The 72,089-nt window shown below is 34.7% G+C and overlaps 1 protein-coding gene across 1 annotated transcript; it reads right to left on the bottom strand.

The window, feature by feature from the left end:
- Window positions 1–11,489: 11,489 nt before the first annotated feature.
- On the bottom strand, window positions 11,490–58,088 carry LOC101900851 (tyrosine-protein kinase Drl). Its single transcript, XM_005184479.4, has 4 exons — window positions 57,326–58,088; window positions 16,920–18,276; window positions 12,662–12,958; window positions 11,490–12,315 (listed from the first exon to the last, which is right to left on the bottom strand). The coding sequence occupies exons 1-4, from the start codon at window positions 57,432–57,434 to the stop codon at window positions 12,204–12,206; spliced, it is 1,875 nt and encodes a 624-aa protein (XP_005184536.2). The 5' UTR covers window positions 57,435–58,088; the 3' UTR covers window positions 11,490–12,203.
- Between the last annotated feature and the right edge of the window lie 14,001 nt (window positions 58,089–72,089).

The following is a 72,089-nucleotide window of genomic DNA, read 5'->3' on the forward strand; positions in this document are numbered from 1 at the left end:
CCGTACCTACTTTGCATTTCTGCTGAAGCATGTCTTACAAGATATATTCATTCTCAGAAAATATTAAACTAATCGAGGATATTCAAGAAAAATTTAAAAAGTAAATAAATGATTTCGGTTCCGTTCCATTCACGGCCAAAAGTTAAACGCGTGCAAATAAATGATATACACATTTTTCATACTTTTTCATTGACAACATTCAATCTTAAAAATTAACAACTAAAAAAGCAGTAAGTTCGGCCGGGCCGAACTTTCAATACCCACCACTATTTGGAACGAATTAGAAAATTTCAAAAAACTAAAATCCTATATAGAGAATGCTCTGTCAGGGGGAACTCCTTGTGTACAATTTCAGACAATTCCATTAAAAAATGTGGCTAAAATCTTCAAAATACCGATTGGAAAATGTGGTCGAGACCTTAAAAAAGGTAAAATCAGGAGGCACCTCTATGTGGGTGCTACTACAATAATTTTCGAAAACTTGATGCCAAATAAGGGCCAAGTCAATTGGAAACTGTGACCAAGACCCCGGAAATAGTCAAATCGTAGACCGACATGACCCATATTTTGTACAAATGATTCTACATGAATATTAAGGCCCTTTGTGTATGGTTAGGACCCTATACTGGGCCCTAAAAAAGTTTGACCTGGGAACCCAAAACCCTTCCGGGATTTTGATCTACTAACCGAATACTATTCGCTTAGAATTTTCCAACCCCCAGATTGGGTGTTCAACAATGCCATTATTACTTGCAATTTCACATAGACCCCCGTATAACGGTACCTGCGATTTAAATATCTTGAAGGTTTCAGAGAACTTTTCGGAGGATATGAATTCTTTTCTCACTAAATTTTCAATTTGATCTACCATTTTGTATAGCCCGCATATTGCAGTTCCCCTATATTATCGGTATTTCACTGGTTGCAGTCCCAATGTATTTGGATTTCGAGTTCTCATGGACGTATTACTGTATCGGACATTTTCAGTTGTTTGTTTGCAAAATATCACAAATCTCATTCATCTTTATCTTACATTTAGAATTCAAACACACAAAACAATGTTAACTTAAATAAAGCATGTCAAATTGAAAAAAAAATCATGGGATATTTAAAATTATGAAAAATTAAAAAAATACATCACAAAAAGTTTTTAACTCACAATTTTTTGGAGTATTTTTACGTGAATTCTTAGATTGTATCATTTTTGTCAAGACACAATTTCGAAATTGTGTCAATTGTCAATATCAGGCCAGTCGTTCTTGAGTTATAAGCGTAGTAACTAACATAAACATTTTTATTTATATCTATATATATAAATGAAAGTTGTGTTAGTTACTACGCTTATAACTTAAGAACCGCTGAACTGATTTTAATGATTCATACAAATTCGGAATTGTCTCTTATCCGAAAAGGATAATATCCAAAAAAATCGCGTAAAAATGTGATATGTTAACATTTTCATTTTGACTTTTGAAATGTACAATAGTAATGTTTTATTTTGCATGATTTTTTCCATTTTGACTTACTTTTTTCTAATGTACATTTGTAGTGTTTTTTATATTTTATTTTTAAATTCGAATATTAATACCAATTTATTTAATTGACTTGATTTCTTGAGAACTGAAATTGATAACGGGTTACATGGAAGTGTAGTACCGAATTATGTGATGGCGAAACGGAATAGATGATACCGAAATAATTTAATGCGGTCACACCAAAGTTAAAAGAAAATTACTTTTTCAAAATCGTTAAAAAGAAACACGAAAAAAGAGATCTCATTGCAACAATTCTCAAAACGGGAAAATATCGAAAAAAAATTCCAATGGAATTGAATTTTAAAATAAAAGTACATTCTATTGACAAACTTTGTAAGGATCTTTAAACAGTTGCTGTAAAAAATCAGCGAACAAGTTAAAGATTTTTTCAATTTGTTATTCTTCTTTTGTCAATTTTTTTCAATTTGTAATATCATATTGAATTCAGTGGATTTTTTGTGAACAAAATAAAGAATAATTTTTCACTATATACAATTTTTCACCAAAAAAATGAAATAAGTGCGAAATACGATGGTAACTGACATCTACCTTTCAACTCCAGGGCCTACATCGTGCTTCAGCTGGAAGATGCGCAGACATTTAAACAAACAAAAATGACCGAAAAAGACTAATGGGGCTTATTTCAAAGCGTGGCCCTACTTCTTTCATGTGACAATAATCCGTCCAATGAGAGCTCAAAATGCAAAACTTTTTGGGAGTACAATCAGTAAAATACCAAATATAAAGGGTGCAAAATAGTAGAACGAATGGGACTTTTAGTAAGAAAAGGATTTCTATCCTTCCAAAAATTCTGCCTGAACATTTAAGATACCTTAAATCGCTTTAGCAGGTCATGATATCGATCATAAATAATCATCGTATGATTAAAGCCATTTTTGGAGCCTTCGCCATTTTCTTCTATTTTTGGCCCTTATTTGGCATCTTTGTTTCTAAGGGGGGTAGAGAACCTCTTCGCATAAAATTTTCGGAGTAGGGCCCATATTGGTCTTGACCACTAAAAAATTTTATTTATGCTACCCTGGGGTAAGGAACCATCGTACAGATAATTGCCACATAGAAATTTATTCATGTAAAGTCCCCACATTGGAGTATCCCCAAGTCCACTTTCACATCTAATGTGTGGTCAGAAAAGAAAAAATTGTATTCTATTGAATTTGTAACCCCCAAGAGAATATTGGTTGGGAACGTAGATTTGGGATATACATCTATATGAAATAAATTGTGAAAACATGAACAAATTACAAATATAAGAAAGTAGCACGGGACCGAATATTTGTTGAATCGTCATTAAATTATACTATGATGAAAAATATGGACTCCAACTTACAATTTAAATGGCAAATAAAATTAATTCCCATCTTACGGTAATGGATGTAAAATGGCTATATTTTTGATTTGGCCTCTATTTGTCATCTTGGATTATAAGGGGTGAAGAAAGTTTTCAATGTAGGTCGATGTTTCGCATTTTACCATATTTCAAAGGATTTGGCTAAAAATGAGTATGTGGGGATGAAAATCTTACACAAAAATTTCAACATATCTACAAATTTTAGGATTTTCTCCATGTAATAGTATCCCCTCAAGTCCACCTTTTGGCGGACAAACAGACCGACATGGTTAGGGGGACTTATGAGGACTCTAATGCACAATCTGAGGTGCTAATGGGTTCAAAAAAGTAATTAACTTTGCCTATTCTTAAATCAATTAGCCTTCAATTACGAGTTGTACAAAGTACAGTAAATTCCAAATTACTGCTCATTTGACTAAAAATTAAAAACTAATCGACCAGTACGTGAACATTTATAACATTCATATCTTTGAATAATCATGCTTTGACAAATATGCATAATAGACAAAAACTATGGGCCGGCAACGCGGACCGGGCCAGCTAGTATTGTATATATATGGGAGCTATATCCAAATCTGAACCGACCTCAACAAAACTTGGAAAAGAAATTCGTTGTTATGGAATGCATAATACGGCTGAGGTGACTTCACCAAAATGTAACGGACTTAATTATGGACTAAATTCGATCTATGTACTAAAATGTATCAAATTTGGGCACATATTCCGCATTTGGTGCACCATAAACCTGAAACCGGCGAGCTATATATAAATCTGTTCCGATTGACACCAATTTTGAATGATGCAAAATTGAACAATAAATATGACCTGCACATTGTTTAAAAAAAAACATGAACAGACAGACGGACTACAATGCATAAATCGACTCGGAATGTGATTCTATGAAAATCATTAAAAGGAACTCTGAGTCCATCTCGTTTCCTTTTGCACGTAACTAACAAATGCACAGAGACATAATACCCTGTACCACAGTGTCGGGTATAAAGTTTATTGTTTTTCTACAAAAACAACGATCATTAGTTGTGGAGAAAAACGGAAAAGTTTACCAGGTGGTAAATCGGAGAATATCTTGAATTTGGAAATCCTTGTCAGTTCCCTTGGATTTTATCTTCAAATATTCTCCCCCGAGAGTTATTTAAAAGTAACTCCTATGGCAAAAACTTTTTTATACCGAAGTGACAATCTCAAGCTAAATAGTAGAAGAAGAACCAAAGGATAAAATAAAACAAACATACTTTCGACACATCATACAACTCATAAAACGGGACTTACAAACATTTTAACTTCTTTCCACTGTTATGTGTTAGTTTTGTGCGTTACAACAAAAAAACTTCGTCGCTGGTGTCTTGCCTTTAAGTAAGACAGTGTAGGCATTTTATTTGGGATACTTTTTTGCAACATCAAATTAACTGCGAGATTCCAAATATAATGCCAACACCGTTCTAAAATACACAAATATTGTGGAGCATTCCGTCAGAGCTACGCTTGACCATCGAATTCAACAACCTTACGGGAGCATTTTCAGACTCAGGACTACAATTCAGTAGAAAAGAAGAAATTTATGTCCATAAAACAGGACGTTATCATCAAAAGCTATTTCAATGAAGTCGTAATGAAGTGGCATTGTGGAGTCCAAGAGAAAATGGAGGAATAAACCAGTAAGGAAAAGTCAAAAGTCGCAACTTTAGTAACAAAATAATTTATTTCATGTAGATCATACCACCTATCAACATTTTGCTTTAGAGCAGTTATAGTTTGCTATAGAGTGCATGATATCAATTGGAGAAGGATTATATTAAAAAATATATCGGAGCCAAGTTCCACAAAATGGAAAATACATGCCGAAATTCACTGCATTTGGGCTGATATTAGCCATTATTTGCGCAATAAACCTAAAATCGGATTAAGGATATATATGGGATTTAAGGCGTATAAGGTATTTCCAATATCTGGAACCAAAGATCATTGTTGTGGAAAGCATATTACACTTGTGAGGGACTTAAACACTAAATCGGATGAAACATATGTATGGAGCTACAGCTTTATCTAAACCGATTTACGATTTAGGAGTACTGGTTTGTAGGATGAATTCAATCATAATTGCCAAATTCAGTCCATTTAGGCTGATATTAGCCATTTTGTACACAATAAACGTGATATCAGATAAAGATATATATAGGAGCTATATCCTAATCTGAACCGAACTCGACAAAATTTGGCAGAGGTTTTTTTGAGCAGTATCGGATGTCCGGTACCAAATATCATTCTTCAGGAGTGCCTATTACGCATGTGAGGGACTCAAAACCAAAACCAAAAAATCAGATGAAACAGATATGTGGGAGCTATAGCTATATTTGAACCAATTTGATCTACCATTTTTATACCCTACACCACAAGGTGGTCAGGGTATTATGTCTTTGTGCATTTGTTTGTAACAGGCAGAAGGAAACGAGATAGACCCATAGTTCCTTTTGATGATCTGCATAGAATCACATTCTGAGTCGATTTATGCATGTCCGTCCGTCCGTCCGTCCGTCCGTCTGTCCATGTATTTTTGTAAACAAAGTACAGGTCGCATTTATTACCCGATCCAGATGAAATTTTGCAAAGATCTTTTGTTTGGCCCAAGGACGAACCCTATTGAAATTGGAGATAATCGGTCAAAATTTAGATATAGCTCCCATATATATCTTCGTCCGATTTGCCTTTTATTGTGCACCAAACGTGTAATATCCGCCCGAATTGTATGAAATTTTGCATATACACCCAAATTAGGCCTGAAAATATGTATGCCAAATTTGATCGAAATCGGTTCAGATATAGCTATAGCTCTCATATATATTATTCATCCGATTTGTTATTTTTGTCCACCGCCGCAGTAATATGCACTCTGTAACAACAATATTTGGGGAAATATATCAAATACAGCTCAGAAATACATTTGCTAAATTTTATCGAGATCGGTTCAGATTTGGATATAGCTCCCATATATAACTTCGTCCGATTTACCTTTTATTGTGCACCAAATGTCTAATATTTGTCCAAATGGGATGGAATTTAGCACTTACGACCGAATTGAGTCTAGAAGCTAGTATGTCAAATTTGGTGAAGATCGGTTCAGATATAGCTATAGCTTCCATATATATTATTCATCCGATTTGTTATATTTGTTACCCACAACCGTAATATGCACTCCGTAACAACGATATTCAGGGAAATATATCAAATACAGCTCAGAAATATCTTTGCCAAATTTTATCGAGATCGGTTCAGATTTGGATATAGCTCCCATATATATCTTTATCCGATTTCAAAATAAATATGCACCAAATGCTTCGTCATATTTAGTCCTTTGAATTTTAAATTATAATTATAATCATAGAGTGTATGATTGCATTCTCTCATTAAAACTTTTAATTGTTATGCGGAGCTCTACCAAATTAGCAATGTGGTTGGTGTAGGGTATCATAAAGTCGGCCCCGCCCGACTTTAAGACTTTCTTTACTGGTTAATAAAATAATGTTGTTCATTCAGATCATTCACTACATTTATTGTCACATTCCTATATATGAAATAATTACAAAAAAGTTCTGCGTTGTTATATTTCTGCCTGTCGGAGAATACATGTGTGTATTAATATAATAATTACATGATCCGATATGTATGAATGGGCAGAAAGCAAAAACTATACCCCAAATCACTTAGAAGTCATGCCTAAGCGATAGAAATCATCGCGTTTGATATCGCTTTCTCACCCCGAAAGGATCATCCTTCGGGAAGAGATGAACCACGCCCGCGATATTTTTTTAGTAATCGTAGAAGTCACTTCCTCGATAGTTATTGGAAGTGAAAAAAAAAAAAAAAATGTTCCAGACTTAAGCATTTTTTTTTATGGTTATTGTTACTTTTTCCAATGTTCAGAGAGCAAAGCTGGCATGCTTACCACTGCGCCACAGTGTCTTATATTCCTCAGATAGAATTAAGTCTTATTTATGTTCAATTCGTGAATAATTGCAAACTATCACTGTTTTATCCGATGGCAGTCACTAGATAGTGTCTGCACACGAGACACCTTCTTTTAACTTTCTTGCGCCACTAAGTAGTGACTACGTGACGATAGAAAGTAGACAACAGTAGTTTTGTTATTGTAAATGTACCTATTACCGCATTTATTAGGAGTAGAAGCGTCGCAGAAGTGGCATCTTGAAATTGAAGTGAATTACTCACTTCCAAATGCTTGCAGGGTGTATACGTTTAAAAATGCGATTGGGTACATACTAAAGGCCTACAGAAGACGAATTTTATGAATTATGTTTTTTTTTTGACACACTGACTTTGTCTATTCAATCATGTGATATGTGTTTGATAGACAATGTCAACCAACAACATCCCCCATTTTGATTCATGTGTGCCATTGTCTAAGGTTCGATCGTGGCATGGCTGACTCGAATAATTGCATGGTGTTCTCCATAAATGCAGGGTGTCGACAATGTCATCGTAACAAAGACGGTATACATATAAAAGTGAGTACGAAATCAATAATTAAAAAATATTCTTTATGACGTAGTTGAGGGCAGCGTTATTAAGAAAATTTATCAGTTTTTTCAATAAGGATTGACATTTTGGATTGTTTTGTCAATAACCGAAAGGTGAAAATTTTGTGTGGACCAATTAGAAGTACCTGAAATATATTATTATTCGCCAAGAAACACTTTATTACAAAAAATGTATTTTTTCACATATCGGAAAAACAGGTAGCGATTGCGCTTTGCCTTCATTACGTGTGTGTCTTTTTCGTTCGCAATTGTTTCATTATTGTTGTAATTTTTGTGGTAGAACATTTTTGTATGACACACTATTCAACATCCCCTTTTATTGGTCATTACATGTTATGACGATGGGTTTGAGTCTGACCGACATGATGAGACATCGAGCATTTGGTTGGATGTCACATACTGTTATGCGTTTGATCAAACAGGGCACAACATGACGAACGTTTTCTCTCCATGGCATAAATAGAGAAATATGTCACACTTGCAGCCCTTTAGTACATACATACAAATATTATACGTATGTATAGACTGGTAAGTGCAAAAGAATTCAATATCCTTTCGGCATTTTCGTTTGTCAAGTCATTGTCCTTATATATTTCTCATTTCACTTGCGGTTTGTTGATTTTGTCCAGATTGTGTTCTATTTACTTTTTTCATACCCATCGCTTTGGTTTTCCCATTTCTTTGTTTACACAACGTGACTTCCAGAGACAGTATGAATGTACGGATGCGCGCCATCCCCCGATTGTTCAAAACTAATTAAATCGTTGCTTTTGCCGTTTACGTTTGAAAATGTATGAACTCATTTCTAAGCAATGTCACAAATGTTCCTGTGTGAACTTCGAAAATGTATTATTACATTTTCAACCGATGTAAAGACTTAGTTAAATCTACATATAGTGGTTATGTGATAAATATATACATATGTAACGATTCGGAACACAGTCGTCTCTAATTAACTTTGTCATTCCGTTTGTAATTCCTGAAGATTCTTTTTTTATGTTAGACCCCATAAATTATATATATTCATGATCAACATAAAATTCTAAGTCGATTCAACGATGCCCCTCTATCCGTCTGTTGAAATCTCGGTATAATTTTCGCCACAATTTTTCACGGATTTGTCTAAAAAATTGTATTTGTAGTTCATGATGGGTTCTAGCTCCGTTGAACATTGAATATAGTGACGAGATCGTCAACGAATATCTCTATAAGCTTAATATGTGTATTGTGTAAGTCATTGGCAGGCAACATGAATCTATTGCTGTTAAGCATTAAAAAAAAAATCCAATTTCTATAAAAATAAAATCTGCTTTTAAGAGTTTCGGTTTAACACAAAAAACTTCACAGCAAAAATTTCAATCAAAACAATACACTAATCACTTAATTTAACATGGATGTGTCGTAGGCAGTTAATGATTTCAAAACTGGAATATGAATTGAATTTGTGTTATATTTCAACAGAATTTATTTTCTTTGTTTTGAAATGTTGTTAGCAAGTGCAGGGTTTGAGTCACTGTACATTTGCCGATAAAACGCGCGTTGTTTTATCTTACTGGTAATGTACGGAGTTTGCAGTTGTCTTTATTTTTGGCACACTAGTAATGCTGAGGGTGTGCAGTTTTTTATTACTAGTAATGCTAAAAGTGACACCTGTGTTTACCAAATGTTTTCTGGCTATTTGTATTTAATTATTTTTATTTGTTGACAATGCTGCGATATAAGATTCGACAATAAACTGACGTTTTCGTCGCAGTTGAGCCATGCAGCCGAGAAGGCTACCACTATCACGATGCAGCTAAGCAGATTGATGGCAATCGTCGGAGGGCTTCTACACTGTAAGAGGAGGTTACTAATGGAGGCATGTAACAGCATCCTACTGTACGGATGTGAAATCTGGGCCGGGAGCATGCTCAATAAGCAGAGAGCACAGAAACTGCTGAAAGTACAGAGAACAGATGCATTGAGAGTGTCATCTGCATACCGCACAGTCTAGCGGGTATGGTACCAATCGATTTGGTAGCAGAAAAGAGGCAGAAAATATTTGAGGTAAGGCGTCGCCAACGTGAAGTCTCAGAACTTGCTCAAATAAAAGTGGAGAGTTTTGATTTTGAGTATTTCCGTAAATATCTGTTAAAGCACGGAAATAGTGATTCCCCTTATTGTTTGTATGAAGAAGAAGAAATTTTAGACGACGCAGAACATACATTCTTCTCATGCGGTCGGTGGACAAAGCTACGCTCAGAAGTAGAACTGCAAGCAGGTGCGAAAATAATAGAAGTCGAAGAAAACTGGAATGCAATTTCCAAATTATGCGAGCATTTATTAAAAACAAAAAAGACGGACTGAGACAACTCTCTAAGATCTCGAAATGAATAGCGGGGCTTGGACGCAAGGTAGAAGAAGGCCTAAGAAGCCCGGAAGCCACCTCGAAGTAATACGAAAGTGGTGCCGAGGTGCCAGTAACTCCCAGAGGTCGGCAGATTGGTTTTTTATTTGGTACCAAGATCAAGCCCGACATACCACTATGACTGATGGCTCACGTGAATGCGTAAATGTGCATTTTTTCCAATCGCTCCGCAAAAAAAATTGTTATTATTAATGGGTTCTGAATTTTTCAAAAAAGAAAAAAAAAAAAAACTAGAAAATAGTACTATGATTAGTGTTTTAAAAAAAACATTGTCAATTAAGTAACCCCGAAAACCTGCACGGAGTGCTACTTGCTAGGTATTTTCCAATTCTAATCCAGGTTCACGTAAACAAATTGGGCTTAGTTCACTGTTATCTACCACGTTCTATTTTCTTTCTCTGAACGTGCACATGTACTTAGATATTATTTTGGAACTCTCTCTATCTATCCTTCGATGTTGCACGAATAAACATTCAGATTACATCTTTGGGCCATCGGCAACTTTCTGTCACTAAAAGAAGGAATACGTGGCATGGATGTTAATGGCCTTGTGTGTAGAGAGTCATGTAGCCTTACGGAATTATATTTTAATTTGAAAATATTTGAGAAAGCAGAACACATTAACTCTTATAATATTCTTACAGAGATAAAGCGTGGTGGTTATTTATTTTTTATAAAAGTTTTATTAATTAGAGAACAAACTTGAAAAATGGTATATAAACGAAGGAAATCAAATTTGAAGTAAAGAAAAAATATTTTCTACAAAAATAAGTATTCGTATTAAAAAAATTGAAATATTCGGAGTGTCACAACATTAACTGTGTCATGATATTTCATGATGATTTGGGAAAAATATGTTTAATACGTTTGGCCAATAAATACTGGCAAACGCCAATATTAAATGGACCACGATACAAGCGGAAACTATTACGCTTTTGTATAGATATAAGGTCTACTGATGATTTTGTTGGATCGGTATATAACATGAGAAGAGGAACATCTCGTCACCAAGACATTATGTTGGCTATGAAACACTCGGCAAAAAATCAAAATGCAAATCTAACACAAATTTGACAATAGCATCGAAAAAGCTTTGCCTACTACAATTCTGTTGCCCATCAATGAGTAACACCAATAAGCAGCAACACATTTTCATTGACACTTCGATGCACTGCAAAGTTGCAAATATTTTCCACATCAATTGTCTCCATATCAGTTTTTGGCTTCCCATTGGGTTGTGAATGTATACGTAAATAAACTTCAGATTTTCATCCGTCTCTTCGGTCCGAAAATACTTTTGGGTCAGAAGTCAGACCGAACAAGCATCTGAAATTAGAAGTTAGATCCGATCTTTTGGATTGCCTTAAATTTCGACCAAATATTTTTATTTCAGGTTCTAAAAATTGGTATAAAAATTTTTTAAAAATATGAAATTTTATTCTTTATACATTTCTAAAGAATTTGCTATATCTTGCCACTCCACAACTACAGATTAGAGATTACCTGACATGGTAGCTCCAGTTTTAAAATAATTTTTTAATGCTCTCATTTCATACTTACCTACTATAAATGTATTCCAATTTGTGCAAATAAAATACAATGAATTATATTTTCGGACGTTAAAATGTTAAATTAATTTTATTTATTTTTATTACTTTCTCATATGTTTGTTGATTTGTTCTTTGTTCTTTACAAGGAGGGATACATTTAACTTAAATATAATTGTTTATACCTAATTTAATATAAATTATACATACTTATAATAATTAACACAAATGTAGACGACAAGGCGTCAACAACATTAGAAGACAATTGGTATGTAAGCTGACGGACTTACAAACAATATTGTAGTGCTACAGACATCTTAGGACAGACGAAGGAAGAAACTACACCTGAGAAGGTAATGGAAATTGAAATGAAAATGTCTCAAATGGCCATAACGCATGCATGTTACTTAAATGCATAGAGGAAGGCTTTGTGAACCCATTTTGGAAAGTTATTATTTTTATATTTACAGTTTCATAGGAATGAGACTTGTTGCATATGGTTCAGATTGGCATGACGACTTCATTGTATCATTGGCAACTGTATTGACATTGTATCAAACTATAAAAATTGAATGCGTGTAAATGTTGATAGGATATTGGGACGGGACTTGGGAAGTTATGTACTATCTACAAACTACAAAAATAAATTACTTTTGTTTTGTTTTTTGGATGATGTTGTCGGCGGCACGTAAGCTTGTTGCCGACTCCGGATTGATTTCCTAATTTCTAAATTGTATATTTACAGAGTAGTCGAAATAAGAACGCAACGATTTACACATAACGTGTAATTTGTGTGTGGAATTCCGATAAACAGACTTGTAGTTGGCTAAATGAGGGTCTTTCCGTAGGTAGGGAAGCCCAACAGTAGGCCATAATTGTGAATCTGCAAAGAGAAAGACAAATATTTTGAAATGATTACAACAATTAAATATTAATTATAAATCTGTAAAACGACATTTAAAACTTGTTTAGATATAATAAATTCCAATTCCATTACGTATACGTCAAAACTGAAATCTAGTGAGTTTTATTTGACGTGACAGTTGACATCTACTGGATTTATGCGTGTAGAACGTTTTGCATTGTCACTCATTCTACGGATTTATTTGTCGTAAAATCGTGTCGAAATAATCTCGGACAATTCTCTTTATCCGGAAAATGGGTGGTATGGCAAATTCAATTCAAGTTTCATCATTTTATGTAATGTTTTTAATTATTAGAATACTTACAATTCGTCAGGACAATTAAAAGGTTGCGCAAGTCTGTAACCATCCTTGAGATAATGCTCCATTTCATAGGGGTCAATTTCGGCATAAGGCATTTTTGCTAATGTACACATTTCCCACATTAGAACCCCGAAAGACCAAACATCGCTGCCCTCGTTAAAGTGTTTCTTTTGAATTGCTTCGAGGGACATCCATTTGATGGGTCGATTCTCACCATCACCAAGGCAATGATAATCACCAGGGAACAAGTCACGGCTCAAAGAGCTATCACAAAGTTTCACACGCAGCTGGTCATCAATACTGAAAAGAGAAATACAAGTTTTGTAAAAAAATGCGTTATATATGCGGAAGATGTTGGGACCGAGTAAAACTTTAAAATTATTGATAATTATTTAAGAGCTAAGAGAGAGAGAGAGAGAGAGAGAGAGAGAGAGTCGGCTTGTATTTTACCCAAGTCAATTTAGATACCTTTGATAATTATTAGAGCGTGGTCTAATTTTGTATACTTCTTTAAAATGGTCCCAAATTGAGAAATGTATGTCGGCCCACTAAGTAGCGCAATATGTAAGTATAATCAAATTTACCTGCATTCCACCCCTCCTTTTTATACCCTCCTGCGTAGTATGGAGGGTATATTAAGTTTGTCATTCCGTTTGCAACCCCTCGAAATATACATTTTAGACCAAAGTACATATATATTCCTGATCAGCAAAAAATTCTATGTCGATTTAGTTATGTCCGTCCGTCTGTGGAAATCACTCTAGCTTCCGAACGAAATGAAGTAGGTTGATAAAAATTTACTCAAATGTACTATTTCTGCAGGACATTTGGTATTGAAAATGGGTCATGTAGGTATTTGTTATTAAAACTTCGTAATGGATACTACAGCGTGTGACAGAAAATTGTCTGTGCAGGTTCACGTCTTCGTATAGCCCCCATATAACGGTACCTCCCTATATTCGGTACTTAGATGTTTTTAGCGACATAATTCCCCAGAATTGTTTTAAATATGGTATTTGAAGTTCGTAATGGATACTACAGTTTCGAATTGAATATTGTAATGGCTTATGACAAAAGTTGGCAATGCAGTTCCATTTCATCCAAAATTCGTTGCCAAATTCGTTCCAAATGGTGGAGGGTATTCAAAGTTCGTCCGGGCCGAACTTAGAGCTTTTTTACTTGCTTTTCTTCTAATTATTGTATAATGTAATACCATCTGTATTAGTAAGGAAAGCTCAAAAGTTAGGCGGGGTCGACTATATGATACCCTATACCACTATGCATAAAATAAGGGTTTAAATTGCAATTTCTGAGTTCTATAACATTTCTGGTACAAAATATCATTATAATAGAGTGCATATTCCGAAAGTTGGAGATTTAAAAACCAAATCGGATGAAGCATATATATATGAGCAAATTTTAAATTCTTCCTTCTATGCTAAACTCGGTTGAATTTTGAAAATTCACTCCATTTGGGCTAATATTAGCTATTTGGTGCACAATAAACCTGAAATCGAATAATGATATATATCTTCATAAAATCGAAAACAGCTATTTCTTGGCGGCATCTGATATCTGGTACCAAATATTATTCTTGTATCGTGCACGAAATTTGAAGTACTTATTTCTATACTAAATTCGGTCTCAAGTGCCAAAATTCACACCATTTGGACTGATATTAGCCATTTGGTGCACAAGGAACCTCGGATGAAGATATATATGGAAGCTATATCCAAATCGGAACCGATCTTGATAAAATTTGATTCATGAATTTCTAGGCTGTATCTGATATCCGGTGCAAAATATCAGTCTCGTGGAGTGCATATTACGAATGTGAGGGACTTAAACACCAAATCGGATGAAACATATATATGGGAGCTATAGCTATATCCGAACCGATTTTCACCAAATTTGAAGCACATGCTTGTAGACTGAACTCGGTCAGATGTAGCAAAATTCGCACCATTTAGACCGATATTGGTCATTTGGTGCAGAAGAAACCTAAAATCGGATGAAGATATATATGGGAGCTATAGTTATATCTCAACCGATTTTCACCAAATTTGAAGCACATGCTTGTAGGCTGAATTCGATCGGATGTAGCAAAATTTACACCATTTGGAATGATATTGGCCATTTGGTGCACAAGAAAACTAAAATCGGATGAAGATATATGTGGGAGCTATATCTAAATTTGGATCGATTTTCACCAATTTCAATAGGGGTCGTCCTTGAGCCAAACAAATGTTATTTAGAAAATTTCATCTCAATCGGATAATTAATGCGACCTGCATTTTGTTTACAAAAATACATGGACAGACGGACGGACGGACACTATGTGGTGTAGGGTATAAAAATCAATTGTTGTTCGTTGGTAATGGAATCAGTTGAGAACGGCTGGACCAATTTGCATTATTTTTTTGTACAAACGTTTGTCATACCCCGAGTTAGGTTTTTAAAGAAAAAAATATTGAACACGCCTACTTTTACGTCCACTATTTCGATTTATCTAAAATCCTTATATTTGCCAAACAATGAAGATATCGGTTTGGAAATTGTCGCAGGAGATACTGTTGACTTTCCCTCTAACCCTAAGAATTTATTTGGGGCTGAGAAACTGACCACGCCTACTTTTAAACTGTATATAAATATAAACCGATTGTTGTTCGTTGGTAATTGAATCAGTTGAAACGGCTGGAACGATTTGGATAATTTTTTTTATATTCGTCCTACCCCGAGCTAGGTTTTTATGCAAAAAAAGTAACCACGCCCAATTTTACGCCCATTTGATTTGCCTAAAATTCTTATATGCGGATTATACACAATAGTGGAGCGAATTGAAAATTTAGTAAGGAAAGGATTCATATTTTCTTTCGAAACCTTAAAATTAACTTTAAATAACAGGTTACGTTATACGGGGACTATAGGCTATCGTCAGTAATTACACTGCGCCGCAGACAATCATGGGGTTGGGAAATTTTGTGGTTGGTAGATAAAACTCCCAATAGGGGATTTCCGGGTCAAACTTTTTTGGGGTCCATTTTATGGAGCTTAACCATGCATAAAGGGACTCAAATATTTTGCAAAAGTCCTAGTCCTATGGGTTACATGAAGAATCATTTGTACAAAATATGTATCATGTCGGTGTACATTGTGATATAGCCCCCACAAATGATATAGTACCTTTCAAATTCCTCAAATATTGGTAATTTGAGATTTTATATTGTATAGGACCATGCTTTGGTATAACCCTCATATATGAAGGTATCCGTTGATTTCAGCTATTTCCAGGGTTGAAAAATGTGACCAAATTTAGCATCCCTGCCCTTATTTGGCATCTTAGCTTCTAAGGGGATAGAAGACCTCTTCGCACAAATTTCTCAATGTCAATGTTTTGGAGTAACGCCCATATAAAAGTACCTCATGATTTTATCTATTTCGAGGGTTTTGATTATATTTTCGAATCGATTTGGCTTAAAATTTGTATTTAGGCTACTCTGGGGGTATAGAAACATCTTACATGGGCCTATTATAAACAGTTGATGTATACTTTTTATTATATGCGCTATATTATTTAGGTTTTTCACTCTCAAATTGAATTCTCTGCCTGAAAAATAGGATCAGATTTTTTGAAACACTATAAATCGCCCGGTACATGAACCTGTATTGACATAATTTCGATTCGTATTTATTTATATTAAGTCCAGTAATAACTTATATTAAAAATTGTGCCACTTATGTGAGCCAGATCTGTGAATTACTATACTTTAAAAACTATGCATTAAAGACTAAAACTACGTACCGGCAACGCGGACTGGGCTAGCTAGTCTATTAAATAAATAAGAAATAAAATATATAAATATAGAAGACCGTTTATTCCTAAATGAGAATCGATCAGAGTTCATGATGTTTACTGAACATACACCATCGCAAAACCATAGATTTTAAATGAATGCGATTTGAAATGTTTGACTTAAAATATTACTGTGATTAAATTTGCCAAAACAGATAAATGCAAGTAATCCTCCTATCAGAAAATGCTATAAATTTTGCAATTGTTCCCTATTGGTCTTAATTACAGCCACAAACAAAAAAACAGCTTGACAGAAATTCCGATGTTTTTTGGCTGTAATTAAGACATTAGGGACCAATCGTAAAATTTAAAGCATTTTCTGATAGGAGTATTACTTTTGCGCCACCTTGTAGATAGACTAAATGAGCTGCCCAAATATAATTTGTGTTTTTTAATCTAATTACTTACACACAATTTCTAGCCGCTATATCTTTGTGTATTACACCGTGATTATGCAGATGTTCCATGGCCATTGCCAACTGCGATGACATAAGTACTGTCTGAATTGTCGTCACACTGCGAGCATAAGCGGGTTCTTGGAGAAATAATTTCAAGTTGCGTGAATTACTGGCAGCGGCATACAACACAAACGGTGTGGTGTAATCCTCAATTGAAACTCCCAGGATGGACAGGACATTCGGGTGCGAAGCTTCGTACAACATCATACCCTCTTGCAGGAGCAATGTCACTTGCATCTGATTAGCATGCTGTGCAACTGTCTTCACCAAAACTTCCTGGCAGTCATTATAGGTACCGCGATAGATGCGACCATAGGTGCCCTCCTGCAGCAAACGCGAAAGACGAACACGGCATTTTTGAACGTTCAGCTCGTGGAGGCGACGACTAAATTCCTCCGGTTCGTGTTCATACTCACGGAAGGGGCGAGTCAATGTGGCGTATGTGGGGGTTATGGTGGATGGACAAGCATAAATAGAATTGTGGGCGGTCGACGATATGGTGGGTAAACGCTGAAAGCTGGCTGTTTTTATAAGATGAACGCCGTGATGGTTTGGCCGCTTCGTTGGCCCCTTGGCACAATAAGCAATTAAGATTAAGGTTGTCACAAGGATTAGCGCCAAAACAACACCAATTATTAAAGTTATTAAACCACCAGTTGGCGGTGCTATTGTCTCCTTGAGCATGGGATCAAATTCATGCAGTATTCCACCACCACCTCCGAATGAGATACCACCGCCATTGACACTGTTGTCACTCAAATGGTGATTGTTGATGCCATCCTCTGAGGAGTGTTCCTCCGGGCGTGAGTTGTCAACCACAGACGATGTGTCATGCATAAAGCCATCACCCACACCCGAAGACAGGCCAGGGCCTGGCACCCCACCACCGTTATGCTCGACGCTCTGGTGTGGTTCGTTGTGGCTGCCGTCCTCCTGCAGACCGGCTAGACAAATTTTCTTACGTCTAAATACTAAATCCGTTACGTTGTTCGTCCGATGATCCAATATTATTTCAACTGAAATGGTCACTTCAACTTCGGCATCTCGTAAGCCGGAGCACTTCATGCCAATGGCGAATGTCTGCGGTTCCAGGGGTATTTCACCAATACGTGAAATGTTCACCGTTGGCCGCGGCAACACAGACGGATCCGAAGTGATTATGTTGAGGCTGTAGGCCAGAGGATTATGTGCCAGGCTCTGCCATGTAAACGATATTTCATTAATGTTTGCCGGCACCGGTACGGCAAAGTTTAGAGCGTAATCGTTGACTTGGCCTTCGCGTACATAGTATAATTCAGCAGAAACACCTGCAAAATAAACGAAAGAAAGATAACATTGTTGTAGTGTTATTCGAATTAATAAAAGCCGTTGGTTAAACCTAGACTGCCAGCAGTCAGACAGATAGACACACTGGCGGTTGGTGTTTTGGTTCGTTGGTTGGCTGGTCGGTCTGTACTTCATGGCATGTGCAAAGGAAACGTTCAACAAAAAAAAAAAACAGTGCGAGATGGATCCAAGCATTTACCATGGATTTGTGTTAAAAGTGAAATTAAATTATTAAAACAAAACTGAATAAATAAACCCCTTTAACATAAACAGGAAATTTACAAATCAAAATTGAAATATATTTAAGTAGCCAAATAAAAAAGTTAAATATATATTCACATGTCACGTAATTCGTTTTTCGACCAATTATTATTAAATATCTACTTAATTCCCCACACAAAATTTGCTAGGCAAACAGACATTTTTGTTCTCTGTTCCATTTAAATCGTTCTCAGAACTACGTTCCTAATCAATGAGAACATTTATCGAAAAAATAAATTATGAAAATATAAATAATTTATGAAAATGGAAATAGAAAAATTTTATGAAAATTTCAAACATTTCAGGATGAATGGAAATTTATGAATGGAACGTCGTATGTACATTAAAACGAAAGTAAATGTTATTTTCTTCTTGATCCGAGGTAGGCTTTCTGTCCAAGAGTTAGAAGAAAGCTGGAAACAAAAGAAGCACTATTTTTAAAGTTTTTGTGACGAAAAAACAAAATTTAAAAAAAAAACAAAAAGCTATTTCAAAAATAAACATTTACACAAAATGTTCAAAACATGAATGAAAGTTGTAAAAAGAATGATAAAATAAATCTTTGGAGGAAAAACAATAATCTCGTGTATTCATATTAATGCGAATTTCATATAGGCCCAAAGTCGGCGGGCCCACCTTATAATTCAGGGCCAATCTCGACATGCGAACTAATATGTCAAATCTATTTTTAAAATAGAGAAATTGAAAGAAATATACTGTTTGTAATATACCATTATTTATAGAGCCTGTGTCTATGGTCAGGTTTGAAGCAGGGTAAACTATGACGCAAGACTTACGCAATTCTGACGAACATCAATTGTCATATTGTGTATTGGGGAAGGGACCAATTCAAGTTTGGCTCATAATAAGTTTGGCTTATGATAAGGACGAAATGAAATTGAAACTATTTAGACAAGACAGAAGCCACACCTTTCTTTTGAACTCCTTTGTTAAGCAGATTTAACAATTCATGCAAATGACATGAACGGGTTCTTATAGCAGCAAGACTGTGGCACGTAAGTTTTCACTCAAAACTTGATATCACTTGAGTAGCATATCTGTGTTACCGCTGAAGTAAGTGCACTTAAGTGTATTCAATTTCAGTTGGATATTCAATTTTTCGACCTAATTTGAGCGCGAAAGTTGAAAATTTTCAAATTTTAATTCTAAACATGAAAGGAAAATATTTTCATTTAAATAATTTTGAACGAAAGTGATTCCGCAAGATTTTGAGCATTGGTCTGATACTAAATAAGAACCTTGCGTCTTTACTTGAGAAATACCAAATTGTTTTTATTATATTGTATAGGCTATAATTTTATAGGAAGATAATGACTAAACGTGTCTCATCGAAGTAACGGCTTCAGACCCTAGGTTTCTTTGGACGAAATCCGTTTCAGAAATCCCTGTCGATCAGTGATGTCCATCCATTCGGACATGGGGTGAGGGTATACATCTGTCGACAAATCGGCGTGTTTTTTAATACGTGATGTACCCTTTTGTTTGAAGAACGTTGGTGAATTATTACCAAAAGAAAACAAATGACTACGTTGGAAAGCTTTCGCCTTTTATACATTTTTCAGATCGAAGGCCACGAAACAATCTCTCGATTTATCATCGTGTCATAATTTGTCAAAAATACATCAAAAAAAAATAAAAAAATTGGTTTTTAAACTTTTGGTTATCAAATTACGTTTATTTTATACAGATTATTGCCACAACACCATGGAAACGACAATACCCAATAATTCCCCAAATAGCATTTAATTCCACGTTCTACCTTAACTCATTTACCATTTTTTCAAAAGGCCAATGAATAGAATCCACAAACAGTAAACTTTTCCAATTTATAAAAGTAAACATTTGTGGAAAACAATGACAAAAAGTCGAAAGCTCCAAGTGAAACAAAGAAGAAAAGAAATGACAATGTGGCCATTACTAACCCGCTACTGACTAGTAACACCGAGCTCTCCTTCAGATACAATAACATCTCAAGTAATAAATTCAAAAAATACAAACATTTGTCCATCACTCTAGCGTGGAAGGACCAACACTTACCACTAGGTGGGCAATAATCAAATTTATCGGACCACTTGTCAAAATACTTTTTGTTTCAGGAATACCATACACGATGGAGAATAAAAGAAAACAACGGGCACGGTAGACGAATCACATGCTTGGTGTTTTTGTGAGCGTAAATCTCGCCTTACTGATTCCCTGTGGAAACATTTCTCCCAACCACTACCCTTGGGGCATCAGAGTATTCCTAGGCCATCGACTAGACTAACATGGCAAAATTTGATGAATGACTATCCAGCGTTTGGTTAAACTTTTCGCCCCTGCCATTGCCTGGCAGATAGTCAAAAGATGAGAAAGAAATAAAAAAGTTTTGTTTTTTTTTTTGGTTCTGGTTTGTTTGTTTACAGTTCTGATATAATTGAATTGAAGCAAATTCCCCGACTGAACATACACAAAAGTTTGGAATGGTAATGATCAACTTTAAAGCCAGACGATTAATGAATGAATGAATGCCAGAGATCAAACTCACACGCAGGATGGAGACAATTGTCAAACGACAATTAATGGAGGAAAGTCATTAAAAAAAGTCGACACATTTGTATGAAAGTCCCAGTTCAAAATACTTTTGAAGAATCAAAACTTTTTGAATTCATTATTTTGTTTTAGCAAGGAAGGAATGGGTGAAGACATTTCATGTAGATTTTTATTACCAAATGTACCTCTAAGAAAAAAATTGTTGGCATCTTGAAAAGTCATTGGTGCTGGTAAAAACTAAATTTGTAAATTTCTCATAGAAATATACATTTTTTTGAAACGCCAAAGCATGGTCTATATCAGGTCGGTCAGTAAGCCCATCTGACAACTAAGTTTGCTGTCACAAGACATTATGCGATTTAAAATTCAAAGAGATTCAAATCGCAATAGTGCGAAAACTACAAAGTTTAATGTCAAATTGTTTTCAACAGTAGTCTTCTTGGCCGACCTTATGTAGGCCTCTCGCTAAAGTTGAGTTTTTTACCAGATATTTTCATAAAAAATGAAAACTTCTTGCTGACCTAAGTCCGATATATTAATTTGTATTTGTATGGGATATGTGCATATTTTTTGGGAAATTTAAAGAAAATTGAACAATTACTTTCACTTTCGTGTATTTGCATTTTACATCTATGGTTGATAGAATTATAGAGATACACGATATTTGAAGATAATCGCAGACTTTTTTCCACTTTTAATTGTTATAAATATTCAAAAATTTGACCCCTTGTGAGGGTAGTACTGGAAGGAGTGGGCATATGAATTCAATATTTTCACCAGATCTCTGGTTGGTTAAAATATTAAGATATACGAAGTTTGAAAAAATTTGACATTTGATACTAGACAAAAATAGAAGATAATGAAAAGTTGTAAAAAAAGAATAGCACCCTAAAATTGAAGTTACGGTTAGATTTGAATGTAGCTCACATATTTCGTCAATGGTTACACTTAGCTCATTTCTGATTTGAAAGATAAATAGTTTTATCCTCCCCTGAACAAGTATGGATGTATAAACCCTTGAACAACGCTGGGAAATATTATGTGCGAAAATTGCACACGGATTTTGAAAGAATAGAGGTGCCGTATGTTAATATGCAAAATTATCGCATTTGCACTCATACATTAAAAGCCGATGGCCCCAAAACGAGTCACCTTTTGGTCATGGGCATAATTGGGTCATTTTTCTTCGAAACTGACAAAGGAGTAGCCGTTACGTTATCGAGCAATACGGAAAGAATTTTGTTCACAAAATTTGAATTAAACAATTATGTCCCATCTCATTCAAATTCATAACAGCTTTCCGGATTGATAGTAATATGTTATTTCTGTGACAAAAAAAATCGTAGTCCCTATTTGTAGGTTTCACGGATTTAGCAATAACTTTCTGATCTCTTTCAAATTTAGAGCGTACGCGGATTTGTATATAATATACTAATATTTCATATTACTTTATCCCAACCCTCCCAAAATTGTTTCTTGTTACCTACTCCTTTCTTTTAATACCTTCAAAATGGAATATATTAGACGATGAACCTGTGACTTTGGAGACTAACTAACTACCTAGCTTTTCCCTCAGCTCTATTTTGTTGGCTATTACAACCACACCGATAAATTTCTTTATTTATTTGTTTTTTTTTTTTTTGTCTTCCTCACATGTAAGGAATAGACTCTAATAGATTTATGAAGACAAAGTTTATTTTTCCGATTAAAAATGCATCACTTTAAACAACAAACAGAATCCCTAAAACGAATGAAAAATAGACAAACAAAATCGAAATTGACAGATTCATGAATAGATAGGCATTGAGGCTAAAACCAACACTTAATTTATTCTACCACACATATTCTGGTGTTTCTGTCGGCAATCGTATGGTTGGGCGGACAGTCTGCCGGATAGACACATAAATGATAGAAAGATCGACACAAAAATTGCGATATTGATGGTGTTGTTCATGACGATGCCGACAACGATTATTATGTTGAAGCTGATGGCGATGCTTGCTATAGGGTTTCCCTCATTCTTTTTTTTTATCAAATGGTGCCAAAGAAATTCACACTTCAATGGTCATCAACAGAGCAAAAACCAAGCTACTAAGCATAGTTTTCCCAGTACTTGGGCAAGAAAACCTAACGGGACGATGGGTGGAGGTGAGTAAAAATGACAGAAATTCCTTAGTCTGGCAGTAACTTATAGAGCCTTCATTGGAAAACAAATGGTGTATCCATGATATAAGGAAAGTCTTTAAACAATTCACCCAGCAATGCCTCCGTACGCCTGTGCGACAAGTCATCCATACAACGCAAAGTCATGTCAACAAACTAGGAGAGTATTATTATTATAATGGACGAGGTGTTTATAGTCACTCGGGAAAGTTTTCAACAGAATGCTTGCTTTACCAACACAACTTTCCCCATGCAGTTTACTGAAATAAATTACATGTTAAAAGATATGCATTCTCAAATTCTAACAACTATTAAAACGTTCCCATTTATTCGCAAAATCTCCCCAACTACCCTCGTTCTCATGCATATATGTACGTATACACCACACATGTAAAAGTATATACATACATGGATGCTGACCAAATATTGCTTCCACGTCAACGTTCATTGGCAGTTTTCGAATGTCCGTTCAGAGGAAAAGCTTTTGACCATCTACGATAACATAAACTAGCAAAAAAAGTAAATGTAATGTGATTTCAAAAACAGATTGGTATGCACATCGCTGCAACACAAAAACGCTCACACATACCCATCTCCATTGCAGTGGACGCAAGTTGTCGTAGTGATGCTTGCTTTTCTGGCAGCAATAGTTACCAGAAGCCCATAGACTAAAGGCAGAAGAAAAAAACGCCAGAGAAAAGCACAAACACCAAAGTCCAACAAGCCAAATGACAAAATATGGACAGTCACTGAAATATTCAACCGCACAGGCGATGTGCGGTGCCAGCGACCTGGCAGCAGCCAGCATCAATGCAACACGAGAAGAGATAGCAGTTACAACAACCACAACGATGGTTAAAATATCATGATGCATGATGCATAATGATTATGATGTGGCCAAGTAGAGCTCAACTGGCCAACCGCAACCTACCCCACCAATCAACGAACACACTAACCTCCAAAACATAGTCCGTCGTTGTATAGCCAGACATACGCATCCAATGATGTAGTTAAGAAAACATTGAAGATCCCAACAATAAGTTACAGATGAACGGGAACAGAAAACGGCCAGGCTTAAATGAATATGTGACCAGATTGAATATAAGCGAGCGTCATGTGCTTCGGTAAAAATGTCACATGTAGTCCAGGGTAATGTTCATCTGAGCAATTCTTGTGTGTGTGTCTGTGTTATTCCAACTATTTTCGGGATGTTTAGAGAGGCCAGATATGCATGTCTATTATGGATTTCTGCCAATGTGTCAGGATTATTGGTAGTGTACACAGATTGATGCAATAGATTAGAGATTATGTGAACTGCAGGAGATCTGAAACCGGTTAACCGGGTCTCCAGTACCTAATCACAGCCAACTAAATTTTGCTTAAAATATTATTTGAAAAATCATTTCCATATACACAATATTATGGATGTTACCATTTATTATAGTTTTTGTAAAATGGAGATTTTGCGATTGTATTGCGTGTGTGACCAGTCAATAAATAAGTTTGTAAGTTTTTTAAAAAAGGCATAAGTTTAGAAAAGATTTTTGATGGACAGGGAGTATATCTGCAGAATTACTTGTATTATGGTGTCTACATGGATACACGCCCATCGGCTTCAACCTTACAGTTACAATAGTTACATCAAGCCATATCGGAATATCAATCAAAATATGACTTTTATATTAAAACTAACATAATAATTCACAGGACTGGCTCATATAAGTGGCACAATATTTTTTATAAATAATGTCTCGATATTCATTTCTAAATAGAAATAAATATTCGTGCAAAAAATGTTTATTCAAATGAAAAATATTTTCCATTTGTATTTGTAACTTTTAGAAGACCACGCTGCGTGGTATTTAGTGTTTCCATCTAATAATTGAAGGCATACCGAGTTAAGAATAGTCAAAGTTAATTACGCTTTCACATCCCTTAACGTAAGTTCGGATTTTTTTATAACATTCAGTTTGTAGCGGCTCAAATTGTGCATGTGAACCCATAAAGTCCATATTTTTGATCATAGTATAATTCAATAACTATTAAACAAATGTTCGGCCCGTGCTTCTTTCTAACACTCGTCATTTCTCCCATGGTTGGTTCTCTACCCAAGAGTGGCCATTTGCAAATTCTTAGACAAATCAATTTGTGAATGTGGCCAAGACCCGCGAAACATGTATTTCAGGACATTACTCCGATACATTAACCCATTGAAAATTTTGCCAAATTAAAATATGCCCAAGAACCCAGAAATAACTTAAATCATATGAGGGTTATACCATAACGTGAACCTATATTAATATTTTTTCTAAGAACTGGAATTGCCAACTTTTATCAAAATTAGTATTGGTATATGGCTAAAATGTTAAATATACTTGAAATCGGCTTATATTCTTATACGGGAGTTATAACAAAGAATTAGGTCCACGTGTCTGGGTAATGAGGGAAATAATTTCAAATTTGTTGCATTACAGTTTAATGGGTTATTCGGTTCATAATGCTCTCAATTTTTTGCTAAGTAGTTGCCAGTACCTCTAGTACTGAAAATATAACATGTTTCCACCAAATTGGTTATACATTTTCTAAATCTTAAAAAATAGTCTGTTAACAATTCGTTATTGTCAATTATCATTAGATTTAACAACATGGTCACCCCGTAATATTGGCTATATGCCTGAGCTTAAGTCCAACTGTGTCGGGTTGCAGTCACCTCTTGTCATTCGCAATGCAGCATGCGTCCGTAGGAGTTGTTGTGCACTCACATGAATACGGATTGATCTTGGCCGTTAGGTTTGGATTCACAGCAGTTATGCAGTCACCGTTCTCTCTATCTCTGGCATTTAGTCACATGCAGAAGACAACATGGAGTCTGGTATTAAACATTTAAACGTATCGAACCCAAGCCCCGGTACAAAGATAGAATATGTTATGTTGTCGTAAGGCAAGCACTAAAGTTGCTGCCTTCCTGGCGATGTTGCATTGCACCAGCTACTTGTAAGTTGGCTGATGTTGATGTTATGCCTCTTATGGAAATTAGTTTCCTGTATTAAATTATGTACAAGTGCTTTATACCCTGCAACAACATATTCGCATAGCACATACATGTACAGCAGAAGCGACTACAAACTACAACAGCATTCTGTTTAAGCCTCTTATTGTTGTTAAGCAATTAATTTAGCAAACGCAAATAAATTCATTATAACAATACCATTTTTGCCTTATGATCTCTGTAAAGACTTCTAAAAAATGGTAAATATTTATGAGCGTTTTTCTGTGAAAAGAAGGAAGAGGAAATCTTTTAAGTATGGTCGATTGGAAATGTTTTAAACATGTTGACGTTGAAGAACGGGTAGGGGCCGGGCGGATTATATATATATATATACTCTTCGGAATGTTCATAACATTGTAATTGACTCTTTCTGTTCTCTTATTTTGGATCTATTTAATTTTTATACACAAAATTTGCCATGAGCCCAAAACTTATTAAAGGTCAAGCAATAAATTTGAACTATGTATATTCTTGAGGTATCCGAGACTAGGAAACAAATAAAAATTTCTTAACGAATAAAACGTTTAAGTCAAAGTCTAGACGAAAATGAAGCATTTTTGAGATCTGAAAAACAGTAATATTCCATTTACCAAGATTGATGTGAAAAATGGAACTTTGCAAGAACACTTTGAGTTCTAACGCAAACACATTTGAAAATATACTGTCGTAGGTCCGAAAATTCGACTTCCAATTCTCATTACTTCCGGCGATGTACAAATCCACTTTTATATAGTCTTACAAAAAACCAGGCCAAACCAAATGTTAATAGAATTTTATTTATTTCGTTCTTCCTAATGCCATGCTGTTCTTAGAATATGTTTGCGCTCTCTCTCTCTCTCTCTCTCCCCCTACATATGCCTCACAAATGCATCACTCTAACATTTATGTGGGTAATCAGTTTAACGCTGCTTTATTTAACATTAATGTTTATCCAGCACCACCAAGCCCCCTCCCACCACTCATACACAACGAAAAGCTAACATTTCCCACAGTATAAGTGCTACAGTCAAATCAAATTAATGTTCATAATTTTATAGAAGTGGCAGTTGAAGAGGACCCGAAGCATTTATTCAATGGCCAGCAATAATGAACCAGAGAAAATGAACGACAATAAAATAAAACTTAATTTTGTTTAATAATCAGTAGCATCACTTAATGCCGAATTTTCGTTGTAGCAATAATGTAGAGTTCGTTTATTGGACAAACGGACAGAACTTAATTAAAACAATAATAAAAAACGAATTTAACTTGAAAAGTTCATTTCACAATCAACCGTTGTTGTTGAAATGCTTTAGGAGGGATGGACAATAGATAAACGTTTTGGTAGAATATGAGTATATTTTAAATAAAAATTTCTTTCAAAATCATTAAACTATCCTTCTAAACATCTGAGTAATCAAAAATATTAAGTACATATAAAAGAAGAAAATGTTTAACCTCGACTAAGTCAATGACAATTAAAAAATATAAAGGATCAAATCTATGTTGCCAAAAGAATTTCCATTTCCAAGACAACTTGGCTAACATTTCACAACATCCTTGGCGGCTGGGACCATTGCAACAACTCCCAACTTACCTTTGAATGTTTTGAAGACACGTTCTATGAATGCCAAACCTGGATAATTCAAATGATTGTGGGATATAGTCAAGTTCACTGCACGTTTGGTCGAAGGTTATATTCCCGTTTTTGGGCGTTTGGGTGCACATACAATTTTCAACTTTGTATTTTTGGAAAAATTGCGTTTAAATTTCTGCAGGCGTAAAGTTCTAAAAAATGTCTAAATGGCATGACGCTCTAGAGAAACAGAACATATTTTCTAGATAAAAACTAATGAAAACAAGTAAGAAATAGTAAAGTTCCATTCAATAAAATTAAAAAATGTAAAAATTATGGCGTTCGACTTTGTTTCAGTTTTTTTTATCTCACCCTGTACTTTAAGGAGATAACAGCATTGCCAACATAATGACACCTTGATACCCTGTAAAAGCTTTTGCGGCATAACCCAGGTTATTTCCTAACATCACGTCTCGATACTGATCATAAGAATTGAGCGCATAGGAACAATTTACCGTTCATCCCACCGAGAATAATCATTAAAACCTCCTTAAGGAATTTCAGAAAGCTACATGTGCTTCTTAGCTTCGAAGCTCTTAATTCTGTTGGTTAGTGATCTGATAGAGCTGACCAGTGGTAGACCCTGATTTGTCGAAGACATTTGATAGAGCAACGCGCTGAGTTGGTCGAGGAGTCAAGGAACGGGTTTGGAATAATTAGACCCTGTTGAGCTTGATAGGGTCTTCTTTCCCCGCTAATTATTCCAATCCCGTTACCTTGGCTGTGGTTTCGCTAGATAGTATATACGGACACTAGGAATCTCGTTAATCCATTCAGGCGCGTCACTAATTACCCTCATGTACGCTGATAATAACAAGACAGCGTTCGGCATACTCGTCCATAAGCGTCCAAATAAGCTGCAGGTATTTGTGATTAGATCGAAACAAGGTTTTGAATTCGTTAGAAGGCAGCAATGATGTGATGATAACAAAAGCATGTTATCGATTAAAGCATGGTTGGAAGAAGATTGTTTCTAATTCATCGAAAAAATAAAAACAGCAGCCAAAGAAAAATCGACTGGCTTCAGCCCAGCTAGACCCAGGCCGCCAAAATTCGAATATAGGTTGTCTACTTTCTAACTTTTAAAATGGATAAACCAAAAGAAGAACAATTTTCTGCTTCAGACGTACATAAATAGCTTTAACAAACAAGCTAAAAAGCAGTAAGTTTGGCCGGGCCGATCTTTGAATACCCTCCACCGTTTGGAAGTAATCTAGAAATTTTCAATAATAATAATAAAAAAATCCGTTAAAAATTCTGTTACAATCGTAAAAATACAAAACATAGGAAGTCGCCGTCATATTGGGGTCTAGGGAGGCATAGGCAACTTTTGCCGTAGACCATTACAATATTCAAATAAGAAACTGGTGAATATTGTAGCTAAAATCATAAAAATACCGAACATAGGGAAGTACCGTTATATGGAGGCTATACGAAGAATTGTACCTGCATAGACAATGTCATTTTCTGTCACAGGCTGTAGCACCCATTAAGAACTTCAAATACGAAATTTGAAACAATTCCGGTGAATAAAGTCGATAAATATCATCAAAACATTGAATATAGGGAGGCTTCGTTATATGGGGGCTATACAATATCGTGGACCTATACAGACAATTCTCTTCCAGGGAGTAAAGTACTTATAAAGAACTTCTTCTGTGGATTTTCAGATAATTCCATTGACAATTTTGGCTACAATCATTAAAATACCGAATATGGGGGCTATCGTTATATGGGGACTATATGAAATCGTGGACCGATATAGCCCATCTTCGAACTTGGCCTGCCTGCAGACAAAAGACTGATCTGTGCAAATTTTAGCGTACTATATTTATTCATTGTGCCTCTAGTGTGATTACAACAGGACGGAAGGACTAAATCGTCTTAGAATTTTACGCTGATCAAGAATATATATACCTTGTTATATCTAAAATGATTATTTCGATGAGATACAAACGGAGTGACGAACTTAATATACCCTCCATACATAGTAGTATGGTGGAGGGTATAAAAGTCATACGTCTGGTATGAATTCAGCCTGACTTCTCAATCAAAATAAATGTCTGTGAGACTTTAGAAAAGAGCCTTTAAAAACTTTCGAAGGATGCTTGAATGTTTTTCATGAGATATGAAACCTATGAGTGCCCTGTTCGTGTTGAAAAGTTGAGGACAGGCTACCGCCTAAAGTCGGAGATTATCATCTAGATATTTTTAAACATAATTGTTGCTATGTTCAATCCATAAATACATAAATTAATTTTACAAATTTAAGCCTACCAGCATCAATTTGAAATTTCACTTCCACCAATAGCGACCCATCTAGTTGTTTAAAAATAATCCAAATTTAGTTTTAATCTTTCTACTTTCCTCCCATTTTCCATTTTTTTTTTTTTTTTTGGTTTGCTTCCATATTTAGGTGTGAAATTGCTTTTCAAAATATTCCCACCCCTATTAATAATTCTTTTGTGTTGGCTTTGGTTAGCCATTGTATATCCATAAATCATCAAAACTAGGTTTCTGCTAGTTTGTGTGTTTGTGTTTCTTGTATATTTTATTTTGAATGAATATCCCTTTGCTTCTGTTTAAAATAGACCGTTGCTGTTGGCCTACATATGCATGGTGGTCATGGTGTTGGTCTTATTTATAGCCCGACATTATTTGTTTATAATGAAATAGGAAAAACACACTCTCACACACACGCAACGTTAATATTCAAATAGGTATGTTTTCCCCGAAAATATTGACATTTTCCTCCTTTATCATTTATAAAAGAAAAACACCAATGCTTAGTTTATGGCTTAAAACTTGGGTTTTAAGTTTTCACATATTTTTGTTTGCATGTTTGTAATTCCAACTGATTTCAGTTCAAAAAAAAAAACATATCAGTAAAAACTCATTCTAAACGGCAATCTATTTGTCAATTCAAACACATGACACCGAGATACCCAGTATAAAAGGGACCTTTTAAAGGGCAAAAAACTTTTAATTTGACATGTGAAGATAATCAAATTAAAAAAGTGTGAATTTTTTTCCTTGTTTGTGCTTCCTTTTGTTAGTGACACATAAAAGGACACGATTTCTCTCAATCGCCCCTTACTCATTCCAATATGGCTTGCAGCCATGATGTAATTAGTTTTATTTTAATCCGATTAAATGGCATTTCACTTTTCAACAACTCCGAAATCCTTACACAAGGATCGCATCGAATGTTGGACAAGAACGAGTGTCTGTATTCATTTCCCCATTCTGGGAGGATGAATGTTTTGGACAACGTTAAGAGACCATGAAATATTTGTTAATTTTCTCTGCTGTTTTGTTTGGTAATTGTTTTGAATAAGGGTGTCATCTCTTTGACTGGATATTACGTTACGCCTATCAAAGATCCCAAATGTTTAATTCAAAAATTAATTCAAGTAGCTGTGAAACAATTTAACACACACACACACACACACTGAAGAGGCAGCGATAATGAAGAGAACGTATTTTGAAAGTGGATTAAATTAATCGTTTAATTACCTGACATTACAAATGGGTTTGCTGCGTCAAGCAAGGGGTGACATTTGCCACCTTTCAATCATACTTTACCGGCAGCAGAATGTAATTATGTTATTATGAATTTGTGGTTTGAAAATATGTTAGAAAATTATTTTCAATTAAATTTTGGGATTTTCATGGTGGAAATATTTGCATTTCTTTGTGTTATCAAATATTTGTGGTTGATAAATTCGGAAAAACTCTATAGTATTTGGTTGCATGAAAATTATATATTCCAATTTGTATCTGTATATGGCAAACAGTGTACACTTGTTGGAATTATTTGAATTACAATAGACATTAGAAATAGAATACAAATTCACATGGCTGTTCCAGTTTCCCTCTCTAGTTCAAGGAAATATCTCACAATTTATTGCCGAGTCAGGGAAACACCACATGGACTCGAAAAAAATACAGATGTATATAGCCCATATATACAATGCACAACAAGGTGGCACTTGGCCAAATAAAAAAGAAACAGAACGTACGCATATTATGTCTTGTTGGGCGGATCCCTCGAAAGGAAGACATGACCCAAAACTACAACGAGACAAATTGCAGCCTCAATTGTTACTTCTTAAGAGGGGTTATTTTAAATAATTTATTGCATTTGTAAATATTTGTATTTGTTGTATATAAATACTGGAACAGGATACTGACAACAACAATAACAACGGCAGGCATCTACAACAACAAATAAGTATTCAATTTCATTTACTTTTCTCCCCATTCCTTCGATGTTGGCTCGAAGGAGGGTGAAATGTTTGGAGTATTTGTTTTTCTTTTCTTTTATGGGACACACCGTCACCTCTTCCATTCACTATTCTGGTATCGTAACAACTCCGTAAAGATACAAGACCACATGTGTCACCATAGGAGACATTTGTGAAGAGCGAAAATTAAAAAAAAAAAACAATGTCATTTTGAATTTTATGTAGAGGAAATCATGTATTTCTAGAAACGAGGATCGTGCAATATGGTAGGAAAATGTGGTATTCGGAGTGCAGCCTCAATCCTCGTTACATGTTCCGGAAAGTAGTCTACGCGATATGCGCTTGGTTTTTAAATAACCTATTTAAATATTTTGAACGAGCCTCCAAGCCCTGACGCAAACTTTTTAGAGTTCATCTCATAAATCCATTGTTATTTTCTCAAGAAGCCTCAAGTGATACCGGTAGGATCAGAGCTCAACCTAAATGCAACTCACGAGGTTCGTTTAATTCCACTTACTTTCTCCCGCTTTCCCTCTCTCTCTCTCTCTCTCTCTCTCTCTCTCTCCAAAATAGTAGAGGTTGACCTGAATTTATCATACTACCCTATCGTCAGAGAATTTCGATGATGACAATGATAAGTACGAATTGTTGCAGATGCACTAGACATAGGAATGTACTATGTCTCCAAAATGCATCATCTATCCGATAGTACATGTGTATGTCATTTCGGGTGCTTTTTTTTTTTTTTTTTTTGTTTTTATTCGAAATATTGTTTGTTTACTTAGTTACAATTGCAACAATTGTTTTTCCTCCATCATTGCGACTTGTCTTGTTGTGGCCCGGTGTGAGTTTGGTTCCATTCTGGAATGGAGTCTGTATACCCTTATTGTATTGCAATCAAGAGTGTTGGCACACCGAATTCTCCTATAATGTGGCAATGTTGCACCATGCTGTGTCTGCTGTGGATAATAGCAACAATGATGATGACGATGACGGCAATTCTTGTAACAATGATGCTGATGGTGATCATCATGATGCGGGTGGCAGTATTTTCCATCATTGTGGTTCGGTTCACATTAACTCCCCATTTGTTTTGTGTCACATTTGGAACGTGCTGTTCATAAAAAATCGTCTACATTTTCAATTTCATCTTGAAAGGAAACAACAAAACAGACACAAATTTATAACACAGAGCAGAATACTTACGAAGAACACCCATAAAATCAAATCGTTGCGCTTCAACATTTTCCCAATTCAACAAAGTCCTTAGCAAACATTCGGCTGAGTTTGGCACAATGAAAAACCACACAAATGAACAAAATTCTTAAGTGGTAGCAATTCGAAATTTATTAAATAACACCGGGTAGCAATTTAATGGTAGGCAGTCGATTGAATTTTAATTGAGAGAAATAAGTGTGGTGCAATTATTTGTAGGAGCACTTTATTGCCATAGATTTATGCTACTTTTTATTGAGAAAATAAGTGTTTTCTCTATTGTTAGGGAAAAAATATATTCTTTTACAATTGCGGTGAAGCCGGATAACAACTTTATTTTTATCGGAAGAAAAAAAACTGTGTTTGTAAGCAAAAAAGAGCAAAAAAAAAACAAAGAAAATAGAAAAAATGATATAGACATTCTGCAAATACCAATTAAATTTTGAATGGTAGTGCGTTTTTCTGCTAATTTGGAACTCCAAATAAAATAAATGCTTATGCAATATTTAAACTCTTTATCAATACGTCCACAATACGATTTGAGAGGGGCATATATAGGCCAAAACTATTTTGGTTAGATAATGCAGACGAAAATGATTATGTCGGAAAGTGTCTGATAAGTTTACTTCGTATTTTCTTATTTTTTGTATGTTTGCTGGCGCGGAAATTCGAAATACCGATCTTAAATTCTGTTATCGGAAATGCTCACTCCTGGTAGCCGTTACTGATTACGTTAGTACTCATTATATAAAAAAGGTATCTTGCCTTGTAAATTTTACAGCGTTACACGAAATTCGACGTAGCGTACACAAATATTAAACTTCTCCACTGGGGCAAAATGTTTTGTACGTCCGTATTATTTAAATACGCCAGGTTCATATCTTAAAATCTACCAAATAAATTCATCATTTTCAAAATTCACACCATTGTTATAGTTTGCAATTAAAAATATTCATATTTCTTTGTATTACTCATTACTATTTGTTTGAAATCTCGTAACTTGTGTGGTGAAAAACGTCAACCGAGTGCGTCGGTTTGTTAACCTACAAAGGGTTGCATATAGGCCTACCAAGTTTTTGTTGAGTAAAGTGGCAACCACAAATCAAAACTAAGGCGTTGTGGTTTTGGATCGGTATTGGAGATATAACAAATGGTGCATTTAGGCCTAAACTTACAAATGAATCTAAAGAGGGAAACTGGAGTTTTGTACTTCGTTGGGTCTTCTGAGGTTCATATGAAATGAATTTCCTCATGATTGAAATATATATGATTGGTTTTGACAATTCCTTATTAACAGAGGTTTTTTTTTTCAAAATTATTCTCAAAAATTGTCTCCATATTAATTGGATTGTGTGGGTTTTTTTCTGACGCTTATCTGTATCCTAGTAACTTAACTATTGATCATAAAATAAAAGTGCATCAGTGTTGCAAGTTATCCATAAAATATACTTTACAGTTTTGGGACCTACTCCATGGCTTAACTTTATTCAAGTCGGAGAGTAATATTTGCTTTAATTATCACGATTTCATTTTGACTTCATGGTGTTTGATATTTCTTTTAACTCTTCAATTTATTCTCATAAATTGAATATTATATACATAATGCTTATCGTTTTTTTTTTCTCTCACATCTCCCTTGATTAACAAACATTTACACCCAATTTATTCCAAAAAATAATATTTTCTTTATCGAGTATTTAAAGTTATTGAGAATTACACTTATTCCAAGCGTTTCTCAAAAATACCAAAACAAAATATATTAGTTGGCATTTCGGAGTAAAAGCTTATCGAAAACAACTTTTTGCGTTTGATTTCAAAATTTCAAAGTAATATGACCACACAATAAACTGTTGCATATGTATTCTGCAACGCTGCACGACAATTTGTCCCTCCACCCCAATGTGAACATATTCAATCGCAATACTTATAATCAAATTAACATCTAAATTCACGGCACGAACACAATATTGCAATTTAGTCAAATTGACACTTATTAAAGTGGAATGCTGCACCCGAGAGTCATTCGCAAACGACACTTCCATGTGCTTGCATGCACGGCGAGACAGAATTGCATGCGTATGGCCATGCCGCTACGTCAATAGCAATCGGGTGTGAAATGTAAAGAGGAGGACTAGGAAACGGAAGAACGTTTTACATCAAGTGGGCCAACTACTCATCCACACATATGCGTCATTGTGTGTATGTGTGTGCAAGCGGACAATTACACTCAAATGAGTGGCACGTGCATGTCGTCGTTCGCTACTGCCACCCAGTCCAGTGAATCACAATATACAACATTTATCCATGATTATAATCACAGCATCGGTATAATCGTTCATATGTTCGCATCAGTCGCCGCTGAAGACATCAAACAGACAACTCACCTAACAACCGTGAATATGATGACAACAAAAGCGACATTTAATTATTTTCTTGTGGCTGGGGCATAATTATTACCATTTGATAATAAGAGGGATCATACGAATGACGACAACAACAACGTAACATGACCGAAGGAATCATTGTATGTATATTAGACCCCGTTTCCGAGAGATTTATTATAACCTCAAATCGGTAATCACTGATGTGAACAGTGCATTGCCATGGATGTGATAAGAAGTTGGCTGATACATTTGTGACTTCGCACCGAAGGAGAAGTGGAATATTAAATGTATATTCATTCATTCGTAAATACTTAAGAACGCTAATCCACAGTTGACAATGATGATAACTGTCATCGATAATGATGTTTTAAGATGTAAGGATATAATTGTCCCTGACATTGTTTACTAACCGAATGTGTTCCCCCTACTATTACCAATCTCAACAAAATCGCCACAACTCAATAAAAAGTAGAATGGTTATGTATGGAAATTGTAGTTTTGATTTAAAAAATTTAATTTTGTTATGTCTTACTTGAAGACTTGTATTGTATATGCATATATTGAATTTAGAACTTTTCAGAATCTTCAACTTACCAGAGATAAAGGTATGGTTTTTTGAAAATATGCCTAACAAGGAGGATCAGCTTTAGTTATTTGCGCACTCACACATTTATAAAATCCATACAAGTGTAGCATACTACCAAATTATTTCTAAGCAAGTAAGCAAATGCTACAGTCGGACGGGACCGACAATGGGATTCCTTAGAACACTATAATTTACGGTTAAGTTTCTCTAAAACTGAAGATATTGAGATACCTAATTCGAAAACTTTAATGTCAGCTTTGGTTCTAAAGTAGTCGCAAATAATGGAATGAGTTCATTTTTGAAGGTCATTGCTTATTTTATTACTGCCTTATTCCGTTCGAGCATGGCCAAACCACCAACCAATGTCAAATTCCATGGCAAATACATACTTTTGCGTCCTATGTCGTGCGTCCAAAGAATATTTGAAAATTGTATAGTCTCTGCTATAACTCTGACATCTGACTGTACACGTCAAATAAATCATCATCATCAATTGAAAAGTCAGATGTGTCACTTTTATGTACTACTGATTTCGTCGAAAAGTGACTTTTAGTGTTACTAAATTAGGCGGTTGAATGGAAATTGTATAATTTTTTACAAACATTTAGTGTCCTTTTCACAGTATTCAACAGTAGACATCTATTTTGACCCTTAACATAGCTCCATGCAAAACATCGGGCCAAAATCGATAAATATGTATATTGGTAATGTATTTAGAAATTACAAGCTAGAACCCATTATGTCCCACAACTGTGAATTTTCAGACAAATTTCGTGGGAAAATGTAGTAAATATCATCAAAATACCGAATATTGGGAGGTACCATTATATGGGGCTATACAAAAACGTGGACCTATACATACAATGTTACGCCACACAAGCTAGAACCATTATAACCTACATATACCGATTATTAGAGAAATCCGTGAAATAATGTGGCAAAAATCATCAAAATACCAAATATCGGGAGGCACCCTTGTATGGGGGCTATACCAAAACGTGGACCTATACATGCAATGTTTCGCCACACGAGCTAGAACTCATTATGACCCACTACTACAAACTTTCAGACAAATTCGTGGGAAAATGTAGAAAAAATCATCAAAATATCGAATATCGAAAGGTACCGTTATATGGGGACTATGCCGAAACGTGACCGATATATCTCATTTTCAATACCAACCATCCTAGGCACAGTACAAATTATTCTGCTAAATTTTGACGCTTTACGTCAAATAATTTCAACAGACAGACAGATAGATGGGCATCGTTAAATCGACTTAGAATTTTATGCTGATTATGAATATATATACTTTATGGGGTCTACGATGAATATTTAGGGATGTTACAAACGGTATGAGTGAGATAAGTTAATATACCCTCCTTTCCAAGGTGGAGGTTATAAAAAAAGGATTAGAATTCGAAGTTGTTGTCAATATAAAATAAATTAAGCAATTAAACTCATAACTATATGCGAGATAACATATTCGTAGAAAGTTACAAATTTTCAGTTTTGTTGCTTCAGGTTTCCTTTATCGCACACGTACATATACATTTTTTTTAAATCTATAGACTCATAATACACCATCACATTTCCCATGCTCCATGTAAATACCCGTTTTTTTTTTTTTTTTTTTTGGAAATTTTCATTCTCAATTGCGTATATATGTATATGTTTCCATGTAATTATATAGTTGAAGCTCGTTTAAATGACTGTAATTAAGTTATTCCTATATGTTTTGAACAACATTGCCCATTGAGATTTATTGGTGAATGCGTTTCGTAGGCATTGCATTTTTACAATACAAATACAACACTTCACATTTAATGCTGAAACGTTCACTCTTTTCTGGTTGTTGTGCTTTTGCTTTTATGGCCAGGATTTATGCCAGCAGTCAAAGGATACAGTGTTCCATTTAACAATAATGTTTCCGGTATGAAAATAGTTGTTTTGTTGTTGGCAACAAAACAAAAAATCGGGTCGGTCATTGTTTAAAACAAACTGACAACTTAACTTAAATTTGTTTTTTTTTTTTAATATAAAAACTGGAATTAAGGACTTTTGTGCTCGTTTAGTTGTTCTCTATAGGCCAAACAGCTTCATGATATCCAAAATAAGGCTGCAGTTTAGTAAGGGGATTCTAGTAAATTGTGAAGGTGTTCTCTTCCAACTTCAGACCTTTTAAGGTGCCTTTTAGTGCAATGTAGTAAAATTATCATTTCCTACCATCACTTTAATATGTAATAACTTTTTATACCCCACCGACATCTGTCACAGGCAAACAGCCTGTGCAGCCTGTTGCCACGACAACTTTCCTACTTCTATAACAGAGCTTGATACGAGACTGTTTTGCATCAAAACGTATTTCGCACTTTCGCACAGGCGGAATGTTTTTAATTACATTTTAATTATTAAATTTTGAAAAAGTTGCTCCTCTCCTTGCAACGAACGAATTGTGTACTTTTTTGGCAACTGCATATATTCCATAACAAAAAAACGTATCACCATGTTCGTATATGTTTACAGTCACAATGGTTTTAGGATCCTGATAAAAGTGAAAAAAACAACAAATTTTTCGATCGAAAACTCAAATTAAACTCTTTTATTTTGATTCTCTTTAAATTGTATTTTATCCAGCCGGCAGCCGCTCAGCCCCCTGTTATTGCATTTCATCACAAAGTGTCAGTCATTAGCAGGACCTTAAATCCATTACACCCAAGCTCTATTCATTGCAAACGGCAACAATGTTATTTAAGGGGATATTTCCAATAAAAATCTCATCATCACCAACACCATTGTAAAGACAATCATGGAGAACAGAACCAACAAGAACAACAACAATGTAATAAAACATGCAATCAGGATACGACTGGATGCATGCATGGTTGGATGGTTGAATGGAACACATCGACATTATAAATGGGAATGGTAATGGTAATGGTAGGTAGTAGGTTGCACCAGCAACAGCCGCGTCTGTTTGCTTCCGGCTTGTGTTTGCATTCCTACTTCTTATTGTTGTTGTTTTTGTAAATAAATGTTTACTTTTCCTCTCTCCATCGGTAGCTACAACGCGCTATTGCTATTTCGCCATTGTCATAGCCATAGGTAAAAAACCGAGTAACATGTTGGACACAGTAGACACAGATTTATCTTTACACTACCCTTGACAGAAGTCCACATCAAATGATTCCTGTCCCCTGCCCTCACATTAAGGCGAACTGACCAAGAACCTTTCTGAGCAAGTAACATGCGTGCGTGTAGGACTGTGTTTACTTTAGGTATTCTGGTCGATTAAGCAAATAATGATGGAGTGAGATTTGGAAGGGGAAAATATTGCGTTTGGGGATGAGAGAGAAAGTGGCAAATGTTGTCAAAGTTGACATACCGTATACAAAATTTCTCACTTATTTGGAAAACTGGAATAAACGTGTGTGTGTGTGCTTGTTGTCCCTTCAAATGAGAAGCCCCTTCTAATGGAAACTCTACAACAAATTTATATTAATTTAATATTCAACGCTATTCATCGAGCATTTTTTCTGGCTTTAAATACCAAAAACAACTTATAATAGCATCAAAACGTCTAGAGATATATAACTAAATACACCTTTTAAAGGTAATGTAACCTTCGAAATTTCCAATGAAATATTACGAATTACATAGTAAAGAAAATTGTTTGCCTTTTCCATTTTTAAGCATTTTTCGACTTTTGGTGGCCAAAAATACCACAATACAATGCAGGGAGTTGCGACAGCCAAAAATTGACATGTAAAGAGTATGATACTCATTTGGTATTGGTATTATATTTTAAGGGAATTAGTTATACTTTACTCTTTCTTGTATATATCTATATCTATAAAAGAGGAAAATGTTTGTATGTTTGTTTGTTTGTAATTTATGGACTCGAAAACCGCTGAATAGATTTTCCTCAAAATTTCCATATATACTGCAAAATCGCCTGAAAGTAACATAGGCTATATAAATTTTTGAATTTCCACTAGGAACTGGAGATATAGCATCAGAATCGGAGGTACCTCCCAAAAATTTAGATTTTATATGCACATATCTATTGATTGGTTGAAGATACAGTCTCCAAATTTGGAATACGTAACGGAATTTGGAACAAAAATAAGTTTACCAAATTATATTGTAATCGGTTCAGATTTGGATATAGCTCCCATATATATTTTCGACCGATTTCGTTCATTTGATGCCTCAAACACAATATGAATGTTCGATTCCAATGAAATTTGGAATGTGTGACGGGATTTGATCCGAAAATAAATTTGTCAAATTAAATTGGAATCGGTTCAGATTTGGATATAGCTCCCATATATATTTTCGGCCGATTTCAAGCATTTGATGCACCAAACACGCTATGTATCCCCAATTTCAATGAAATTTGAAACGTGTGATAGATTTTATCTAAAGAATTGATTTCCCAAATTATATTGAAATCGGTTCAGATTTGGATATATCTCCCATATACATTTTCGGCCGATTTCATGTATTTGGTGGACCAAACATATACATTTTCGACCGATTTCATGTATTGTATTCACAAAACACGATACGTATTTCCGATTCCAATTAAATTCGGCATGAGCGGCTAAATTTTGTTCAAAAATAAATTTGACAAATTATATTCAAATACGCTCAGATTTGATTATAGCTCCCATATATATACTCAGCCGATTTCACATATTTAATGCACCCAAAGCGAGAGAGACGAAATCTGGCAACAGAAAAAAATTGCCAAATTATATTGACATCAGTTGAGGTTTGGGTATAGCTAACTTATATATTTCGGGCGATTTCCTACATGTTATGCACCAAACATGATATATATGACCGATACCAATGAAATTCAGAATGCGTGACGGAATTTGGTTACAATAATAAATGTGACAAATTAATTGGAAATTAGTTTAGATTTGGATATAGCTCCCATATATATATATATATATATATATATATATATATATATATATATATATATATATATATATATATATATATATATATATATATATATATATATATATATATATATATATATATATATATATATATATATATATATATATATATATATATATATATATATATATATATATATGTATACATATTAGACGCACCAATTTCAATGAAATATGAAAGGTGTGGCGGAATTTGGTGTAAAAGTAATTTTTTTAAAATTATATTTAAATCGGATCAGATTGGGATATGATTTTAATAAGAACTTTTGACTCACAACGCCTTAGGCTAACAATAAAAAACAACACAACAATTAATTTGAAATACGCTTATTACGACGAAGTATGTTGCTATTCCGAATTCACTAATTGCAATAGAAATGCCACTCAACTTCAAAAGATTGCAGTTTACTGCACGCTTGGTATTTGCTATGAAATAAATAAATCAGAAGGACAAACCCTTCGTGTATGTATGTCATGTTACTGCTTTTCTAATGGTTTTGTTTATTTACGCATTAAAGTAGTGCAATATTTTTTTTTAATTTTTAAATTTGTTTTTTTTTTAACCAACATATATTCGTAAATAAAATGTTGAATGCATATAAAATCAAAAGGCGAAGCGCACCGTGTTCAGCTAGTATATATATATAGAGGAAAATGTTTGTTTGTAATTTATGGACTCGAAAACCGCTGAACATATTTTCCTGAAAATTTGCATGTATACTGCAACATTGCCTGAAAGTAATATAGACTATATACATTTTAGAAATTCCACTTGGAAGTGGAGATATTGCATCAGAATTGGAGATACCTCCCAAAAAATTAGATTTTGTATGCACATATCTATTGATCGATTACAGATACAGTCTCCAAATTTGGAATGCGGAACGGAATTTGGAACAAAAATAAATTTGCCAAATTATCTTATATATTTTCGGCCGATTTCAAGAATTTGATGCACCAAACACGCTATGCATCCCAAATTTCAATAAAATTTGAAACGTGTGATGGATTTTACCTAAAAAATTGATTTCCTAAATTATATTGAAATCGGTTCAGATTTGGATATAGCTTCCATATATATTTTCGACCGATTTCGTTCATTTGATGCCTCAAACACGATATGAATGTTCGATTCCAATGAAATTTGGAATATTTAACGGAATTTGATCCGAAAATAAATTTATCAAATTATATTGAAATCGGTTCAGATTTGGATATAGCTCCCATATACATTTTCGGCCGATTTCATGTATTTGATGCACCAAACACGCTATGTATCTCTAATTTCAATGAAATTTGGAATGTGTAGCGGAAATTAAAACGAATATACATTTGTCAAATTATATTGAAATCGGTTCAGATTTGGATATAGCTCCCATATATATCTTCAACCGATTTCGTTTATTTTATGCACCAAACACGATATGTATGTTCGATTCCAGTGAAATTGGGAATGTGTGACGGGATTTTGATTAGAAAATAAATTAGACAAATTATATTAAAATCGGTTCAGATTTGGATATAGCTCCCATATATATTTTTCGCCGATTTGATGCACAAAACACGATACGTATTTCCGATTCCAATGAAATGAGCCATGAGTGACTAAATTTGGTACAAAAATAAATTTGACAAATTATATTCAAATTCGCTCAGATTTGATTATAGCTCCCATATATATTCTCGGCCGATTTCACATATTTGATGCATTGATGCATAGCGAGAGAGAGGAAATCTGGCACCAGAAAAAAATTGTCAAATTATATTGAAATCGGTTGAGGTTTGAGTATAGCTAACACATATATTTCGGCCGACTTCATACATGTTATGCTCTAAACACGATATATATGACCGATTCCAATGAAATTCAGAATGTGTGCCGGTATTTGGTTATAATAATAAATGTGATAAATTAATTGGAAATTAGTTAAGATTTGGATATAGCTCCCATATATATTCTCGGCCGATTTCAATTATTTGACGCACCAATTTCAATGAAATATGAAAGTTGTGGCGGAATTTGGTGTAAAAGTAAAGTTTTTAAAGTTATATTTAAATCGGATCAGATTGGGATATGATTTTAATAAGAACCATTGACCCACAACGCCTTAGGCTAACACTAAAAAACAACACAACAATTAATTTGAAATACGCTTATTACGGGGAAGTATGTTGCTACATCGAATTCACTAATCGCAATATAAGTTGCCACTCAACTTCAAAAAATTACAGTTTCCTGCACGCTTGGTATTTGCTATGAAATAAATAAATCCAAAGGACAAACCCTTCGTGTATGCATGTCATGTTACTGCTTTTGTAATGATTTTGTTTATTAACGCATTAAAGTAGTGCAAATATTTTTTTTAATTTTTAAATTTTGTGTTTTTTATCCAACATATATTCGTAAATAAAATTTTGAATGCATATAAAATCAAAAAGGGGCGTATTATCCAATCGCTTATCTTCATTTTGCGACCAAAGAGCAACCGAATCCCTTTTATTTTATCACCGATACAAAAATCCTTTATGTGGCGCGAAAAAATATTTTTATTTATTTATTCTTCTTGACGTTTTACGAAATAAATGCTGCCAACTTTATATAATACACTCGAAAGTACTGCACTTTTCAATCGATCCGAAACTGTTACATAGTACCAGTTTAAATTCGGATCGAATATAACTTTCGACTCATTCGAGCTATCGAATCGAGTTACATAGTAACCCCCAGGTGTTTGAAATTTGGTTTTGTTCATTGAAAAGTAAAAGTATATATATTTGGCATTCGAGAGCATTTCTTCGTTTAACTTACATCAAAACGTGCGTAACTGACCTGTTATATGGTTTATGGTTCACAGATAATATTCACCCATTAGCTACAGAGTATATTTTAACTTTTAACTTAACTTTCATATGTGTTAGTTGGTTATTTTCAACCACATCTTGTGTTGAGGGCTAACCTCACCCCCTTAACATTTGCTTCCCGAATGTGCATATATATGTGTGTGTCAGTTTGTTTCTGCCCATAAATGTAAAGACAAATTTAATATAGGTCGGGCGTACTTTAAATGGAATTCATTTTAATTAAATTCAATTGCTTGTGTCCACTCAATGTGATTTATGGCCATTACTCACGACTGCAAGGAATAAAAATGAAATGGAGCCGAGACAACGTTAGTGGCCAACAATAGTAATACATAGAAACAAAATCAACTGAAGATAATGGCATGCAAGCATGGGTCACTCTCGGGGCCTTTATGTGAACAGTAATGTCATAACTTGGGACCACACCACACAAAAAGAGCGAGAAAAGCTTTGATGTTTCGACTACAAAAGAATCTCTAATCACAATACCATTCAAACATAAACTTCATTCATTGTTACCATTCAAACGCCGTAACGTTCTATGGCTTCCACACAATTGTGACGAAATTGCCCAAAGTCAAAAGTTGAATTTCTATAATTGAAAATTTAGTTGTGAGAATGGAAATGTAAATTTTGTAATAATTTAAATTGACTCTGTCATCGACAGTAGCAACGGCGTCGACGACGACAACCACAACAACAGCGTGCCAGCACTCGCCATAAAGGCAATCATGGCAATAATCGCCTAATTAATTGTATTTAATTGCAATATTTAACAATACAATTTATTAGATGATATGTGGAAGCCAGTTTTATTTGCAATTCAATATGTAAATCTGGCATTTGTGTTTGCAATGTCGCAGAACAATTATGACCACTTATTATTTTTCAGTGCAGTGCAGGATAGTTTGTTTGCATTAGACTCTGTATGTACAATAGTATTAATTTATATTCAAACAGATATGCAGAAAAAAAAAACTTTCGTAAAAAATAAAAAAATATGGAAAGTGAAGAAAAAATGTTAAATATGTTAATAAGAGATATTGGGGAAAATAGACTAGCAATGTTTAAATCTGAAAATAATAATTTGTGTTTTTTAAAGTAATTTAAGTATAAATGCATCCAGTGTCTAGATGCTGACATGCTGGTAAATTAAGAATTTGGTTGATAAATTCTTCAATAAATTATTTCTTTTTACGTCGAGTTTTCATACTTAATCTCCATAGACTGTTTTAATTCTATGTAACCTTATTAAATTTTCTGTAATAAGCCTTGTCATATTTAACAGGCTGATTTTATATGGATATATTTATATATTTTGGCAGTGCGATGTTGTCCAAGATAAAACTTAAAAACAAGGCTGCAAACCAGTTTCGAACCGATATATACGTCAACCAACCCATTGTCTGAAAAAAAATTAAACCGGAGCCAAAACTGTATTTTAATTAAAAAAACAAGTATGGTTCGGTTCAACAAGTGTGTCTCCAAAATTAGGAAATTATGTCCACACGTAAACCACGCTTGATTATCTTTATTATTAGTTCCTTATAACATGCTATTAAAATCATATAATTAAATATATATATATTTTTTTTTTTGTTTTAAATATGTTTTAAATTGCTTAAACTATTTTATTCAATTTTGTCTGCCAGTTTATGGATATGTATGTATTGAGACATAACACCCAACCCAAAACACCAAAAAGTGGTTAGCAGTCCTTCTTAAAAAAATATAAATACATAATTGCACAAAATAGTCTTTGTTCTACCATAATTTATAATATGTAATTTCCACTTCCTGATTCCAATATATTTTTTATGTTATCTAAATTAAATATTCAAATTTTAGATTCCGAGCTTTCAATTGTCTGCAAAGTGGCATGCTTACATTTGCTTCCATGATGCACAAATATTCGATTTTAGATCGAGAATTTTAGATCCTCTTCAAGGCAACATGTATCTGTACATTTCTTACTTCCTGAATACACAGTCAAGTGAGGCACATAGTCACAGACTTACCCCTAACATATATGTGACTAATGGAACCACTAGCAAATTATATTTTATACGCTCACATATTATTCTAACCGCAGACAGACAAACCTAAACCGCCATAAAATGTGGAAAAAATGTTCGTTTTTTTTTTTTTTTTTTTGATTTTCCAACACTTACCATGGTCAAAACGAACCTTTTAAACGCTGGTATTGAAATAAATTTTATTACGTTATTGCAGATGACATCGTACGATTTAAATGGTCATAAAATAAACATGACTACATACTCGTATGTATGTCGCCATGGATGTGCAACATGGTTAATGTTTTACAAATAACAAATAAACGTGGACAGTAATGGAAACATATATAAATTATTAGTAGTTTTATCTATCGAAAAGTCACTATTAATTATAGAATTCGAGTAAATGGCTTCTAAAGTAAAGTAAACGAAGGAAAGGCAAAACTTTTTGTTGTCACCCATACTAGCTGCAGTTCAAAATGTATATTATTATACTCTCAGCCATATGGCTAGGGTAAATAATACGGCAAAATCGTGCCTCATCGAAATAATGCTTTAAGACCCTAGGTCATTTGGAGTCGATCCAGCGATGTCCGCCCATCCGGTTTGAAGGGAGCATCCGATTTGGTTCAAACTTGGTACATCCCAATATTATTACCAAACTAAGATCGAGTTCAGAGATGGGCAATATCGGTCCACTTCTTTTACTATTTTACTGCACAGAAGGAGAAATTATGACCCGATTTTGCTCAAACTTTGCATATCCTAGTACTAGCTTCAGTACTAGGTCAGGTACTAAAATGGATAATGTCGGTCCACTCCTTCTGTTACCTCCCCCACAATGGGTCAAAATTTTGAATATCCATGGAGCTTATAAAACGCCAAAATAACATCCGATTCCATTCAGACTTGGCACATCTCAATATTTATACCAACACAATATTTGTTACAAAAAAAAAGAGATCGAACCATTCCTTCTGTTACTTCACAAAGGATCAAAGTTTTGCTAAATGTTGGATTTTCTTGTAATATTTCTATCCGTATTAGATGAAATATACAATTGGAATACTTCAGTCGACTATATCTGGTACATCGCGCACATTTTGACATTTTCTAAAAATTAGGAAGTACCAATATAGTGCAAACCTGGCACGTCACAATATATTTTCCTTCAGAACCTACTCCAAAAAGGGTCAACAATTTGAATATATTTAAATAAGCGAAGGGTATACATCTGTCGGCAAAACCGACTGATACTTTTTAACTTGTTTTTTTTTTTTTTGGCTTCAAATAATTTTGAATTCGATAATATGCACGATTTGCGGAACCTTCTTAGTTTAGCAACTTAGCAACTCTACATATTTGCGTATTAGGCTTAAGCACTGTTTAATTTACAATCGGAAAGAATATATACGTATATGGGAAATACGTATTTGGTAGGGGTACTTGTGGTCTGCATGCAATAACTTGTACCACATTGAAATTGTTATTGGGAAAATACAACGAGATTGGAAGATTTAATAAAAGGATAAAACATATATGTGAGAGACATATCTGAATTGAGTTTTGCGGAATTCGATAGAATAACTTCAAGCATGGCGGATAAGTTGTATTGTTTTAACAAATTATCTTAGTTCTTGCAGGTTTTGCCTGAGTTCTGTTTGTTTTATTTTCTAATATTGTTTTGCGAAACATAATGAACTTGGAGACAAACTTACCAGACAGGTCTGCTCAATCATTATCAACTATTATTAACTTTTTTAATTACTGTAAAAAGTGAATCTTTCCCCACTTTATCTCCCAACTGTTTAATTTCATTTAAACGATTTATATTTTCATATTTTCTTTCCATCATACAGTTTACAAGTAAATCTACTTAAGATTTGCACAATGACTTGCCAAATTGTGCACTTGAAATACTTTGACGAGGTCATTTAAAACCAAACATAGCTTGGTGTTCCGATGTAATGAAGAAAAAGAAACAAAAAAAAAACGCAAGCTCACGTCCGCCTGCACCCAGCCAACAAGATTCTCTTTTTGCGACATGTCCTTAAGGTGAACCTCGTGTGAATGTGCGTAACATTTTCACGTGCTATACTTTTTTCACGAATGTGTGCTGAGATAATAATTACAGCCTTGTTTAAATTTACAACACGTATATTATGAAACAATCACTTAATTACAGTCGAGTCGACTCAGGTCAGGGAAAGAACCCATGAAAAATGTCGTGTCACAATGTTATGAAAACTCTGACATAGGTGACTTTTGTCTAAAATGGAAGATTTTCTATGGGGGTGGGGTGAGTTAAGGTAGATTAATATAAATTTCACTTGACTTATTGTCGCAGTGTAAACTTTGGTAATTTGCTGGGTAGGAGTTTTGTGTCAACAAAAAAAGTCGATTAGAAATTGCGAGGATTTCTTTCATTTTAATTATGTTGTTGTTTTCATTTCTAACATGGCATTGTCAAGGTGTAATACACACATGTAAGGATGTGTGTGTGTGTCTTGTATTTGTTGCTGTTGTTGCCCTCCTGTCGTATTTGAATAAATAAAATAAAATACGTGATTAACTGTTTTATTCCACACGTACGTACGGACGTACATACCTACATAGCAATAAGATGCGTGCAAAGTGTGCAGTGCCACAAAGCCTAGTCGACTTGAACACAGCACATGTGCCACGAACCCACCTACTATGCATGTATTTCCAAGTTTGTACATATGTTCGTAGTATCTTACAGATCTCAATTAAAACTTTTCAAATCATTACAGCAATCACGTTTTAAAACATCGCAACTTCCTTTCCCATTTCCATTGTGACTTTTTTTCTAAAACCCATAAAACCAACGTCATTAGTAGTTGACGCTTTTGAGCCAGTGTTGCCTATGGAGGTATTTGGAAAAATCACACAAGACGATAGAGATTAAATAAAGGCAATCCTATCGTCTGTAAACATTTGAACTTAACTTTTCATACACAATGCGTTTCAATTTCATTCAGATACACCTATTTAACTTTTATGGTGTACATATTTTGGCAGCAGCCTAAAATGCAAACATTTTTTTTTTGGGTTATTCAATAAATAACTATAAGTCAATAAATAACTATGCTATATAAAAAAACCATTTTAATTTTTTCGACCAGCTTTCACTTCGTTTTGGCTTGCCGATATTTCGCAGTTGTTTGAATCTGCTGGTAATGCAGAAATTACTTTTTCGCATTAGCGTCTAAATAGTAGTAGCTCTAATTTAAAAATAATAATATTTATTATTAGCATAATTGTTATTGCTCATATATTTGTTACTATTATTAATCTATCTATATATAAAAAAATCGTGTTAGTTACTACGCTTATAACTGAAAAACCGCTGGTCTGATTTTAACGGTTCATACAAATTCGGAATTGTGTCTTTGCAGACAAGGATAAAATCCAAAAAAAATCGCATAAAAATGTGACATTTCAACATTTTCATTTTGTCTTTTGCAATGCACAATCGTAATGTTTTATTTTGCATAATTTCTTTCATTTGGATTTACTATTTTCGAATGTGCATTTGTAGTGTATATTAAGTTCGTCATTCCGTTTGTAACTCATCGAAATAATTATTTTAGACCCAACAAAGTATATATATATAATAAGAATATAAGACGATTTAGCCATATCCGTCCGTCTGTCCGTCTGTTGTAATCACGCTACAGTCAAAACGAATTAAGATAGGTAGCTAAAATTTTGCACAGATCTATCTTTTGTCTGCAGGTCAAGTTCGAAGATGGGCTATATCGCTCCACGATATCGTATAGCCCCCATATAACGGTACCCCCCGATATTCGGCATTTTGATTATTTTAGCCAAATTTTTCAACGGAATTGTCTGAAATTCTACACAAGGAGTTCTTTGTGAGCACTTTACCCCTGAAAGAGAATCGTCCATATAGGTCCACGATATCGTATATCCCCCATATAACGGTACTTCCCGATATTCGGTATTTTGATGATTTTAGTCACATTTTTCAACGGAATTATCTAAAAATCCACACAAGAAGTTCCTTGTGAGTACTTTACCCCCTTAAAGAGAATTGTCTATATAGATCCACGATATCGTATATCCCCCATATAACGGTACTCCCCGATATTCGGTATTTTGATGATTTTATCCACATTTTTAACGGAATTGTCTGAAAATCCACACAAGGAGTTCCTTGTGGGTACTTTATTGCTTGAAAAAGAATTATCTATATGGGTCCACGATATCGTATAGCCCCCATATAACGGTACCCCGCGATATTCCGTATTTTGATAATTTTAGCCAGATTTTTCAACGGAATTGCCTGCAATTCTACACAAGGAGTTCTTTGTGAGCACTTTACCCCCTGACAGAGAATTCTCTTTATACGTTACCGATATTCGGCATTTTGATGATTTTAGCCACATTTCTTAACGGAATTGTCTGAAATTCCACACAAGGAGTTCCTTGTGAGTACTTTATCCCCTGGAAGATAATTATCTATATAGGTCCACGATATGGCATAGCCCCAATATAACGGTACCCCTCGATATTCGGTATTTTGATGATTTTAGCCACATTTTTTAATGGAATTGTCTGAAATTCCACACAAGGAGTCCCTTTTGTGTACTTTACCCCTAGACATAGATTTGTCTATATAGGTCTACAATATCGTGTATCCCCCATATATCGGCTCCTTCCGATATTAGGTATTTTAAAGATTTTAACCGCATTTTTAATGGATTCTATTTTATTTATTTTTTTTTCAAAATTTTCTAATGTTTCAAATGGTGGAGGGTATTCAAAGTTCGCCCCGGCCGAATTTATTGCTTTTTTACTTGTTTTTTTTTTTCAATTCTAATATGATGTGTAGTCTTTTTGGGAAGTATAATGCGACAACGGACAAAACTGTTATATTATGTGTTTATTGGGTAAGTGGAACTATACGAAGAGAATAAGCTATGAACAAAAAAATAATATTTTATCGTTTACAAAAGGATTTTTTCAATTTAATAGACTTTCTTAATTTGGCTCGATTTCTTGAGAACTGAAATTGCAGGCGGGTAACATTGAAGTATAGCACAGAATTATGTGCTGGCGAAACGGAATAGATGATGTCGAAATAATTCAACGCGGTCACACCAAAGTTAAAGGATAATTACTTTTTCAGAATTGCTAAAAAATCACGAAAAAAGAGATTTCATTGCAAAAATACTAAAATCAATGGAACATAACTACAAAATAATAGTACATTCTATGTTAAAAATCAGGGAACAGGTTGAAGATTTTTTCTTTTTTTTATTTCTTTTTTTTTTTTTTGACAATTGTATATAATGTACCATTTCTTTCAATTCGACTTATCATATTTTGTTCAATCGCTTTTTTGTGAACAAAATATACAAAAAAAGGTTATTGTTAGTTACTACGTTTATAACTCAATAACGACTTTCCTGATTTTGAAAATTCACAACATAGGGCTTCAGCAGGAAGATGCGAACACATTCAAACAAACAAAAATGGACGACACTGCTGTTTGGGGCTCAAAAAGTGGACCTTCTTCTTTCATAATCCGTCCAATGACAACTCATAATGCAAAATGGGAAAGCAATCACTGAAATACCGAATAAAAAGAGGCCGTGCAATATGTGGACTATGCAAAACGCAGGTACCGTTATAAGGGGGACTATGAGCAATAGTTAGTAATTGCATTGAAAAAAAGCCAATCTGGGGTTTGGGAAATGCCAAGTGGATAGTACAATGTTAGCAGATCAGAAAGGTTTTGGGTTCCCAGGTTTTTAAGATTTTGCTCTAAACTTCGTTTGCTCTAGTGTCTTGAATTTGATATAGTGCTATGGATTACAGGTGGAATTTGTACAAAATATGTGTCAATTTTATTTAGGAGTATACCCCGATTTCAAGTATTTTTTTTTTTTTTTTTTTTTGCCCTAATTTCAGCTATTTCCGGGGTCTTGGCCAAACTTAGCTAATATTATCAAAATATATACGAAGACATTGACATTCTTAGACAATTTTCTGTCCTATGTTGTAGTAACCATTACCAACTTAAAAAAATTGAAACAATTCCGGTTTATAATGTTGCTAAAATCATCAAAATGGCAAATAAAGAGAAGTACCGTTATACGGGGGCTATACGAAACTGACATGGCCCATATTACAAACTTAACCTATCTCCTGGCAAAATACACATGCGTAGAAAATATTAACCTTCCATCGCAGGTCGTTCCAAAATAGCGTGATTACAGCAGAAAGACAGACATCACCTATAAGTTTACGCTGATCCAGAATATATGTACTTTGCAGTGTCTAACATGAGTATTTCGAGGAGTAACAAACGAAAATACAAATTTAATATACCCTCCATAGAATGGTGGAGGGTATAAAAACTGAGCCGTGCTCTTAAATGGAAAAAGAGGGCCACGTTTGTTAAAGCACTTTAAATCACCGGTACGTGAACATGCTTGTGAATTGCTTTAAAAAATGGACATTAAAGACTAAAACTACGGGCCGGCAAATCGGACCGGGCCAGCTAGTATTATACATATTATAAATTTTATCATTATTATAATTTTAATTGATTGACGTTCAAACATATGTCTGGAACCATTGTTTCTTTCTAACGATATTTAAAAACTCCGGATCATACGAAAAATTAAACCTGCGAGGTTCATAAAAGAAGTATAACATTTTTAAAAATATTTGTGCCACTGGATCTAGCCAACTGTAATCGGCACTTGCAGCAAACGCAAAAGTAACACAAACGTTTACGTCGAAATTCCTTGAAAAGGAAAAGAGTGCGGAACCATATATAAAATGTTGTCACGATAAGACATCAAAATGACAGCATTCAGGGATTAAAGTGAATACCCTCGATGACACGGTGTACAAATAAATGGGCATTTATGATTGATCGATGCAAGCGGTGGAACTGAATCTAAACACAGATGATGATGTCTTCACAACTCCTATGCTCTTGATGTGTGCGGTTAGAAACAATAATAGCAACACCAGCGTGGTGTCGCTGATTACTATCAAAATCGGACTAAGGACATTAACGATTACTTTGCAGCTAGCTGGTGACATGCCATGACATGTGGTTTACAATCTTTAATGAAATCTGAGATCCACTTCAGCCATTCAGAGTAAATAAAAAACTGGCGCTATAACTGGAGTAAACAATTAAAAACTACGGCTTGACAAACACTATCTTTATTCGCCTACTCTGTGTCACGTCAATGCTTTCCAACAGCCACCATTGAGATCCATCCATCCAACCTACATGCATGCAGATGGATTACTCGCCCATAAAATATGTTCTGGATTTGGGAAGTTGATTAAGTTATCTGGCGTTAGTTATCTAGTCCATAATAAATAAATCAAATGTTACCGTTTTGTGTAAATAAACTGTAAATTTCTCCGGCTACCATTCGTGCCGATGCAGTGATGTTTGTTGACATTACTTCGTCTGCCATTGGAAACCTCCTTTACTCTCTGACACATAAATTTGGCATTTGGGTTAACTCTGATAAGAGCGGAGCAGGTACTCGTCATACTCATAGTGGCCCAAGTTTGTTTGTTTGGCAAACCCAAGTAAGGCCGATATCGTTTAGCTTGTAATACATTTAGAATGTTGATTCGACGATAGTGGTGTCTAACAAGCGAGAAAATTTAACGTTAAATCGTGCAGAAGTATGTAAGCACAACGCGTTTGATTGTTCTTTGTATGGCGCTGACTGGTTGGAGTTGGAGTATATTGCGCCACTCTTGGCTGGCTAACCCATCATTTGGAAACTCAATAGTTCATAAATCCACCGAAATACACACACAACACCACTACATAAATAAACAAATAAATCAAATCAGTCATTCAATCATCGATCGATCGATCAATCACATTTCTGTTTACCCAAATGGCATTTGAAGATTTACTAATTTCAAAAATAAACATTTCCCATTAATTTACAATGGCAAAGCACTCAAAGCGCAAGAACTTATCTGGGCAGCGCACAATTACAGTTGTCCCCATATGGTGCTGTTGAATTGAATAATTATCCCTCCAAGTAAATTATCAGTATTGAGTTTTCAAACGGATTTTTATGTCACAACATATTTAGAATTATTTGTTTCGTTGTTTGCCATCCAGCAGCAGTGGTAGTAGTATTTGTCCTGACAACATGAGTAACAAAAATTCAATTTTATCTCAAAATGTTTGCAAACAACAAATGCTATTCCAAGTGCGGTACAGTCGACTACACATAAGCGCAATTTGTTTGTGTGGAAATTATTGGTTGAAATAATATTATTTTGAAAATTGTCGAACTATAAATTATACATGTTGATCCTTAAACATGTGCGAGCAATAAATTAGCTTCATAAGGGGTTTGATTTATTTGAACGACATACCTGTCGCACATTTTCTTAAACAGTGTCACATCTCTAAAAATTCAGATTTTAAGAAAAACTAATTCACTATTCAAAGATTATCGGGCACAAATTATTAGACAATTATTTGCAAAGAGACCAACTTGAATATAAAACGAGCAAAAAAGCAGTAAATTTGGCCGGGCCAAAGTTTTAATAACCTCCACCATATGCAAGGAATTTGCAAATTTTCAAAAAAAAAATTGAAAAATACTACGAAAGTCATAAATATATAGAATATGGAGAGTTAGCGTTATATTGGGGCCTACAAAGACGTGGGCACACATAGGCAATTTTCTGTCACAGACGGTAGTACCAATTAGGAAACTCAAATACGAAATTTGAAACAATTCCAGTGAATAATGTCGTTTAAATCTTCCAAAATACCAGAGGTAGGGAGGTACTATTATATGGAGGCTATACGAAGACGTGAATCTACATAGACAATTTTCTATCACAGATGGTACTTCAAATACGAAATTTTATACAATTTCGATGAATAATATCACTAAAAAAAAGAAAAATCAAATATAGGGGGTTACCGTTATATGGCGGTTATACGAAGACGTAGACGTTTAAAATTGTGACTAAAGTAGCCAAAAAACCTTAAATCTGTCGGTGCAGTTATATGAGGGCTATACCAAATACCTGCAAAAATTTTATCGACCTACTTCATTTCGTTCGAAAGGAAGAGTGATTTCCTCAGACGGACGGACGGACAGACGGACGTCGCTAAATCGACATCGAATTCTATGCAGATCAAAATGTAGGTGTTACAAACGGAATGACAAACTTAACATACCCTCCATTCATATTATGGTTGAGGGTATAAATAAACTTTGGCAAAAATAATTAACATAAACAAACAAATTAATCAAAGAGAAGAACAGATCTCACCCACACATATACAAACATACTGTTTCTCAATTTCTTTCTAAACTCATCAATTCCTTTATAGAAAGGTTCGTTACAAGCCCTATATAAAGTCGATCAATAAGCCTATCTCCTCACTAAGTTTTTGCTGTCAAAGTGATGACAATTAACAATTTGGCTTAAAAATCGCTACAACCGCTACCCTAAACAGCCAGAGTAGCAATTTAAAAAAGAACATCGCTACAACTTTTAAACAGTGGTTTTTATGCGTCAAAAATCACCACAACTTGGCATCTTTGTTGAATGGCTCTTAAACCAATGTGCTGATATCGACTGCTCTTTTCATAACGTCCAATTTTGGTCGCGTTAAGGATTTTAGTATCTTCGGATTAAGAATAATCAAAATTGAAGACTTTGTATGACAAATATTATTTGTTTCTTTATTCTGTAAACGTATGATTCATTTTATTTTGTATGAAAACGATAGATTAAATGAGAGCGCGTGAAGTTGAAAGTTGAGTTTTTAAAGCTTCCCTATTACGAAATTTTTTACATCTTAAGCATCATTCCAAATTTTTAGGTCGATAAATACAAAGTACATACAGGCGAAATTGTGCAGATCACTACTTTCAGAGTTTCTTAAATTTAACAGTTGACAGCGAAAGGACGATCTTTGTTTTATGGTTCCATGTAAAATCAATTATTTCAAGAAGCTAGAGTACGAGTAGTTTTCAAAGGAGCAAAATAAATTCTAAAAAAAATCCTTGAATAATATTTTTTTACTCTGCCGACGCATTTTTAATGCAATGAAATAATTAAGCTTTATCTAAATGCGTGCGATGAAGATTTGTTATTTATATTGTAGCAGACCAATTGCTTTACAGAATGGTTCGAGCTGATAGTCCTTGGGCGTGTAGAACGCCGGTCCTTTTGGATCGTAGACCCAACTGTCGTGAAAACGACAATAAAGAGCATAGATTCTAGTCACGTCTTCACGAAGGAAGAGGAATAATATGGTTTTGGTTAGACATAGACAGACTGGACAGAACAAAGAGGGTGGTGGTTAATGGAATTTTTTATTAAAAATGAAAAGTTCTCAAGTTGGCGTGTTCCTTAAGGTCGATTATTTTCTTTATTTTAATATTATCCAATCGAATGACCTATCATGTTTTTTAAAGCTTTCAGTCCGTAGAAAGTTTATTTGTGGAGAAATCTATTTTGAATGTAGGTATTTACTTTCATGCTGCATGGCAGAATAATATGTATCAATCTAAATATTACAATTGCAATCATTTGAGAAAACTTCATGGCAAAAAAGTACAATATTGTTTATAATTCGGAATTCCTGTAGAAATTGTAGTAAAGTCGTTCAGTCGGCGTTCGCTTTTATTTTTATTTAAAATATACCACTCATGTGGAAAATTTATTTGAAAATGAAAGATAAGTGTCATGGGGGCTAACTTACACACGCCTAGTATCCTTTATGGCAACTGATACGCTTATTCTTTTTAATATTATCTAATTTTCCCATGAAAATAGGTAAAAATGAATGAAAGGTAAATGACGTCCATTATCGAAAGGCTTAAATTTAAGGTTCCCCTCTCTCGAAAATGCAATTTTCTGTCTAGCAAACTTTTCTATTGATATGTGTATTTTCCTTAAATCTTAATCAGTGCCAGGACACTCATTTCTGTCTCAATTCGTAATCCCGAAAACCGAGGAAGATAGCTTTGCATGCTTTACGTTTATATATACATACATATTTAAAATTTCCGTTAGCACTCACCTATTAGACGCATAACCTCGTGCAAATTTAGATAAACATTGAGATGGCCCTGGACAAGGCTACACAGAGCTAAACATAATAATCCAAGGATGGTCACTACGTGAAACATTGTCAATGTGTCAACAATTAACTGCTGTGAGTTAGTATAAATAACAATTTAATTTAAATAATTCTTTCAATTTCTTTTTTTTATGATTTATTCTTTTTTCTTAATGAAATCCTTAATGTGCTCCAAAAATATAGATTTTTATTTCGTTTCTTACAAATTTCACTTTTATGTTTATAAAAAAGACAACAAATTATTGTATTTTTGCACGTGTTGTCAACAATATTATAATTATTTTTTTTTCCTTAAGGACTCTTAATTTTTATTTTTTTTTATTATTTATGCACTTTAATCCAGTTGGTGTAATCTTCCGCTGACATTTCGAACAATGTGTCCAAATCCGTTCGAATGATACACGAGCCGTTAAAGAGATCTTTTAAGTTGTTTATTGTATTATTGATGTAATGTTACTACGGCCGTACTGCAGGCGATGGCAGTGTTAAATACGTTCGATTTAATTTTTTTGTTTGGTTTTCGTCTCCGTTGATGTCGTTAACAATATCCGAAAGAGGAGCATCATCCGAGTTTTTAATGTGCACACCGTGACGAGTTTCCAAGAACTGTCAACTGGATAAATAAACAAATCGCATCTGAGCCAAAAGATAGTCCGTCCAAGCAACCCGCTATTGAACACCACCACAACGACAACAACAAAAACACAACATAGACTGGAGCGCTTATGAAGCGCCAGCAGCATAGAAAACATTTACAATCCACAAGACATTGCATTTTGGTGGTGGCAAGAGAGGTTCCACTACACTTACCATGGGAGTATAACAGTTTCATTTCCTCTCTTGCTGGCTGGCATTCTCCTTCAACAGGCATTGTTCGTTAGTCCCCTTTGGTGCTGAAGGGGAAATCTTATATTGGCAGCATTTTACTGATTTTTTTTTCCTACATGAGCTGCCATCTGTTGGAAAATCATAGTATACTCGATATAACAGATTTTTTGTTTTGTTTTGGAATGCAAGAAAATAGGGGGAATTTCTCCCTTCACAAAATTTTAAACATTGTGGATTCTATTATAATGAAACGGATTTTCACATTTATTTCATTATGTTTTATCTCAAATGAGTCATAAGAAGGAAAGTTTCACACTTACATTGAGTTACACTCACTATAAAGGTTGAAGAAGTCTAATTGTTTAACTGTACCCAATATTGGAAAAACTTTCAAACAATATTTTTTGGAATTAATAAAAATAGTTTAGAGCAAAAAAATAAATAAAAATTAAGCCGAGCCTTGCTGTGGGATTTGAATCGCGGACCTCGGTGTGCAGCCAACTAGAAGTTGCCGTCTCAACGTCCTCCTCCAGCAGCACTATAACAAGTTTATGCATTGGAAGCAATGTGGTTGTTGTGGACAAAAAATCCATCACTACAAAAACTAACTTTGATGTGAAAAAGATTTGCCAATAGAACTTGAGTCGAACTTGGAGGGTTTCTGGTGTTTAATTCGCATATGCTTAATCGCAATATGTTCGAACGAATTACCACTTTCCAGAGAAGCGCCCTTGTAAGCCATCATCCACACCAAATATGTCTGATGAGCCAACAGCGAAACGCGTAAGCTCATCTCGAAACAGAAATAAACACATAAACACATAAAGAGGGTCATCAAAAATCTTCTTAAAAGCAAAAAATGTTCCACATTTGGAAAAATACAAAAAAAGTTACAAATGTCCGCAAAAATGTCTATTTTTTGAAAACCATAACAGATAATGCCTTCTTTTATATTGCTACTTTAAGCAAGAATGAGCTATTATTTTCCTTTAAATACTAAATTTCAGTGAAGTATTTTCTGAATAAAATACAAGAGATACTTGATCTTAAAAAAGTTTTGTCGAGATCGGTTCAGATTTGGATATATCTCCTATATATATTTCCCACATATTTGATGTAAGCAATACATCAAGAACGCTATATTTGTCCCATTAAGTAGTTTCATACGATCTTATATTTAAGTATTCCGAATGACAAAGCATGCACTCCATAACAATAATATTGGGTTCGAGAAGTCACATAAAATATAAATTTACCTCAGCCATGTTTAGTGGAAATCGGTTAAGATATAGCTTTTATAGGTTAGTTTCGATTCATGACACCTAATACCTAAATAAACACGAATGTTTATTCATTATTTATTGCTATGAATGTTTATTCGAAAAACAACCCTCAAGGGAAAACCGTCATAGGCCACTATGAACTTAAAATACGAAATTTCAAACAATTCTAATATCATCAAACTGGAAACAATTCTGGTAAATAATGCCGCTAATATTATCAAAATACCAAATAAAGGCAAGTGCGAAATATGTGGGCTGCATGAAGACGTGGACCTACATAGATAATTTTCCGTCATAGGATGTAATGGGTACTGAAATGAGAAATTTGAAACAATTGCGGTTAGTAATGTTCTTAAAATCATCAAAATACCGAATAACGTTATAAAGAGGCTATACGAACATGTAGACCTGCATATTCAATTTTTTTCATAGGCTGTAGTACCCATTACAAACTTTATATACGAAATTTGAAACAATGCCGGTAAAAATGTCGCTAAAATCATCAAAATAGCGAATTTTGGGTGGTACCGTCGTATGGGGGCTATACATTATCGTGGACCTATATAGACAACTAGCTGAACCCGGTGCGCTTCGCTACCCCTTTTGATTTTATATGCATTCAAACATTTTTTACGAATATATGTTGGTTAAAAAAAACAAATTTAAAAATTAAAAAAAATTATTGCACTACTTTAATGCGTAAATAAACCAAACCATTAGAAAAGCAGTAACATACACGAATTTATTTCATAGCAAATACCAAGCGTGCAGGAAACTGCAATTTTTTAAAGTTGAGTGGCATTTTTATTGCAATTAGTGAATTCGAGATAGCAACATACTTCGCCGTAATAAGCGTATTTCAAATTAATTGTTGTGTTGTCTTTTAGTGTTAGCATAAGGCGTTGTGGGTCAATGGTTCTTATTAAAATCATATCCCAATCTGATCCGATTTAAATATAATTTAAAAAAAATTACTTTTACACCAAATTCCGCCACACCTTTCATATTTCATTGAAATTGGTGCGTCTAATATGTGAAATCGGCCGAGAATATATATATGGGAGCTATATTCAAATCTTAACTAATTTCCAATTAATTTGTCACATTTATTATTGTAACCAAATTCCGCCACACATTCTGAATTTCATTGGAATCGGTCATATATATCGTGTTTGGTGCATAACATGTATGAAATCGGCCGAAATATATATGTTAGCTACACCCAAACCTCAACTGATTTCAATATAATTTGGCATTTTTTTCTGGTGCCAGATTTCGTTTCTCTCGCTTTGGGTGCATCAAATATGTGAAATCGTCTGAGTATATATATGGGAGCTATAATCAAATCTGAGCGTATTTGAATATAATTTGTCAAATTTATTTTTGTACCAAATTTAACCACTCATGCCGAATTTCATTGGAATCGGAAATACGTATCGTGTTTTGTGCATCAAATATGTGAAATCGGCGGAAAATATATATGGGAGCTATATCCAAATCTGAGCCGATTTTAATATAATTTGACTAATTTATTTTCTAATCCAAATCCCGTTACATATTTCAAATTTCTTTGGAATCGAACATACATATCGTGTATTCTGCATAAAATACATGAATCGGTCGAAAATATATATGAGAGCTATATCCAAATCTGAACCGATTTTAATATAATTTGACAAATGTATATTTGTTTTAATTTCCGCTACACATTCCAAATTTCATTGAAATTAGAGATACATAGCGTGTTTGGTGCATCAAATACATGAAATCGGTCGAAAATATATATGGGAGCTATATCCAAATCTGAACCGATTTCAATTTAATAAGACTAATTGATTTTGGCTCCCAATTCCGTTACTTATTTTAAATTTCATTAAAATTGGAAATACATATCGTGTTTGGTCCACCAAATACATGAAATCGGCCGAAAATGTATATGGAAGCTATATCCAAATCTGAACCGATTTCAATATAATTTGGGAAATCAATTTTTTACATAAAATCTATCACACGTTTCAAATTTCATTGAAATTGGGGATACATAGCGTGTTTGGTGCATCAAATGCTTGAAATCGGCGGAAAATATATATGGGAGCTATATCCAAACCTGAACCGATTTCAATATAATTTGACAAATTTATTTTCGGATCAAATTCCGTCACTCATTCCAAATTTCATTGAAATCGAACATTCATATTGTGTTTGAGGCATCAAATGAACGAAATCGGTCGAAAATATATATGGGAGCTATATCCAAACCTGAACCGATTACAATATAATTTGGCAAACTTATTTTTGTTCCAAATTCCGTTACGCATTCCAAATTTGGAGACTGTATCTTTAATCGATCAATAGATATGTGCATATAAAATCTAAATTTTTGGGAGGTACCTCCGATTCTGATGCTATATCTCCAGTTCCAAGTGGAAATTCAAAAATGTATATAGCCTATGTTACTTTCAGGCGATGTTGCAGTATACATGGAAATTTTCAGGAAAATCTATTCAGCGGTTTCGAGTCCATAAATTACAAACAAACAAACATACAAACATTTTCCTCTTTTATAGATATAGATTCTCTTCCAGAGGGTAAAGTGCTCAGAAGGGGCTTCTTGTTACGATTTTCAGACAATTCATTGTAAAATGTGGCTAAAATCATCAGAATGCGAATATCACGAGGTACCGTTATATTCGGAATATACGATATCGTGGAACTTTTATTTGGAGCCGTTATATGTGGGCTATATGATGACGTGGACCTACGTAAACAATTGTCTGTCATTTGTCTGTTGTATTACCTATTACGAGCTGCAAATACGAAATGTGAAATAATTCCTGTGAATAATGTTTCTAGACTCATCATAATACCGAATATCGGGATAAATCGTCATATTGGGGCTATACGAAGACGTGAACCTGCGTATGCAATTTTTTGATTGTAGCGTGATTACAACATGCGGTCAGATTGTTCCACTTTAAACTACAAATTCCACTAAAACCTTTTGGATAATGCAATTAAACTTTAAAAAAAAAAAGTAAAAAAGCTGTAAGTTCTGCTGGGCCGAACTTTTGGAACGAATTTGGCAATTTTCAAAAAAAAAATCCGTTAAAAATTCGGTTAAAATCTTAAAAATACCGAATGTAGCCATTAGGGTCTATACGACGACGTGGACCTGCATAGGCAACTTTTGTCATAAGCCATTACAATATTCAAATGCGAAACTTGAAAACAAATTCTGTCAATAATTTCGCTAAAATCATCAAAATAACCAGTATCGGGAGGTACTGTTATATTAGGGATATACGAAGACGTAGACCTGGATACAAAAGTTTTGGTTATAGGCTGAAGTACCCATTACGAACTTCAAATACGAAATTAGAAATAATTCCGGTGAATAATGTTGCTGAAATCGTCAAAATACCAACTATCGGGAGGTACCGTTATATGGGGGCTATACGAAGACGTGGACCTGCATATAAAACTTGTTGTCATAGGCTGTAATACCATTTGCGAACTTCAAATACCAAATTTGTGAAAATGTCGCTAAAATCATCAAAATAGCGAATATTGGGAGATGCCGTTATATGGGAGCTATACCAAAACGTGGACCTACATGGTCCATTTTCAATACCAAAAGTCCTGCAGACATAATATACATTTCAGTAACATTTTATCAACCTACTTTATTTTGTTCGGAAGCTAGAGTGATTTCCACAGACGGATAGACGGACGGACATCACTAAATCGACTTAGAATTTTACAATGATCAAGAATATATTTAGAGTCAGAAGAGTGTTCCCTCTGGCTTTGGATATGACTCACCCCTTTCTGACGAGGAACTTGATATTACTGTCATTCCCTCGTCTGGAAGAGGTGAGACACATCAAAAAGACATAGAGAGAGAAGGTGCTGGCGGCAACCCTACCAGCAATCTTACAACTCGCGAAAGCGTCGACTCGAAAAAGGCGAAAGCAAAACGGCGTTACAAAAGGTCGGTAAAGTTATGTAAATAAATGAACAGCCGGGACCCCACACAGATTACGGAGAGAGGATCCTGATCAAAGAGAACCTCAGGGTAGTCATAAAGTCCGAATAGAACCACCCGCAACTACCGAGTTGCTCTCTTGATCAGGTTGCTCTAGCTCTCCTACCATCTGTTATCAATGAGAGGGAAAATCCACTCGTGGATCAGCCCTCCGTTGAGGGACCTGTGGTCGTCAACAAACCTATCACCGACAATACTACTACTCCGTTAGCCGATCCTACGACGGAGGTGGATGCTGACCCCGCTGAGTCAAATCCTCCTGCCAAGAAGCGTAGGAGACGTAAGGCAAGGAAGTCAGAACCTACGATAACGGCAGCCTCGGCAGTTCCGAAAGAAACCGACAGCTCTTCACACTCAGCGTTGAAGAGAGGTCGGTCTACGAAGGAGCCACATCCTGAGGCCAAGAAGACATCTACGGAAGAGAAAACATTCCCAGACCATCTACCCAGCCAATCTTCGAGTAGCGATCATCAATTAAGCTGAACCAGAAGGTAAAATTAGCGAGAGTCGATGACTTCTAATCGAAGATTTTATGAGGGAACTGGTCTTTCTGGGTGAAGAAGATTTGGGTGAAGTTGCTGTTTGGCAGCGCTACCCTTTACAAGGGCGTGATAGTCATCTGCTGTGAAAACGTGGAATCTAAAGAAGTCCTGGTCAACACAGCAACTGGCTTTCACGAGCTTTGGGATGAGTGCAACTTGGCGGCTGTATCCTTGAAGAAGATCCCCTGCTACCACCATCGGTGGATTCGGCACACATTCGGACGATACCCGGTAAACAAAACCCAAAAAAACGTAAACCTTATCTTCTTTAGCAAGGAGATACTACGGTGACGAGACTGTAGACAAAATCCGGGAGGGCTCTCATCTTCATATATCTTTACCCACCGTACGAGCTATTTGATTTCTAATCTATTTGAGATAAACTGTTACTGATACAGGTTGTAAAACTAAGTACAATAATTTATTATAGGTGTGTCTGCTTACTTTTCCTTAAGGAACTGTCCAGCAAATTCTATCTGAGAGAGTAGGGTAGTTTCATTCTCTTTTGCAAGAAAACTATGAAAAGTAAATAGACGGAATTCCTGCAAAAACTTGAAAACAATCAACTGGTTTTGCAGACATTTTATGTTAACAGACTTTCAGTAACAATTTGCAACAATTGTTACAAATTTCAGGGTAACCAGACACACCTAATATTGTTTTGTCTTCAGTTTCATATGATTTATTAGCCGTAAAAGAGCATCCAAATTTTAGTTGTGTTACAGTACTTTTTTAGTAGTAAAACTAGCAGAAGAGAGAACAATACGAAATGCCATTCTCATTTAGATGTGCTCAAAAAATAAGAAACGGAAAATTAGCAGAAATGCGATAAAATGTCAACATTCAAAATTCCAAAAGAAAACAGTCTAAATCGGACTGGTGAAACCTTACTGAAATGGACGCCGAAATTTAAAAAAAATGAGTATTGAAAATAACTTAAAATTAATAATTATTTTTGAATGCTGTTTATTTAGAAAGTTTTGTTTTCAGAATGCGTTGAAGAGTATTTAGAGGTGGAGTTTTCTCAAATCCCAATCCCGGAGAAGCTGACGTGGTTGAAGGCCCCGGTTAAATTAATGTTAAATCTGCTAGAAGACTTAATGCCACAAGTTGGGAAGACAGCCGACCTAAAAAATAAAAAGAAAATGTTCGCCGTAATAAGCAAACATCTTTGATTTTAAGCTTAATTTTTCAATTTACCTTTCACTAATTTTGCACTGTTTTCCAATACGTTTTCTTCGTCTGATTCCTCATTCAGCCAGTCCTCTTCACTCCTCCATATTTTCTCTTTTTGTTTTTTGCACGACAAATATTAGTTTTTCTTCAGTTTTTAAGTTTATCTTTTTTTCTTTATATTTGTTGTCACGCGCGAACATTGAAATGTATCAATACATTTTACAACCTTGTTAGCCCTGCCAATTAAATATCAAATTTACAATTTGCACATTTCTGCTCGGTCAAATTCATGTAGCAGAAATGTGCACCACACAGCGCCATTTTTCTCTCGAGAGAGCTGCAAGTTTTTGGAGTAAGGGAACGCGTTGTAGCAGATTTAGCACTAATTAGTACTAATTTGTAGGTTCTGGAACACAACATTTATTTTGATCTAATTCCCCAACCTTGGTTTGGCATTATCCGTTAACCGTTATCGATTTGACAAAAGAGATTACCACTTCTATTCCATCATGGCTAATACATAATTGAGACTCCAAAATTTTCACGCAAAAATGAACCTAATTGTGATGATTTTACCGGTATTTGTTGTCATCTCAATAATTGAATTTGTGGCATGGAATTGGTCAAAAATAAAGATAACAAGTAAAAAAGCAGTAAGTTCGGTGGGACCGAACTTTGAATACCCTCCACCATTTGGAACGAATTAGAAAATTTTCAAAAAATAAAGTGCTCACAAAGAACTCCTTGTGTGGATTTTCAGACAATACCATAGGAAAATATGGTTAAAATCATCAAAATACCGGGGGTTCCGTTATATGGGGGATATACGATATCGTGGACCTATATAGACAACTCTCTTTCAGGGGGAAAAGTACTCAAAAACCCCCCTTGTGTAGAATTTCAGACAATTCCGTTGAAAAATGTGTCTAAAATCATCAAAATGCCGAATATCGCGGGGTACCGTTATATGGGATCTATACGATATCGTGGACCTATATATATATAATTCTCTTCCAAGGGATAAATTACCCACAAGAAACTCCTTGTGTGGATTATCAGACAATTCCGTTAGAAAATCTGGCTAAAACCATCAAAATACCGAATATCGGAGGGTACCGTCATATGGGGGTTATACGATATCGTGAACCTATATGGATAATTCCTTCAGTGATTCAGTCTTGCTAAATATTTTTTGGAAAAATTAATCGCGAAATAAGACAAAAAAGCGCCAAATGGCTCTATCTCAACTGACAGTTCAGTTGTAAACAAACAAATTGTAAATAAACAAAATAACAATTCTAGTGATTGTGTTCAAACTATTTGTGTTCTTAAAAAATAAAAAATGAATATTTCTGTAGCCCTATTTTTATGGATGATGTGGAGGAGGTTCAAAATGTACCACGGAGGCATTTAAGAGATGCTTCGAATTTATTTGAAGTACATAACAACCAGTAAGTATGATTGTATTTTTACATTTTTGAAATAATAAAAAATGAATTTTTCTAGGTTTGTGGCCAATTTTCGTGTGTTGAAGGTAGTTTTTCGGGCTCTTTTGGATATGATGGAAGAGAATTGGGTGGCCGGTTGCAGAACTACCCAAATCCGCCCCGATTTAAAACTTGGCACATTCTTGCGGTTTTTGGCGACAGGAAGTTATCAACAGAATTTAGGGAACGAAGCCTTGACTTCAACAGCGAAGTCGACAGTGAGCAGAACCATTGCGGAATGTCTGCAAATTTTTGAGAACCACAATTGTGGCCAATGGATAAAAAAACCGACTCTAACAGAGGAACGCAACACAATGGAGACTTTCTATGAAAGAACGTTCCCTGGAATTGTTGGATGCGTTGATGGCACGCATATCCGCATAAAGTCACCAGGGGACGAATTGAAAAAATTCAATAAGAGGCATGCAATGCGCCTAACGTCATTGTAGGGTGCTTTGGGGTCCTAAAGAACAGATTCCGATGTATCATCGGATCTTGGGACCTCCTGCATACGTTACCGATCAGATGAACCGCCAGGTGATGTTATTGATGATGATCTGGAAGACGAAGTGGATCATAATAATGATGTTGAAAGTAGAGCTGACGCAATAAGGAGAAAAATTGCAATAAAATTGTAAAATTAACAGAATTTTTTATTAAAATAAAAATATAAAATTAAAAAAATAGTTTAAATTATTATTGATGGACCATTAAAGCGAATTGTTTTGTAAAAAAGTTGATAGAATGGCTCTATTGACTTAAACATTTTTGTTTGGGCCTCGGCACAATCTGCCATTCTCTCTGCAGCGGCAGCCATCCTTTTGCTTGCATCTACTTACTCCTTGGCTATTGCATTTGCCTGCTCGACCAGCCGCAATTGCCAACGGATAAGGGGTATTTGCTCACCGACGTTGGAGCGTTTTTTGCTGATGATGTGGATGGAAAATCTTGTTGTGATGTGCATTTGAATGGGGGTGATTTCTGCACGGTTTGATGTTCCATGTGTTGACGAGGGGACGTTGGTTGTTTATGTTGGTGTTGCTGTTGGGTCTGTGTTTGTTGTGTGTGTGCTGTGAAAAAATCCTGATTTTGCAGTAGCTCTACAGGTCGCAATTATGGACCAATTGACGCGGAAATTAGCATGGGGCTGAAGCTTCGGGCTGGGCAGAAGCCTTCCGATTTTGATGGTCATCGGGTAATATTTAGTGGGTGAAAAAGACTATAATATTTGTGATAAATAAAAGTCAAATTTCCATTATAAAGTGAATATTTTTAGTCCCGGCGAAATCATAAATAGAGGAACAGGTCAATTCTGACCGTTACGTAGATGCCGATAGTAAATATATCGGATATATATAGCGAAATATGTACAATGTGTATATACAAGGGAAAGGAATGTTGATGGAATGCTTATATCTCAAGAATGGCTGGACCGATTTTGACAATTTTTGTCAATTCAGAATGCCCTCTTGACATAAAAGTATAAAATCTAAAAAAATCACATAAAAATAAGTCAAAAATGATCTTAATATAAATTTTTTATTATTTTGTGACTTTTTTTATTTTTTCATATTTTTTATCGCATGCGATTTTTTCAATTTGACTTATAATATTAAGGTGTACATTTCGTAATATTTTTCCACCTTACAACACAGGTTTGGGATATTATATACAGATTGCAATTATCGTTCGATCCTCACGAAAAGGGTAGGATTAGGCTCAGAACGGCTAGGCCTATTGTTTTCAAAGATGTCCGCAATATATTTAGGGGTTAAAATGGACAAACAATTAAAAATGTTCCTGATTTTGCAGCCGTTATAAAAGTCATAAATAGAAACCAAAGGACACGAAATCTCGCATGAAGTTAGAGTTTAGGACAGCGGGTAGAATGGACCACTACTTTTGTCTGAAAATTACCAACATTAAAAATGCGAACTTCTGCCTTTTTTGCTGATTTCTTTGACGAATATAGCCAAATATCGTAGATCGTATAGAAGAGTCTAAATTTGGAGTTACAGAGGAGACTCTTGCTTTTGGAGATGATCGCAAAACACGACGGAGTGCGTAAATATTGGGCAAATGTCCCTGGTAAAAATCCTAAGGGTAACATCTGGGCAGTGCTCCGTCACATAATTTCAAAAGCGAAATCTTCCAAAATGAATTTGGACATAAGGGGGCTTCTAACATATTGTAGTGTTGTAGGGTATCACATGGTCGGCCCCGCACGACTATAGCCTTTGCTTACTTGTTTTTACTTACATTTTTGTTTCCATTTTCAATCAAGCAATGTTTATGTTAAAAAAATTTCCTTAATTGTTATCATACGACTGCAAACACACATATGACCGATTTTGACATTTGTGTTCCCATGCGTACGAAAGAAAAAAGATAGTGGAACGCAAAATTACACTGAAATGCTTACGTTTTCGTTCGCTTTGATTTTCGCGCAAATTTTCGTTCTGGTGGATTTTAGTGGAACGGAAATCAGCTGTTTGTCGTGTATAAAAGTTGTGCGAACGTTTTCTTTCGATATCGTGGAACAGGCTGTAAGCTTAAAATCAAAGATGTTCGCTTATTACTGCGAACATTTTATTTTTTAGATTGGCTGTCTTCCCAACTTGTGGGATTAACTCTTCTAGCAGACTTAACATTAATTTAACCGGCGCCTCCAACCATGTCAGCTTCTCCGGGGTTGGACGCATTCTGAAAACAAAACTTTCTAAATAAACAGCATTCAAAAATAATTATTAATTTTAAATTATTTTCAAGACTCATTTTTTAAAATTTTGGCGTCCATTTCAGTAAGGTTTCACCAGTCCGATTTAGACTGTTTTCTTTTGGAATTTTGAATGTTGACATTTTATCGCATTTCTGCTAATTTTCCTTTGCATTATTTTTGAGCACATCTAATTGAGAATGGCATTTCGTGCTGTTCTCTCTTCTGCTAGTTTTACTACTAAAAAAGTACTGGAACACAACTATAATAACCGTTCATTGATTTCATTTAGCGGTCCCCTGTGGATAATAAATGAATGAATAAATTCTGGCTATTACAACGCAATAGGCCGAATTTCAGGCCCATTACAACGCAATCGCCAAAAAAAACCCTTTTTCATGGAAAATTAAAATGTTCAATTGTATGGTTATAAACAAATTATTATCACTTCAGTTTTGATCCTCTTTTACTCGTTCTACCTATTTCCATATTTTTCTACTACCTTTAATTTCACAGCCAACCAGCATTGATTTTCATAATATTAAATTGTATTAGAAACTTTTACGTTATCAAAAACATTATTTTTCAAAGTTCCGCCATGTGGTACAATACGATTTTGTACCGACTGCGGTACATTAAGTTTTTTATTGCTGCGACTGCGGTACGGTATGATTATCATTGTAGTATCACTAAAATATTTGTTAGTGTTGTGTTTCGGTACGGTACATTATCGTAGTGTACCACACCACATAGGTACGGTACAGAACACTACGTTACAGTGCCATAATGTTTATTTTCGAACACTAGTGATAACATGTCACATCTGCAAAGTAGTTAATCAATCGTCTTTCCTCTTTATACCATACACCACAAGGTGGTCAGGGTATTATGTCTTTGTGTATTTGTTTGTAACAGCAAAAGGAAACGAGATAGACCCATAGTTCTTTTTGATGATCTGCATAGAATCATATTCTGAGTCGATTTATGCATGTCCGTCCGTCCGTCTGTCCATGTATTTTTGTAAACATGAAATTTTGCACAAATAATTTGTTTGACCCAAGGACGAACCCAACTAAAACTGGAGATAATCGGTCAATATTTAGGTATAGCTCCCATATATAGTTCCGTCCAATTTGCCTTATATTGTGCACCAAACTTGTAATATCAGCCCAAATAGTATGCAATTTTGCACGTACGACCAGATTGGACCTGAAAATAAGTATGCCAAATTTCGAAATCGGTTCAGATATAGATATAGCTCCCAAATATATTGTTCATCCGATTTGTTATTTTTGTTCTTCGCAACCGTAATATGCACTCTGCAACAACGATATTTGGGGAAATATATCAAATATAACTCAGAAATACCCTTGCTAAATTTTATCGAGATCGTTTAATATTTGGATATAGCTCCCATATATATTTTCGTCCGATTGGCCTTTTATTGTGAACCAAATGTGTAATATTAGCCCAAATGAAATGGAATTTGGTACTTATGACCAAATTTAGTCTAGTATGTCAAATTTGGTGGAAATCGGTTCAGATATAGCTATAGCTCACATACATATTGTTCATCTGATTTTTTGAATTGGCCCTGCATAGCCACAATATGGTCTCCGTAGTAACGATATTCGGGGAAATATATCAAATATTGCTCAGAAATGCAAAATTGCCAAATTATACGAGATCGGTTCAGATTTAGATTCAAGCCCGAATTCAGAAGACGCAAATGCCTCGACAAAATTTAATAGAAAACGATTCAGAGGAGAATATTCCTCTAATATATTAGTTCCTTTGGACTTTTAATTATTACTATAATCATAGATGGTATGATTTAATTCTCACAAGTTCCCCATAAAAACTTTTATTTGTTATGTGAAGCTCTACTAAATATGCAAAGTGGTGTAGGGTATTAAAAAGTCGGCCACGCCCAACTTTAAGACTTTCTTTACTGGTTTTCATCTTCACATAATATGCCGTTAGTTAGGACCACTGTTATAAAATTATAGTTCAGATATCTGATGTTGTCGAACAGTCTATATGTATACCGCGATCGACCAAGAACCATCTCGACATAATTCATAAGTCATTTGATTATGGCTTTATTTTTAGCTTTACATTCAATGCTGATTGAGGAGTGCTCTTGAGGGCTCCAAGAGTGCTGCTCTTAGATTCTCTAGTTTGGTAAAGGAATTTGGAACACGCCAGTTTCTAGTACTAAGACTAACGTAATTATAGTAGGATGAATCCAACTCCTTACCAGTACGTTTGATTACAGTCATTTACCGCTGATGTTTTATCGACGGGACAGTTCTGTCCTCCTGCCCTGAAAGCATGGACTTGTCGGTATGTGTCGACGATCTTGTTTTGGGACCGCTAGAACTAATTAAGTAAACAGGGCTGGAATCTACACAGAATTCAACCACCGACTAGAGGTCGAAGCATGGCACAATATTTTTTTGGACGTATACAGGCATATCACAAAATCGTATTGAAATTGTTTTAGTTTCGTAATTCGTAATTGCAGAATCGTATCGACATGAATTACGACTCGAATTTATTGTTGGGATGATTGCATTCGATCGTAATTTAGTACCGAATTTATCGATTTTGTTACATTTGAAAAT

The sequence above is a fragment of the Musca domestica genome, unplaced genomic scaffold (assembly GCF_030504385.1).
Source record: "Musca domestica strain aabys unplaced genomic scaffold, Musca_domestica.polishedcontigs.V.1.1 5, whole genome shotgun sequence".
Lineage (NCBI taxonomy): Eukaryota > Metazoa > Arthropoda > Insecta > Diptera > Muscidae > Musca > Musca domestica.

Excerpts from the sequence above, each read along its gene's own strand:
- LOC101900851 (XM_005184479.4), bottom strand. The coding sequence starts at position 57,434 with ATGTTTCACGTAGTGACCATCCTTGGATTATTATGTTTAGCTCTGTGT. Across the intron at positions 12,959-16,919 it reads ATAGCGGCTAGAAATTGTGT|TATTGATGACCAGCTGCGTG; the intron begins GTAAGTAATTAG and ends TTCTCTTTTCAG. Across the intron at positions 12,316-12,661 it reads TTTAATTGTCCTGACGAATT|ATTCACAATTATGGCCTACT; the intron begins GTAAGTATTCTA and ends TTCTCTTTGCAG.